This window comes from Ixodes scapularis, unplaced genomic scaffold (genome assembly GCF_016920785.2).
Source record: "Ixodes scapularis isolate PalLabHiFi unplaced genomic scaffold, ASM1692078v2 ptg002228l_1__unscaffolded, whole genome shotgun sequence".
Lineage (NCBI taxonomy): Eukaryota > Metazoa > Arthropoda > Arachnida > Ixodida > Ixodidae > Ixodes > Ixodes scapularis.
In genome coordinates this window covers 18,966-90,477 of record NW_024610236.1, presented here as the reverse complement: position 1 = coordinate 90,477, position 71,512 = coordinate 18,966, and the positions used below count along the sequence as shown (strand labels likewise).

The 71,512-nt window shown below is 45.5% G+C and overlaps 3 protein-coding genes and 1 long non-coding RNA gene across 6 annotated transcripts; 2 read left to right on the top strand and 2 right to left on the bottom strand.

Annotated features, from left to right (window-relative positions):
- Window positions 1-34,708: 34,708 nt before the first annotated feature.
- LOC121834651 (E3 SUMO-protein ligase PIAS3-like) lies at window positions 34,709-35,609 on the top strand. The gene has a single exon (XM_042288366.1). It carries the CDS (start codon window positions 34,709-34,711, stop codon window positions 35,582-35,584), a length of 876 nt encoding a protein of 291 aa, XP_042144300.1. The 3' UTR covers window positions 35,585-35,609.
- Window positions 35,610-46,577: 10,968 nt separating this feature from the next.
- On the bottom strand, window positions 46,578-63,973 carry LOC121834648. Of its 3 annotated transcripts, none has more exons than XM_042288362.1 (9): window positions 59,302-63,973; window positions 53,223-53,409; window positions 52,588-52,851; window positions 51,855-51,929; window positions 49,404-49,624; window positions 49,094-49,253; window positions 48,851-48,949; window positions 47,891-48,011; window positions 46,578-47,378 (listed from the first exon to the last, which is right to left on the bottom strand). In XM_042288362.1, exons 2-8 carry the CDS (start codon window positions 53,407-53,409, stop codon window positions 47,914-47,916), a joined length of 1,104 nt encoding a protein of 367 aa, XP_042144296.1. In that variant the 5' UTR covers window positions 59,302-63,973; the 3' UTR covers window positions 46,578-47,378; window positions 47,891-47,913. The 3 variants fall into 3 exon arrangements, with proteins under 3 accessions (XP_042144296.1, XP_042144295.1, XP_042144298.1); XM_042288361.1 differs by having other exon boundaries at window positions 46,579-47,378; window positions 47,952-48,011; XM_042288364.1 differs by lacking the exon at window positions 47,891-48,011 and having other exon boundaries at window positions 46,580-47,378.
- On the bottom strand, window positions 54,255-58,489 carry LOC121834650. Its single transcript, XM_042288365.1, has 2 exons — window positions 57,134-58,489; window positions 54,255-55,332 (listed from the first exon to the last, which is right to left on the bottom strand). The coding sequence occupies exons 1-2, from the start codon at window positions 58,347-58,349 to the stop codon at window positions 54,920-54,922; spliced, it is 1,629 nt and encodes a 542-aa protein (XP_042144299.1). The 5' UTR covers window positions 58,350-58,489; the 3' UTR covers window positions 54,255-54,919.
- A 1,392-nt stretch (window positions 63,974-65,365) lies between the features above and the next one.
- Window positions 65,366-67,319, top strand: LOC121834649. Its single transcript, XR_006077298.1, has 2 exons — window positions 65,366-65,554; window positions 66,329-67,319. It is a non-coding gene; the product is annotated as an uncharacterized LOC121834649 (long non-coding RNA).
- The last annotated feature ends 4,193 nt before the right edge of the window (window positions 67,320-71,512 follow it).

The window sequence follows — 71,512 nt, the reverse complement described above, 5'->3', positions numbered from 1 at the left end:
AACAAAAATCACCTGAGGAGATTCAATTTTCCTCTATGACGTAGCGGGTTATGTCTAGTATCATATTTTAGGAGAGAAATTTTATGTTTATAATAATTACTTCTCTGTGGTTTTCTCAATCTCCTCCCTCATACCGCAAGTCGCCCGGGGCTGTTGCCCCTGGCTCAGGAAGCCTCAAACATTGCCTAAGAGGGTTCAATATTCACCTCCGAACTTTTCTGTCCCTTTTTTATTGAACCTGTCAACAAATTAGAGGGTAATCGTAATCTTGCGGCTTGTCTAATAAACAAAATTATTAAGCCACTGTGGAACACTTCTTTCACCGATTTCGATTAAAAAAAATAATAAGACGCTAGATATTTAAACAGTGTTTCCCTAGTACGTGGACAAATGTAGCCAGTGAAGTGTACGACTGCTAACTTTGATGCGTTATGGGGTACACAACCGCACGCCGGTATGGAGACCTGGAGGGCTATGTTGCGCTTTTTGCACTCCCAGGAGACTTGGAAGAGGTAAGTGACGTCAACGACTAGAGCAAAGCAGATTGGATGTTGACAGAAGAAAACAAAATCAACATCCAATCTGCATTTGCTGCGTTCTTGACGTCACTTCCCTCTCCCTAGTCTCCTGGGAGTGCAAAAAGCGCAACATAGCCCCCCTGATTCAGGACTAAACGGAAGAGGATTGAGCACAGCATTCCTGGGTTCTACAGCAAACGTTGTTCGCGAGCTTTTCATTTATAACCATAAAAACGACGAAGAGCGGTTGCGTTGGGAAGCAAGAGGACCGGGCGAAAGCGCGGGACTGAACGAGCCTGGAACGATATTGTACAGCTGCCGTGGGGCAAGCAGCCCAACATCGCTTTTCACAAACGTTGGCTTACAACATCGGTAACACCATAACTCGGGCCCTCCATTTGGACAAGCAGTGAGCTAAATTCTACAACCTTCGCATCTTGGCGTGGTTTCCGGACTCAGAACTCCCGCACAAGCGTCGCAGACATCCCGCCGCCTCAAAAGCGTAAACGATCGTTGAGTCCACAAGATTCGCGAATACCCACAAGCGTTCCCGACTTGCACACGTACTTCAGGGAACGGCTCCTAGACGTAAATGCTCCATGCACAATTACTTACAGTTCTACGTCTGCGTCGATCATGGAATTTCGGCAAGAGCGCTGCTGGATCGCCAAGAACCTTGGCATATGGAACAGACTCCTGCACCCTGTCGGCATCGAACTTCTAGAAACTGTTTCGGGGAGGCTGATGCTTCGAACGTTCGTCAACTGCAACCCAAGCGCGTCGGAGTATCGTGTCGTCTCCGTTTTCCTAATGAAGCAGTTATTGAACAATCACCACTCTGTTCAGGAAGTGGAGCTCAGCTACGCGGGCGAACTGTTGGACGACGAGAGCCAACCGCTGAGTCAGATCCACCCCACCGCTGGCATCCGGCAAATCACGCTTAATGGACATCGAATGAACAAGCCCCAATTTTGTCAACTTGTTCGCGTCATGCTCCGAGGAGATCCCGCCCAAATGAAGCTCCACCACGTTTGTTTCGGTGCCACCGAAATGACCGCGTTGGTTCAGAGCATCGATCGAGCGAACACGCGACTCACAGACCTCGATCTTTCCGACAATAGGCTGAGGGGCCGCGACTGCCTAGCTTTGCTCAAGGCCATCGAGACTTCCAATACCATCAGATGCCTGAAGCTCGATTCTAATATGGTCGGCGTACGAGGGGCGCAGCGCTTCGCCCAGTTGCTGAGAACCAACAAGACTTTGCTGAGTGTTAGCCTCTTTAAGACGAAGATAAACGACAAAGGCGCGGTTGCAATTGGCCAAGCCCTTGCGGCGAATAGCACACTCGAGTTCCTCATGATAGGTGGGAACTCCATCGGTCCCACAGGTGCTCAAGCCATCGCCTCATCCCTTGAGCTGAACACCTCCTTGACCTACCACGATCTTCAGCGCAATGACCTGGATAACAGCGGTGCCGTTTTCCTCGCTCGGATGCTCCAATCCAACAAGACGCTTCGGACACTTGACATATGCAGAAGTTTCATCCGCAGCGACGGTGTAGTTGCAATCGCTGAATCACTCACGAACAACAGGACGCTCCTGGAGCTCTCCATTGACGGGAACATGTTCACTGAAGAAGCGGTTGTGGCGTTTGCGCGCCTCGTCGCCTCCAACAAGAGTCTGAAGCACTTTCATGCCTCGCCAGGTTTCTTGCTCAGGTCAGCAGCGCCATTCAACGAATTTGTCGAAGCCTTGGCGCTCAACCGATGGCTTGAGGGCATCAAATTGTCTGTGGTGCACCCCTGCTTGATGCAGACACTCTCACAAAGGCTGCGATGCCACGAAACGCTTCGAGACCTATCAATTCAGACCGACGCACTCGACACGAGTCTCCTGTTCGGCGCCCTAGCCTCCAACCGATCGGTGCGAAAATTCGAAATAGACAGCGTCCTGAGCTTGAGGAGTCACATGGCCTTGGCGAATCTTCTTCGCGTCACAAAAACCATCCGCTCGATAACTCTCTCGGACAAGGTTCGCAACACGTCCCTGATGTGGCTCGTGCGCGGACTGGCGTTCAACTCGAGCATCTGGACGTTCCGCGTTGGTTCTCACAAACTAGGTGTCAGCCTCTGCAGAACGATTGCCACGATGCTTGTGGAGAACAGCACGCTCAGCGCTTTAATCCTGAACGATGCTCCCGTTGCCGAACTTGGCCTTGTAACCCTGGCGGGCGGCGTGTCCTCCAATCAAGTTCTTCAGAAGCTGTCCGTTGCCTATCCCGCGTCTAGCGTCGCTGGATTCAGTGTCAGCCATTGTCTGCGAAGGAACAGTGCGCCCTCCTCAACCGCGCGCTCCAGTTCGTGCTCAAGATTGCGACGGACAAGAGCTCTGCGGCAGCCTTCCAGGTATATCGGCGGAGCGAGTACTTCACGTACGAACTTTCTCTGCTTCGGACGAGTGAATCAGCGTCGTCCGCTGATTCACTTGTCCGAGAAGCGAACAAGTACATCCAGGAAAACTACTTCGTGATCACCGGTGTGGTCAAGGACGAGCTGGTTTGCCTGAGGCCGCATAGAAGGACAGCGCTCACCACGCAACTTGACCAACTGAACGTGTACTGCCTCTACGGGATCACCTCCTTTCTGAAGGTGTCCGACGTTAAAGACTGATGCGCCAGGCTACGCTGGAGCACGCCTTACGCGCACGGAAGAAATGAAGCGGGATATTACGTGTTCGCCAGCTATATCGTGTATTTGGTTAGTTTTAATTGTTGAACAATGAAAAAAAAATTCTGATGTAAATGTTATACTATAGTATATTTTTTAAATACATATCTATTTAAAAATGCCACGAGTGGGTGTTTTTTTTTTTTTTGTTTGTTTTGTTTCTTAGCTTACGTTATCAGCGAATATCCTTCTGTGTATTCTTTGGGTGTCTGCAATGGTAATTGGGCCAAAATATTTCCACTTTTCAAAGGCATATACTGGCACTATTAGGGGCGAGATGCTCTGGTGGCGCCCACCTCTGGTTCCCTCTCGTGACGTCATCACCTTGCGAAAAACAAGTGAAATCATTGCGCCCTCAAAGCTACTCTGCCAAAATCGTCAAAATTGAAGTCCTTACTTTTATTTAATCACAAAAACATATTCGGTTCGACTTTTTTTTTTTTTATTCATCTGGTCTTTCTATTTATCTTTTACACACTCTTTCTCCCTTTTTTCACTGCCAGTGCTTCAATGAATCAGTGAGCAGATAACGTCTGCGCCTCTATTCATTTCCCTTTTATGAATCCTCGCTCATTTGCGTTCATCGGAGCGTACGCACTCCGCGTCTCGCAGCTAGAGGGCGGAGAAAGACAATACAGGGCGTGGAAGCCGTGGAGGGCGTCGAGCCCCGTCGGCAAGTCCTCCGCTCCAGTCAAGACGGACAAATGGGATAAAATTGAGAGGGTGAACAACGAAACGTACGAGGAAAAGCAGGCAACTGTTCGTTTAGAAAGCTAGTTTTTTTTGTTTTTTTTTCATCCCTACTACATTAAACAAATCATGAGAACAAACCAGCGGTTTCATTTATGCACACGTCCATAGTTTTACGGTGAGATGACCAATCCCTCCGAGAAGACAAGGCCTGCCTCTTCGTGCCTGCCGCTTGGGGCGTGTTGGGGACCCACCAACAATGAATTCAGTCATGCTCAAGGACCCAATGATTACGAAAAATATGTTTGCTGCTTCTTGATGTTAATTCGTTTTTGTTCCTCAGAAGTAAAACTGTCGGTCAAGGACTAGAACCACTAAATATTCCAAGCTTAAAGTAGCGGCACCGCGTTCTCCGATTTCCTTGTGAACACCGCCATTTTGGTAATTAGGGCAGAGCGAGCGCAGTGGGGGATAGCTGAAGATTCGAAAATGCGAATTCCTGACCCTTAGGTACGGCGACGGGAACCCCAGGCGACATAGTTTTGCTCTGTTTCTGTCTCTACCATTTCTGAAGGACAAAACACCGTTTCCTGCGGTCTCAAATAGAGCTTCAGATGAATGGTAACAATCATTTTAAGCTACAAGATGGGTCAAGTGTCGTGACCCTGAAGTAAAACTTGTGTAGTGAACTCTATCAAGGACTGTCCGTCCAGTGTCTACCGATTTCTTAGGGATTTCCGTCTTCCATTTTGTCTCTGGTCACCTGTGATGACGGCGCAAGACTCGGAATATTGTCACGAATAAAAACACGAACTTCAATAATAAAACTTAAAAGGAACGTTTAATGCGGCGAACTTGTGCCTAGAAACATAAAGTAATGAAGTCCGTACATAAAAAGTGTCCCTCCCTTCCCCCTCCCCCCCCCCCCCCGCCCCAAAAAAAAAATAAATAAATTTACAGGTTTTTTTTATTTTTTATTGCACAAATAAACTACGCATCGCCGAACGCTCATTCTGCGCCCAAGGGTAGCGCTAGAGGTCCGAATCGGACGTTAAGGTTCAGCGCGAACCGATATATCATTCAAAAGTTATAAATGATTTTATAAAAGTTTCAACGGGAAAATGGGGCCGATTTTCGTGCATTTTCGGTTTCTGCAGCCATAGAACTCCATGTAATCGAGAGCTCCTTCAATCCCCATTTTGCCATTGAAATAAAAAAAAAAAAAAAGAAAATCACACAACTTTTGAATAATATATCGGTTCGTGATAAATCTTTGGCATCTGGTTGGGACCTCTAGCGCTACTTTTGGGCGGAAAATGAGCGTTCGGCGATGCGTAGTTCATTTTTGCAGTTAAAAAAAGATCAAGGTACACCTAAGCACTTTTTATGAGTTGTGAATGCCAAAGCATGTACATGATTCTTCCTCTACGCGTGTTGGCGCGCTGACTGGCGCTGATCTGGGGCTGACTAGAGTTCCTGTATAAGCTCCCTACGGGAGCCAGAGTTGCGCGTCTGTTTTCCACTTGCAGCCGCGCCGCTATTCGCCGAGATCCGATCACGTGAGGATCCGGATCAAATGCCGTGCAGGAAAGTAGACGTTCCACGCGCCCGAACAGTGCGTTCCCCTGCTTTTGGGCGCTTTTGAGGCGCGCGGCGCCGCTATTCGCCGAATCTAGACACGTGAGGAGCAGGATCAACATGCCGTGCAGGAAAGAGGGCGCTACGGGGATGAACGCGCTAGGGTGCCTGCATGTCTGTCTGTCTCAGGGTGAAGACATCCATTGTTGACCTGAATGTGACAGCGCGTGACGCTCTCGCGCACTCGGTGCTAGACTTGGGCTGTAAAATGGCGTCTATGCATTAGCTACGCGCTCGAGCTGAGTGACACCGTATTGCGTGCACTTCAAAATGCATAAAAAACGATTGGGCGGAAAAATGGCTGAGATGTCACCACTCAAGCAAAAGCGCGCGTGTGTATGAAGGCACTCTAGAACGCGCAACTCTGGCTCCCGTAGGGAGCCTGCACTGGAACTCTTGAGCTGACTAGACCTCCTGTATAGGCTCCCTACGGGAGCCAGAGTTGCGCGTTCATCCCCGCAGCGCCGTCTTTCCTGCACTCTAGAGCTGACTAGAGCTCCTGTATAGGCTCCCTACGGGAGCCAGAGTTGCGCGTTCATCCCCGTAGCGCCGTCTTTCCTGCACGGCATGTTGATCCTGCTCCTCACGTGACTGACTTCGGCGAACAGCGGCGCCACACGTTCGAGGCGCGCGGCGCGCTCAGAAGCAGGGGAACGCACGGCGGGCGCTTGCAACGTCTACTTTGCTGCACGGCACTTGATCCGGTCCCTCATGCACGTAATCACGCAACTCTGGCGAATGGGAGCCTGGTCGACACGGCGAATGGGAGCCTGGTCGACACGCGCTAGCCAATGGGATCGAAGCGGTGAAGGTGCCGTGGCCATACTAGAGTGTACTAGAAAGTACAAGTGGGACGAGCTACAGGCTCCGCTCATGCTTTCAGTTGCACCTCAAGATGTGGAAAGCGATCAGGTGAAACCAAGCCACTTCGATCGCAGCGCCACCTTCGCTGCGAGCGATCGAGCAACGACACAGGTCAAGGTCATATGGGCAATAAAGCTCCTCAGGGGCTATATTGTGTTTTGTTATGATTTTGACGTCAGAGATAACGTCAAAGCACCACGACACGACGACGTGACGTCACGACGACGCCACGACGTTATCGTCGGCTACGACGTTACGCGACGCCAAGAAGCTGCCGTAAGGCCGTCGTGACATCCGGTCGCATCGAGGACGACGCCGTTTCACGACATCAAGTCACCGTTTTGACGCGGGCGTGACATCCCGTCGCGTTGAGGACGACGCCACTATGCGACAACAAGTAGCCGTTGCAACGCGGTCATGACGTCGCGCGCCGCGTCGAGGATGACGTGGACGTGGTCATCGATGCCGACGTTGACGTCGATGCCCCACGCAACGTCAAACATCGCTATGACGTCACGTTAACGTCGTCCTGACGTCATGGTGAACGTCAGCGTCACAACGAAGCCTTCACGGCGTGTAACGTCGTCGCCTTCGCCAGCATCAACGTCGACGCGCAGTCACGAAGATGTCTTGACGTCGTGTAACGTCGTCGACGTCCTGAAGTTGTCGGGACGTCTTCGTGACGTCGAGTTGCGTTATGTGGATAACGACGTCGACGAACTGACACCAAGCGTCCTTATGACGTCGCCTTGACAAGGATGCCGTCATCTTGACGTCTCGTGACGTGGTCGTTGTCGTCATCAACGTCAACGTTGACATCGTCGTCGTTGTCAGCACAATATGACGTCAAAACGCATTCTCGATGTTGTGTAACGCACGCTGTCAACGTCGATGACGATGCTGACGTCAAGTCGTCATCCTTAAGTCGCACGGCGTTGTGACAAGAAGTCAGGTCGCGGTGACTTTATGTACGTGACGACTGACGTCTAGGTTGTATAAAAAATATAGTCCGGCGTTCCATTGTTTCTGTGGCCTTGACCGGTGTGCCGGTCGAGCTTGGGTTTGGAACGAAAAGCGTTTTTTAAAAATCCGGGTAATCCAAACCACTTCGCTCGTAGCGCCCGAGAGGGCGTACGAGCGAAGTGGCTTGGATTAGCCGGTTTTTTTCCACATGCGGAGGTACCTAAATAGCTGTCCGGTGGCCACACTCGTACCTTCTAGTACACTCTAGCCATACCGGGCGGTGAATGGGAGCTGGCTTGACTTGGAGAGGGATTGAAGAGCCGTTTAGAGTGGTTTCAAAGCCGATGACGTCGGCTCGCTCCATAAGACAGGTAATGCTTTCGCATTAGAAAAAAAAACTGTAAATTTATTGCGGGGACATTCTGTACTTTGACGGCGATGGAAGGACGACTGACTCAACCAGCCATGCGCAGCTTCTTATGTAAGCGGGTGGGCATCTAAATGTTTCTGAGCGAAAACAAAGAACAAGATTTTTGAGTCATCGCATTCATGCGAGCAAAAAAAATGATAAAAATTAAAACCGCTGGGGGGGGATCCAACCCCATCTAGTAGCGTGGGAGTCGAGCACGCTGCTGACTCAGCTATTCGCACGCGGTAATATCTTAGAAACAATAAGTCGTCTTATACCACAGGCAGACGAGCACCTTAAATGGCATTTACATAAATGACATTCAGGTCAATCGTGCCAGACTAGAGCTGTAACTGCCATGCAGCTCATATGTATTGCAATTTCCGCAGGAAAGTCGAATCAGGCACGTGCAGCATCTATTTGTTGGAACGATTGTTAACGCAGCAATATACCCTTTTTGTTTTTCAGAAAGAAAAACATAAGCAACGCCAAAGGAAACCAAAAGAAGTACCGTCCGTACCCTCGAAGACGATGTTCTTAGCCTCACGCCGGGCGCTTTTCAGCCGTGCCTCAAGAGTGTGCCAGAATACAGCAGCGCACATCAGACAAAGATAATTCGACTCCCTCTCGCGAGGCTACATCGTCTGTTACGCGAGTTATGAACGAGCGAAACGAAGGGAGGGGGGGGGGGGGGGGGGGGGTAATGTTCGTGCAGGTGCCGGGAGACGTCAAAGAAGTTGGAAAAAGTTGAATGATGTAAAAGACAAAAAAAAAATAAACACGACGAGCTTTCTACTACACGTGGGTGAAGAAGAAAAACACGATGGAAGGCGACGGAGAGCCTACTCGGCGTTGTCTTACTTGAATCTTGTCTTTCGTATATTTGTACATGCCTTGCCCATTTTTCTAGTGGTTCTAGTGACCGGTCATACAAAAAATCGTGTTTTCTTTTCGGCTATTCTCCACATCCTGATGTTTTCCATTTTGTTGACCTTGCTCACCTTATGCTGCTGGACGTTCTGCTCGTATTTCTCCGGTTATTGAATTATGCTCATATTTTTATAAAGTAACGAGTAATTAAAGTAATCCGTTACCAATATTTTGTAACGAAAATACATTACAAATTACTTCCGAAAAAAGTAACGTGAAAAATTACTTGAAATGTAACAGATTACAAGTAATCCGCTACTTGTAATGGATTACTTTCCAAGTCTGGTCCCAGACAACTGTTACTGAGAGCACTGGGAGTGGCCATGCGGAAAGTCACGATGCGGGGTCTGCCATCACGTAGCACCGAGAAACTACATAGAAAGTACAAACTCCAACTTCACCTACAAAATTTATGGCAACTTGAATTGCGTCACCAGTAATGTACAGGGTGATTCAAGGAGACGCCAGGCTCTTTAAATCGACCGCAAAATTTAGTTTCCTAACCTATCGCGCTACGACTTAATAATAATAATAATAGGAGTTTATTTCCAACAAAGTACAGGTTGGAGGGCGGCTTGGAAAAAAAGCTGTTAGCACAGCTTGACTGGTCCCAAGCCCCCACGACATCAGCAGCGGCAGAACAGCGAAGAAAAAAGATTAAAAAAAAGAAGAAAAAAATCAACATTTTTACACGGAAGAATCATTTGCACGTATAGTAGAAACCAAGTCGAGCTCTATAAGAGGACACTGCCGCAGTGTTTTTGAACGCAAACACATGAAATACACCCACAAGAAAAAGCATACATTGCACAAAACACTCTTGTATAAGAAATACAACAAAACATTCAAAACATTCAAAAGCATCTTTCAGTCATGGTCGTTCCGGCTAGAGAGTATCATTTCCCGCAGACCGCCCACTGATAGGTTATCAAGTTCTATGTGATTTGTAGAAAGCTGATTCAGAATTGTTGGAAGTGTGTGAGCTATGGTTTGACGATTGTAATCTGTTCTAGAGAAAGGCACTTGCCAGGGTAACATTATACGTGTTTGATAACTGTATTCTCTTCTTTTTAGATTGGATAATTCTTCAAGATGTCGTATGTGCATATTTTGTTAAATTTTATATTTTAAGCATAGGCGATATCTATACAAATCAAAAATTTGCATTACACCAAGTTCATTGAAAAGCAAATCTGCCGGGTATTCCAGTGGAACGTTGCAAATACTTCTTAATATCTTTTTTTGCAGTACGAATATCTTTTGAAAATTGGTAAGTGTGACATAGTCTCCGAGAAATATATACCTAGGGTTTTAAATGCTGGAACTAATTCTATTTTAGTGGAGTTCAAAAAAATTGCATTGGTTATGTCTACTTGTTTATTCCTTGGGCGGAATAAAATTGCCTTAGTTTTATTTACGTTCACTTTTAAAGCGTTACTTTTGCTCCATCTCTCTAGTTGCCTGAGTGCATCATTTGCGTTATCTATGAGTTCGGTGGCGGTATCACCAGTAAACAATTTTGTGCAGCGTTGCCCACAGATGGTGCATTTTTTTTTTTTTTTTGTAAAATTTGCAAAGAGTGAACTTACCTGAAGAAAAAGTAAAGAAAGAAAAAGGCTTAGCTCCTATGAAAACGCAGCGAAGCCACCGGTCTTCAATCAACACGGCCCCGTTTCGCACGGGAGACAAGAGATGGCGCAAGCGGTCGCGACGCCAACTACCGCCAACGAACGAGCATACGACGCCGAGAGCCGGCGTCTTTAGCAGACAAGCAACCGCAGTTCCTTGTTGTTACCGAGTCTGTTTTTGTTTCTGGGACTGTCGCCACCTGCGGAACGCGCGCCGCTTTTGAGTCGAAAAGTTCGTCTGCTAAATACCCCGGCTCTCGGCGCCGTATGCTCGTTCGTTGGCGGCGTTTGTTGCGCAATCTCTTGTCTCCCGTGCGAAACGGCGCCGTGTTGTTTGAAGTCCGGTGGCGTCGCTGCATTTCCATAGGAGCTAAGCCTTTTTGTTTCTTTACTTTTTCCTCAAGTAAGTTCGCTCTTTGCAAATTTTACGACAAAAAAAATGCACCATCTGTGGACAACGCTGCACAAAGTCGTAGCGCGATAGGTTAAGGGGGATTCAACCGCTATTTATTTGTACCCTTTTTCTCATAGATGGCGCAGAATTTTTCCGGAACAAACGAGTTGCATGCTCTTAGCAGCGCATACAGATCGGGCCCTCGAGGTGGGCTCGGGCCACGGGCTGTTCGGCGCCTGTCTCGAGTTAGATCTTCTTCGCTCTGCGACCGCCGCTGCCGGAAGCGGCCAACGGTCGGCGCGAGATACGAGCCTGTACAAACGTAGATTATAATGGCTTACATAACGTAGAATAAGCTCTGATTTCCGATTGGATTCAAGGTTCCAACCACGTTCGAAATTATCTAAAGCTCAAGGTGATTTAAATATGTTTTTGTCTAAAAATAGACAAAAAAAATGTTTATTTTTAAAGCTTAATTCAAGCCTGAAAGAAAAAAACAACTAAAGTGGCAGGTTTGCACTTTCTATGTCCTATATCGGCCTGCTCTTCGTCTGAATACTGGTTTGCAAACCCGTTCCACAGAGGTGTGGAGTAAAACCCCTCTATCCTAGGAAAAGTGGCGCCATTTATTGTTGGAAAAATGCTCGAGACACGTGCCGCGCGCCACTTCTGGGAAGAACATGGCGTCTAAAATCTAGCTCAGTGCTGCTAGTGCTGCGTTGTTCCGCCATGATCTTCTCAATGGCTGCACGTCGCACGTGCCTCGTGCATCGACGCACCTTGCGCAACTTTTAAAATATGAAGGGGCTTTAGTGTGAAGTAAAACCTCTCGATGTGTCTGCGTTTGTCTTGCAAGTGGCGTCAAATGCGCCACTTGCAAGTGGTGCATTTGCTATATGACCTTAATGCGTGCTCCGCTTTAATCTCGAGCTTCCTGCCTTTGGTAACACTTCGTTGCACGCGCAGCCAAAGTCCGGTGAAAGGCAACAAGCGCGTGCTGGAGGGGGAACTTCCACTGAATTCTTTGCCTGTCACCGGTTATTGGGGACAAGATACAGCAGTCACGCATCTATAGCGGTGCGCTTCGGCTGTATGGACAACAAACCAACAAAAAGGCCAAAAGTCAAATTTGTCATTAATAGACCTACTGCTATATTACCCAAGCATCAAGGAGAATGCCGGAATTGGTGTTCCACGCGCCGCACGTGTGGCCTCAGCAGTAGTAAAGTTTCGAAAGCAAAAAACTAAAACAAATTGTATCTTGCATGCGCGTTCGTCAACAATATTTTATAAGGGGAAGGCGTGCGCGTGTGGCGCGTGGAACACCAATCCCTGCATTCTCATTGATGCTTGGGTAATATAGCAAATGGTCTATTGTTTATACAGCAGGGCCCGTTTGCTCGAAGCTGGTTAACTTTAACCGCGGTTAAAAGTTAACCGCCCTTCCCTACTGGGTACCTAAAAGTACCTAGCCAAGTTTGACGAGGGCTGGATGAGCGATAGCTCCGTGTTTTATTATTGGGTGGTACCTGGTGTCATCTCCTGGCTGTGGCGAATATAAGTGGCTTCCGTGAAGAGGTTTTCTAAAGGGGGGGACCCAAAAATGCGCGCTACCGTGTTTTCGCGACACAGCGCGGCATACATTTGAGCTCAAGAAACAATTTTTATTGCTCGTGGTACAAGTAATCGGTAACGTAAAACTAAATTAACCCTTGTTTGGAAAATTTCTCAATTTGGCTTTCTGAAGTGAAGACAAGCCTCGTTGAAATTTCCTTCCAAATTCGAAAGTGGACGACGAAGTTCAGTCCTAGAAACCATGAGAAACAAGTGAGCAGTAAAAGGCGGTCGTTACGCCGGCAGTGTGATTGACCAGCATGTACGAACTGTATATAACACCGTCATAAAATGAAAAACCTGTAATTCGGTTCCAGTGAAAATTGACCTATTAGTAAATTACCCTAACATCGAGGAGAGCACTGGAAGTGTAATTCAACGATCCGCGCGCTGGATTTCCACTCAGAGACTATTCGAAGTAAATAATCATAATAAATCTTTGACGAACGCGCGTGCACGGCAAAATTTGATGTGGGCTTTTTGCTTTAGAATACTTACTACTGCAGACGCCAGCACGCGCAGCGCGTGTAACTACACTCTACTCTGTTTCACCTCATGATGTACCGCAGGAAAGGCTAAAAGCGCGAGCTCCTTGCTCTAGGGCACATCTTGGCGGCACAAGCTCGCGTGCGTTGAGAGCAGCTCCTAATGCGATGAGCTCGCGCTTCTAGCCTTCTCTGCGGTACAACATAAGGTGAAACGGAGTATCGTAGCATGCACCACGGTGCTTGGGAAATTTAGCAAAAGGACGCTGTCTGCTTTTGTGTGCTATCAGTACCCGGCCGATTGAGTCAAGGCAATCCACTTTTCAAAGACGTTGCCATGCCGACAACAATCGCGTTCATTTAGGCTTAGGAATTGCCAGAATCAAAAGACAATCTGAAAAATGCGGCGAGGTGATTGCTCATGCTTTGCGTTTTAAGTGAGGTAAGGCAAATCGAAAGCCTCCTGCACCATTCACTGTTGACAAACGCGTCCGATATTGCAGCTACAACAACGTATTAGTTCCAAAGCGAGCGGCGCTCACTCACCGGGGCACCGCCATGTTTCCCCGCCGTCCTCGCTCTGCCGGTCACATGACCTAAAATTCCCCCTCGTAGGGAAATCCGGTTAACCGCGGTTAGTTAACCAGCTTCGAGCAACCGGGCCCAGGAGGTTAGTCTGCTAGGACATGGCAACATTGTCACCCACTGTAGATAAGCCATTTGGCCAGTGCAGTACGACTGCTAGCTTGGGGCCTTCAACGTGCATCACACAGTAGTGATACACGACGGCACGCCGGTACGATGCTCATCCAGTTCGAAACGGGCATGCGGGTGGGGATTCAACCCAGGATCCCTGGCTTCAGCAGCGCGAGCTTTCGCTCCACGTGCTCCGAGCTGGTGTGCGCTAAAGCCCCTTCATGTTTTAAAAGTAGCGCAATGAGCGTCGATGCACGAGGCACATGCAACGTGCAGCCCTTGGGAAGATCATGGCGGCACAGCGCAGCACTGAGCTAGGTTTCAGACGCCATGATTCTACCAGAAGTGGCGCGCGGCACGTGTCTCGAGCATTTCGACAACAATAAATGGCGCCACTTTTCCCAGGATAGAGGGGTTTTAGTGTGCGCTAGCTCACTCGGCCACTGATCCCCCCAACAAACCGAATTTTCTTGTTTGTTTTTCAGGAGAGACATCGAAGATGACGATTCGAAGGCCGCTCCTCGTGCGACCAAAGCACTGGTCAAAGCGAAGCGCTCGTGCCTATGCTAAGCGAGCTCCAATTTCTTTGTTGCTGTGTCGGTAAACACCGGGCTGTCGGGACAACAAGCGCGATAAAGCGCCCCCATAGTTCGATCTCCTGCCCAATACACAATTCCAATATTTACAAGTCCTCAGCCCAGCGTGCGATCTCCTCAGCCAAGCATGCTCACGTTCGTCGCTTCGCAAAGCGAGCAAATCACGCTCCATACGCACGAATACTGAAAATGGGACCGGCCCGGAGCCATGTTTCTTTCGGAAAGGTCTGTAGACAATTTCAAACATGGAGCCCCGATAAGTGCCCCATGAGTGCAAGCACGTGCAGCTTTGCGGCGGGTGTGCCTGCATGTTGTTGGGACAGCGTGGTTGTCCGGGGACTTTGGGGACGGCAGGGAGCCGAGCCAGGGCAGGAACTCATGTAGAGGCCGGACTCGGGAAGGACCAGACAGCAGGAGGGGTGTCTCTTATATAATATAACTCTTTATATATACATATTAACAGGTTACATCATCTCAAGAACACTTGAGAGCACTGTCGAGAATACAAGAGAACACATGCTAGCAGCCGGCTGCTGCTGCTTTTATTACCTCACTTGTCCCCACATCCCTAGCAGGGAATCCCCAGGGTTCATTGTTCCTAACGGCCAGGCACGCCATTTCCCTCTCCCCTACACTGCCACACGCGTCGCGCACACCGAAGGGCAGGCGACCTTGGTCACGGTGTCGCTTGTCGATCTCGTTGGTCACCGGCGCCATTCCGGTCCGGACGGGGCAAAGATCCCTAATTGCAGGCGTCTTGGCCTCCGTGCGTAAAGGGTATAATCCCCTCGAAGATCGAAGCTGGGGGAGGACGCAAAGCCCCCTCCTTTGTCGAGGGCGTCCCACGGCTGCCGAGGTGCCGCGCATCGAGGCCAGATCGAAGCAGGAAGGAGAATAAGGCCCGGAAGGTAAAGCCCGATGACACTGGCGTCCGTCAACTTAATAATCCTTCGTCGGAGGCCACGTCGTCCCTTCGCAAGAGGCATGTTGGCGACGCCAGGGCGCCTCCTACCCTGCCTCCATGCACCGCTGAGCGTAGCCACCTGGTGACGATGCTCCAGGGCGCTCACCCGTGCCGGTCGGTTTGGAATGGCAAGGTCGTCTCCTGGGCCCTTTCGCAACAATGTGCAGGAACATTGCCTCGGCCTGTCTCTGTGCTTGCAATCGTCTATAATAACTTTAAACGCCTGTTCACACATACTGCGAAGCGCTAAGTGAGCGCTCATGTCGCGGTTCCTAGAGCGTGACTTCGTTCCAATATAGCACGTGATTAGCGCTCTAGTAGCGCCTTGTTAGCGCTCCAGTAGCGCCTTGTTAGCGCTTCAGTAGCGCTTTGTTAGCGCTTCAGTAGCGCCTTGTTAGCGCTTGTTGTACCGCGGTGCTGCGGATTAGCGCGTGCACTGCGGTTCCGGTTCCTGCGGTTGGGTGCGCATCAATTCAGTACCATGGCGGACATGTGGGACGCTGAAATAGAAACGCGAAAAATGCTCTTACATTCACAATTAGTGCATATGTGTGTGGACAACTTAACGCCAGAAGAGCCTTTTGGGTGCGCAAAATCGTTCGCCCTCGAGATACTAACGGGTATCCGACGAACTTTGTTCCCAGGCTGAGGGTCCGAGACACAGAGCTCTTCCGAAGGTGATTATTTTGTAACTGTGTGTCTTTGAAACCAGGGTCACGCATATCGAATAGAAACTAGGGTCACGCTTATCGATTATATTGTAGCGGTGCTGCCAGGGCGCGTGCTAGAGCCCACCGAGGACGACGACGAAGCGCGTGCAGACGGCGCGGGACACACTTCGAATCTGGTCTAATTTGGTTATGGACGTCCTTTTGTAAATTAAAAACGTAACATTTGGTGTCAGAAGTGGGATTTCTGGCATGGCGCCTCAAGTTACCAGGAAAGCACCTCTCGGGAAGATTGCCCTCTGCAATGCGGTCAGCGCCGGCGTCTCATGGAGCCAATGGAAGGCGGCTGGATTGCCTGACGCCTCAAATCTTCATGCCGGAACCGCCACGAACAAGTGACCAGTTCGCCATGTTCCCCACGACTGTTCTGTGGCCGTGCAATGAAGATCCTGCGTTGGCCTATGGCCACATTTGCTACCCAAAGCTTCAAGACATCGAGGCGCGTAAGTGCGCGCTGGACTTCAATGTTTTTCTGACTGTCGATCTGGACATTCGGCGGATGAGGTCATCAGCAGCAACGTAAACATAACGTTCTATCTTCTCCTAGATTTTGGCCTTGCCGGCACTTTCCGTTTTCGGTGTTGGTTTTCAAAATGCGCAAATGTGCAGTGATGCTTTGCACCGATATGATTTGTGCCGGCAACGGAGTTCTGATCAGACGTGTCACCAGGTGTGACAAAAACAGGAGCAAGCGGCGGCCAAGTGAGAAGTCTCCGGGCATCAACTTCAAAAAGCGCCAATGTGCTGGATTTTGGTGTTGCGGAGGAACTCTCACATATGAGCATCGGCAACGACACCTGCAAAAAGAACTGTCTATCTTTAATGGAACGTGGCAAGATTGTTTAGCAGAATGAACCAACCCAGGAAGAAACAGCACTAAAAAACTCGGAGGGGAAATAGTGTAGCGGTGCTGCCAGGGCGCGTGCTAGAGCCCACCGAGGACGACGACGAAGCGCGTGCAGACGGCGCGGGACACACTTCGAATCTGGTCTAATTTGGTTATGGACGTCCTTTTGTAAATTAAAAACGTAACAATATTTATTATTATTTTATTAGTTAGACATATGCGAGTGAAGTGAAAATAATAAAAAATAAAAATAAATAAGAGAAGTGAAAACATATAGAACTTTTTGTTTTAAATTTGGTCTTATTAACAATACAAATCAGAGATCCGGTCCATCTCAGTAATAAGACACACTAAAAAAAGAAAAAAAAAACTTTTTGCAGAAGCTACATGGCGGTGACATGCATCCATAAAAAAGAAAAAAAACCTTGACGTTTATATAAAAATACACTGGCCATAGACCATCGGTAGAGAGAGCGTTGCTGCATTATTCACGTTTCACAGATATCACCCGTTATATTGCACTATACATCCTTAATTAAAAAGGTTAGATACGTACACGGGAGCCATATTAATTTCCGCTCATTTTTTGGTGCCGATACCGGAAATTTAGAGGTGGATAGATATGTAAACCTTCTCGATATATTCTTCTTGGAGCCGAATGCTCTTGCACTACAGATTTGGCAGCTTTCTGGTGTCCTGCTGGTGCCACTTTTAAGTTGTGCGTCACACCCACGCCTGGACAGCTTCTTCCGGCTTATCAATGACAAGGGGGGGGGGGGGGGGGGGGGGCAAGTCGGGTCGTATTCAAGCAGGACCAAACGTCCGGCGGATCGCACGACGCGTCGAAAAAATGGCGTCACCCCATCGGCCCCGGCAAATCACGACTTCTCGTGGACGCACGCGACACCGTAATGAGCCGATACCTGATGGAATTCGGCTTTTTTCCGGCGCGCCATTTTGCAGTCATTGATAAGTTGGACGCAGCTGCCCAGACGTAGGTATGACGTTCTACTAAAAGGTGGTAACGGCAGGCCACTAAAAAACTGCTGCACCGATGGTGCAAGTGCATCCGGCTACAGGGGGAATATATCGAGAAAGTTATTATACCTACCTATACCACTAAGTTGCCGGTATCGGCAGCGAAAAAACACGATAATTATCAAACACCCCTCGTGCCAAACTAATAATGCACTTTGAATTATGCATACAATGAATACGGCATACATTAGGTTGCATTAAAACCACAAAAACAATCTGAAAAGAAGGGTCAAACTACAGGCTGTGTTGTTTGTACCCTTTTTGTTTACTCGCATCTGTATTTTTTTTTCCTTTCTGTGAACGTTGCTCTAGTTACACAACATACTAAACAAACACTTCACACAACAGTAAAATACACGACAGGCTCCTTTCTACCTCTGTGTTATCAATAGACTGACATAAATCTGCATAACTATATTACAGCAGTTTTATCTTTTTTACACTTAGGTGGAACACGTGCTGACCTCGCTCAAATTGACGGACGTTGAAAAATTTAACTACGATGCCGTGACGCGAGCGTTCGCGAAAAGCTTTCTGCTGCGTACGAACGTTGTCTACGAACGGGCCAAGTTCCACAGGCATACACAAGAGGCAAACCAAACTGCCAACGACTTTGTCGAGGACTTCTACAAGATGACAGAAACGTGCGACTACAGGAACTAGAAAGAAGAGCTAATAAGAAATAAACATGTTATGGGACTCAACAATGTCATGTTGAGTGAAAAACTCCAGCTCAACGCAAACCTGACATTATAGAAGCCGGCATCTCCACGGCGCGCAATTCAGAGACAGTGAAGCAGCAGCTAAAGAAACTGCGACCACTAGCGCAGTAAAGCGCGACCTTAGGCGAGGTCCACACTTCTGCGTGGCGAGTCAAAAGCAACAAGCAGCAACCGCTTCCCACTCGTGTACTGTACCAAGGAGTTCTTAGTCCATGCAAGTGGCGCGGCTCTACTACTCCTCCACAATCGCGCGCAAGTACCCAGCAGCTGACAACATTGGCAACGGGTATGGCAAGAAAGGACATTTTACGTCACTTTGCCTGCCAGCGAAAAAGAGCCACTCAAATACAAAAAGTCATGTTACACTCGAGGGGGTCTACTCTCCTCGTAGATTCTAAAGTTGAGGGCGCTGCTGGCAAGAGCAGACTAAATTCCTTTGATAAAATTCACGCTTACAAGTACCGCCAACCGTTGTTGTGGAAAGCCAAAAGACACGCGCCAGGAGCGGGCGCTCCTCTGCCATTCGCTTCCAAGGACCGCTCGAGACACGGGCCTCCTGCACTGGCGCACTTGACGGTACTTACAAGACAAACGTAAACACATCGAAGGGCTTTAGTCCAGACCACGGTGGTCCAGACTCCAGACAGATCAAGGGGGATCGGTGGCCGAGTGAGCTAGCGCACACCAGCTCGGAGCACGTGCACCGAAAGCTCGCGCTGCAGAACCCAGGGATCCGGGGTTCAATCCCCACCCTTGCCCGTTTTGATCTGGATGAGCATCTTTGCGTGCGGTCGTGTATCACTACTGCGTGGTACAGGTTAAATACGCCAGGCTACCGGCTGTACAGCATTGGCTATATTGCTGGTCTACAGCTGCATAGAGAGACAAGTCACTAGTTGATGCAGACTAACTTCAAGCAGTATAAACACACACACGCAATCACAAATGAAGCATGCACGCCAAGGTATCTTTGACAAGCTTGCTGTCTCTCGGTGCTTTTGAAGTAAGCACGAGCGATTGTAAGCCTGTCAAAGATACATTGGAGTGCGGGAGTCATTAGTTAGAGGCAGGTCGGTGTAGGTTCTTTCTATTAGTAACTCTCGTTGTACTTGGGCATGAGCATAGCGATCCCGCAACTGCTCAGAGCGGCAATACAACCGGGAGCTTGCGCTATTACTTCGAAGCATGCTCTGTCATAATCATCATCGTAAACTTTAATATTCGAAAAGCGAAAGGACCTTGCGGTCCCTGGCCGGTACCCTTAGTCCTGCAGGGCTCGGTTGGCCACCCGGATTCGACGGGCTCGCTCATCCAATCGCTGCTGGTCACCGAGCTTTGTGCCAGATAGATTTAGTACTTGTGTCGCCATCTCGTATAACGCGTTGGAAATAAAATTAACATGGTAATTTTATTTACACAAATACGCAAATACAACATTATTTTGTTTCCTCGTCGTGGTCTTAAAATTAAGATTAGAGGCACCCCTAGTACATACGGCCAAGCGTTTTGTCCCGTTTGTCTTCTAAATAATTGTATTTTCAAAAATGCCTCAAAACGCGCTCAAAACAGTCAAAACGGTCATATTTCTGGATTTTATTAAATATCTACAGCGCTCTCAAAAAAAAATCCAAGGGCCGTACGACCTCCATTACGTCTTCATAATTAACTTCCAAAAGAATGAATACTCTCGTGCATTCCTGAAACTCAGGATTGTGTAGCGAAATTTTCCCATTGAGTGACGAGCGGTTGAATCCGCCTTAAGGTGAAACCCCACCGTGCATGACGTTTTGGTGCTTTTTTGACGGCTTATAACTTTCTTTCTATGTATCTGGCAATTATAAGGTTAATGTTTTTCAACGATACTTTAATGTCTCGATATTACGATTATTTTTAGTTGTTATTTAATTATTTAGCTTTTAATAGGCCACAGTCTCTAATATTGAAAAAATCATTTCTCGAGTTATAACGTCCCCACGTCCGCGATATTTTACGTGAGCGTTCGGTCGGATGTAATAAAATAAAGAAGTAAGCAACGAACTGTACAGATAATGTATATTTTAAAATAAAAAATAAAGTTTGAAATGCTGTTATTTTATGGCATTATAAAAACGGAATCACGTCAACTAATCAAAATCACGAGACATTAAATTATGAAGCATCCTTCGATATTACATTTTCCAGAACTTCCATATTAATATAATACAAGTTAGGAATGTTATAAAACCTCAAACTTTTCCCATTCAGTTACGGCAAATGGCAGTTTCTTTATATAAAATACATATGGCGACACGTGTTCAAGAACAGCTCGATGTGCATTTTCCGTCGTGTGCCGCTTGGAACGCCACGTGAAAGACAGAAAAAACGCCCGATGTCAGGGTGCCAGATGCCTGGATGCCCTCAGTGAGCGAGCCAGAGATGTCAGAAAAACAAGCGCGAGGCTGCGGGTGCACCATAGCTGCTTTTGCGGGCGTTCTACTGTGCGTTGGTACACATGCATGCTCGACGCGATCCAAATGAAAAGGGCGCCATGAAATGCATTCTGCCATTTCAGATTCCGCCACGTGTGCGAAACATTTTAATGTTTTTATCACTTGCAAAAATCGTTTTCGCAATCAAACTATGCTTGTCGGAATGGCTTAACTATATTTTGTTTCAAAAACCACTTCGGTGGCTCTTAAGTGGCAATGATATTAAAACAAAACATAAAACATTAAATCGTCTTAGTGTTTCTGAGCCAACGCGCTGGCCCATGAATCCATATTTGTCGGGTTTAAATATAGGCCGAGCTGTCCGTGATCCGACGGAGGCCAATCTGAGATTTCGGTTGCACGCCAAAAGATCTCCAATTAGTGAAAATAAACCCGCAATAGTTTTTTTTTTTATATTTGGGCTTGTTAAGTGATTTTTGTTGGTTTGGCTTGTGAAACCCTAAGATCTGAATATTTGCTTTGCTTTACCTTAGTTCGGAGTGCAGCCAACGCTACGGGCTGATGAAGCCTCTGAAGCAGCGCCAAGAGCGCGAGGTTAAGCTGCTCGTTCTCTTTCTGTGCCTATGCGGTCGGGCTAAACTAGACCCACTAAATAAGCTACGGTTCATACACATCTTGGTGCTTAAAATGATTGTTGTAAGTTATCTGTAGAGTTATCTGAAATCACAGGAAACGCTTTTCCGGCCTCCACAAATGTTTAAACAGTTCGCGACAAAGCGAAGCAATATTACGTGAGATTCCTGACACCGAAACTAAAGCGACGTTCACACCCTTGCGACCAAATAAGATCGAGAAAGACTAGACTGGTTTTTAAGCCTTTTGCGACTTCTTAAGACCGGACGCGCTGCAGCGCGGAGCTGGTCCTAAAGGCCCATACGCACATTCGCGTTTGAGCGCGGTGCGTTCCGTAGCGGCAAGCGGACGCGTTGCGTTGCGAAGACCGCTTGCGCCAAACTTGTACGCACAGTTGCGTTGACACGCAGTCAACCGCAGTCAAGAGCCAATAAGAACGCGCTATCGTCGCTAGTGGCTCACCAATTGTAAGCGAAATCCAAGGCAACATGGCGGCGCACGGCGACAGCGTCGAAGCGTTCGATCTTGGAACAATCTCGCCGGCTTCCCCGACGTTTTGTAAAGCTTGAACCATCGCACCTTGGAAAATAGTCTCCACCGCTCCCCAAAACAAGAATGCAAGCACTGCGACCGGCGAACCGGATACGTCTCGCCGAGTCGGCCGGGTGGGGCGAGCGAACACGTCACCCCTCTCCTCTTTCGGCTTCTCATTGGTCGAACGCGCCCGAACGCACCGCAACGCTTCGGAAAGTTGAACGAGTCTCTACTCGCTTGCGTCGCGCTACCGAGCGTTGCGGGGAGGCGCGCGTCGGTCCGCAAGCGACTGCGCCTGGCCGCAAGGACTCCGCAACGCACTCAAACGCGTTCAAACGCGAATGTGCGTATGGCGCTTAAGAGATCGCAAGAGGCTTAAAAACCGGTCTGGTCTCTCTCAGTCTTACTCGGTCGCAAGCGTGTGAACGGGCCTTAAGGCTGAGAAAGTCTCACTTTTGAATTATGACGATCGTCAGTCGCGTTTCATTTGATACTAACCGCCAAGATGGCGGCGTCTACAATAATATCGGGGGAAAAAGTGCCGATACTCTAAGCGTAGCTCATTTTGTTTACCTCGCAGGCTAAACCAAGTGCGGTGGGGGATCGTTGGCGGAGTGTGTTGTGGCACCGCAGATCAGAGCACGTGGAGAAATGCTCGAGCGCGAGCTCCATGCAAAGCACGGAGCTCACGCTGCAGAACCTGTAGGGACAGCAAAGCCCTCGATGTGTTTACGTTGGTCTTTCAAGTAACATAAAGTGTGCCAGTGCACGAGGCCCGTCTCTCGAGCGGCCCTTAGAGGAAAATGGCGGCGCAGCACTGAAATGACTGGCCCTTGAAAGCGAATGGCGGCGGAGCACCCGCTCGTGGCACGTGTATTGAGCGTTTCCACAACACAGGTTGGTGGTACTTGTAAAACACGCCTTTATCAAGGGGCTTTAGCAGGGACCCTGGGTTCAGTTGTCCATCTTCATCCTACCGTCGTGCGATCGTGTACCTCATATACTGCGTAATGCACGTTAAAGACCCCGAGCTAACAGTTGTACTGCACTTTTTATAATCTTCAACCGGTAACAATGTCGCCCTACGAAACTGCTGCTCTCTCAAAAAACTAACGACTAATTTTGAACGCGCCGTTGGGTGATTTCAGATAAGATCGACCAAAGGATGGCTAGTCGACATTTTCAAATCAACTGATGTTTTTATATGTTATTGTCTAGTGTCTGGTATGAACGAATCCAAACTTAGTTTTGACTAGAAAAAATACTTGGGGACAGGAAAAATCGTAAGGCATGAGGTGGTGGACAGTTGCATTAACGCGCACTGATGGAGGGGGCCCGTTTGAGAGTGAATAACTAAAGCGATAACATTAGGAGAACTCTAATACGTTTTAGGCGCAAACTATGGGTATAGCTGGCTTGTAATATAAAGTAATCAAATTTATTTAAAATTTATTTATTTTTTTAAAAATTGACAAACATGCCTGCTCGAACGACAAATGGCAAAATTTGGAGGTCTGTATCTCATGAAATAATTTATTCATTATGATATAATTTGCAGATATTATTCTACTAATATATAGCTAATATTTAAAAAATAACTAAGGTATCTGTGTGATACAATAGTTAGGATATATTTAGTCAAACATGGAAAAAAAATCAAACAAAGTAAAATTCCGATGCGAATAAAAAAAAAACACCACCCTCGATTTTTTTTTAAATTTAGGTAACCTGTTATACTCTATTTCGGCATTCATTTCCATTAAAAACATGTTGCATCATTTTATTGAGAAAGAAGATACAACTCCCCAAAGTAGGGTCCTTTTTCAAAGCCTACACTTAGCAGTGTTTTATACAAGAACTGACTCCGAGTTCCAGTTTCATGAAACCAACACACATCTTTTATATATTTTTATTCAGATGAGGCCAATGATAACTAAAGAAATCGTTCACACACTTCAATTAAGGAGAAACTACTGTGTACAAAGAGGTATCATATTACGGACTAGTGATCCGAGAAAAGATCATGCAGCCATCGGCCACTAGGAACTTTGTTTACTTTATTCTCCTGCGACACTATATGCTATTCCCTCTTCCGCTCTACCTTCATCTCTCTCTCTCTCTCTCTCATATATATCCCTGATATATATTCAGAACAAAAACATGTTCAAGCATTCCCTTTCTGCGTGGTAGTGTTCTGTGGCTAGCAAAAATCATTTCCTCGCTAAGCTCACGATTATGGCAAAATAGTTGCCGGAAACCGCAGACGACACTCGTCGCTAGTTCTGGCAAAACGGCCGATACAATCTTTTTTTCGCATTTCCCCGCTCGCTGTCAAGGACAAGGGGGTTCGCTTCAACCAGCAAAACATGGCCGCCGAAACCTGTTTACTGAGCAGTCATGCCTGTCGCCATCTCACTCGCTGGCGTCACGGGCGATAATATCAGGCACAAAGGGGCACACCAACCGGCAGCATTATCCCCAAATACTCGAGCCTCGCGTAAATACATAGAGTGTAAACGCTGTCGCCATGTTATCGTAGTAAGACCGCCCCCCCCCCCTCCCCCAACGGGGGACTGCAGTACGCGACGGCGTACTAACACAACGGCGACGATATCGACATCGCGGGCTCCGAATTTTCCCATAGTTCTATACTCCACGGGCATTTCTCGAAACGCTTGAGATTGTGTACGCCCGCCTGGAAGGATTTCAGGCGCGTAGTTAAGATAAGGCGGTTCTCCGCGGCAAAAGAAAGCAATTTCACAAAAGCTTAAAAGCGGCGGCGACGCGTGTGCGGTGAACGCTTGTAGTTTTGGTGTAGACAGGGTGTGTGTGTTCTCGTTGTTGACACCAGCCGGCGATAAGGCACTGCAGGCGGTAGCTCAGTACAGCAAGGGCTAATCCGAGTGACCATCAACGTAACCCCACCGCCAACCCCTCGCGAACCGGTCGCCGACATGGCTCAGGCTGTGTCATGAACCACGTGGTAGAAGCTCGGGTGCTTTCATATCAGCGCGTGGAGGGACGACAGTGCGATTCCGGAAAGTCTTTTTCGAAGGCCGCTGACCACAATTTTTTGTCTGGAGACTTTCCCTCTTTCTTCCTTTGACGTGGATCAAGCTTTGCCGACAGCCTCAGTTGTGACCTCTCTTTTCAAATGTATACGTTTGCAGCGAGTGAGCTCCTCAGCCTCGGACTTGTCACTTGTGCACCCAGTAGTTCTTTCACTTGGCAATTATATGCCATCAGTTGGGGTTTAATTTATATTATTTATGTATACATTATGAAGACGTCCTGGAGCTCCGAACGAGTGTTTTGTGCAGATTACTTTTGCAAACACAAAAAGACTATACCAAAGCAGCGGAATTTTCGAAGTGTCGGCGAGTTGGACCTAAACTCGTTGAACCAAATTCTTCCGCCTGACTGTTCCACCAAAGTGAGTGCGACGGACTACCTGTGCTACCATTGCTTCATGCACATCACTAAGGAGATCTCGATGCGAAGCTCAGAGCAGTGCCCTGACATATTTGTGCCAGCTGAAGAAGCAATTGAAGATCTAAATCGCAGCATACTACCTACAGATGTGTCGCCGCTGAGACAACCAAGCGTCGTAAGAAGTCGGGACAGGCCTGCCTATGTCAAGAGAAAGCAGACAGAACTGGAGCAGGTTGCTGTCAATAATATACGCTCAAGGCTACGTATTGCGTACGACAGGGACGCACCATCGGGGTCGTCCGAACCAACATGCTCCACATGCACTGAGTGGGTGGACAACTTTCGGCAGGCCTTTGAAACCGCCACCTCTCTCCGGGAACGTTATCAACTGCTTACACTCCTGCCGTCAACACTGACGAAGAATGAGGTTCAAAAGATGATTCCACAGGCCTCAATGTACCTCATCAGTAAATCCCGAAAACTCAAGGAAAAGCATGGCGTGTGGTATGAGCCGGATCCTTACACGAGGTGCAAGGTGAGCCCTGAGAACCTGTCTGCTGCCCTAGAGTACTTCACGAAAGACGAGCTACAATGTTCGCGCCAAAGTCCCAACCAGAAGGACGTCATCTCTGTCATGCTCAACGGAGAGAAAACGTTCGTGCCAAAGCGCTTCATGACACGCTCAATACGAGAGGCCTTCCGTATATACAAAGACAAGCATCCCGATTCCGGCGTTGGGCTAACGAAATTTTATTCGTTGCGCCCTAGATGGGTCCAATGTATTCCACACCAGGAAGTGTGCGTTTGTGTGCGCTGCGCCAATTATTATCTTTGTATTGCCGCTCTAGAGAACGTTACAGGCTCAACATTCAACACTGGTGAAATGAACTCGGCATTTCTGTGCGACCCAGCAACAGAACTGTGCCTTCAAGGAGACTGTGATCACTGCCCAAAAGGCCAGTTTCTTACACTCCAGGAACTTGATATCCCGGAGGATGAAGAGATTGTGCTTGCAACATGGGAGTCCGGCGACCTTGTGAAAAAAACTTTGGAACCTGAGACTTTCCTAAAAGTCATCCAAGTGACGGTTGGAAGTTTTGTACTTCACAACCATATCCGGCAAACGCAAGGTAAAGCGATCTACGATGAAAAACAGTGCATGCAACGCGGGAGCATTGTCTTTCATTTTGACTTTGCTGAAAACTGGACCATCGTGCTTCCTGACGAAGTGCAAGCATATCACTGGAAAAAAAAAACAAGTTTCGACATTTACATGTGTAGTGACGACAAGAAAATCTACAAACAGCTTTGCCATCATCAGTGAGGACCTGTGTCACGACGCCGCTCACGCTTGCTTGGCTCTAGAAAAAGTGAAGGAGTGGGTTGAAGACAACGTTGCGGTATACTCGTACGTGACGTACGTAAGTGACGGCGCCGCCAGTCATTTCAAGAATCGCTACCGGCTTCACCAATTTGCAAAGGACGATTGCCCACAAGCCCAGTGGTTATTTTCTGCATCTGGACATGGGAAAAATGCATGTGACGGAGTTGGCGGACTCGTGAAGCACCAGGCCACGCTGAACAACCTGAGAGAACGTTCAGTAAGCGCAATTCAGACGGCCAGGACAATGGTGAGCGTTCTATCAAAGAAACTGAAAGGCGTGCATCTTGTATATCTGGACGAAAATGAGGTTGTTCAATATCGTGAACAAAAAAAAGAAGAGTGGCTGACGGTGCGCGCCTTCCCTGGCATTCAGTCTTGGCACGCGTGGCGGCTCAGCAAGTCATCAACAGAAGGGACCTGTGACGTATATGTAGCACGGACAGTCGGATCTGCTTGGAAGCAACTTTATTAAATGGGTACAGCGAGGAAAACCTTAGCGTAAAGTGCCGAATTTGATTTCCCAAGGACTGCTCATTTTGAATGCAGGGACATCCTATTTATCACATTTTTCTTCACGGGGTATTTAACCTACTGTTTTTGTTGGTGGTTACTAATAATTTTTATCTGATCACTATAAAAAAAATCCCAAAATGTTATCCTCGAGCAGGATAAAATATATCGGCTTGCCACGATTCATTCATACACCGAGAGCATCGAAGCTGCTCCAGTTAGGGACTATGGCATCCGTCACCTGAAATTGTTTGTAATCGTAAATACACAGCCAACCTAAATATCTTACTATTATATCTTTGTTTTTGTGTGTGGAAGTAAAGTTATTTATTTTACTCTAGATGTAAAATATACCGGAAGGTGCAACTTCACACTGCATCATCTTTTCTCAAATCGTTAGTCTCTAATATGATACCACTTTGTACGCTTATGTAAAATGCTGTATATAGTTTCTCCTCCCTTTTACTGTGTGACCGATCGCTCTTTTTATCAATGACCTCATCTGAATAAATGTATATAAAAGATTTGTGCAAGTTTCATGAAACTGGAACTCAGAGTCACTTCTTGTATAGGACACTGCTAAGTGTAGGCTTTGAAAAAGGACCCTACTTTGGGGAGTTGTTTCTTCTTTCACAGTGCAATGATGCAACATGTTTTTAATAGAAATGAATGCCGAAATAGAGTATAACAGGGTACCCAAATTTAAAAAAAAATCGAAGGTGGTGTTTTTTTTTTATTCGCATTGGAATTTTTCTTTGTTTGATTTTTTTCCCATGTTTGCCTAAATATATTGTAACTATTGTGTCACTCAGATACCTTATTTATTTTTTCAATAATAGCCATATATTAGTAAAATAATGTCTGCAAGTTATGTAATAATGATTAAATTATTTCATGAGATACAGATTTCCAAAGTTTGCCATTTGTCGTTCGAGCAGGCATGTTTGGCAATTTTTAGAAAACTAAATAAATTTTTAATAAATATTATTACTTTATATTACAAGCAAGTTGTACCCATAGTTTGTTTGTAAAAAGTTTTAAAATTCTCCTAATTTTATTGTTTTAATTATTCACTTTCAAACTTGCCCCCTCCATCAGTGCGCGTTATTGCAACTGTCCACCTCTCCCTGCCTTACGATTTTTCTTGTCTCCAAATTTTTTTTCTGGTCAAAACTAAGTGTGGATTCGTTTATAACAGACACTAGACAATGTCATATAAAAACATCAGTTGATTTAAAAATGTCGACCAGCCACCCTTTGGTCGATCTTATCTAAAATCACCCCGTTACATTTCATTTTTAATGTATGTTCGCGTGTTCGCGTTTTTTTTTTTTTGTCTATATGTTTTATTATGCGGCTCTTACCTATGATGGAACAGACTATAGTTGTCGGACTTCTGGAAAAATATTATATAACAAGAAAATGGTACGTGAACGCAAAAGACAAAAAAAGAACATATAGGCGCACTTAATAAAATAACTTAAATAATTGAATTGATTATAATTGTGTTTTCAAAGATTTGAGCGCACCAAAAACTATAAAAGCGAGCCCAATGTTTTGGATGGTGCGCTTGTTCACTGGAAGTGTAGTTCAGGGCAGTATGCTCGCACTTATATGTTCTGCTTCGCTCGCACGATAAAACCAAATACTTTACTGGTAATGTATTTAGTGAAACAAAGCTTACCTTCATTATATGTGCATTGCCCTCAGTTTTCGCGTGATTACAGGCCTGTTTACAATTATTGGTTTCGCTTCCCATTGCGATTTATTTCGTGCTATTTTGTGTGCCACATACATTATAGACCAAGGTAACCCAGGAGCATTCTATTTCGCGGATTGTAAAATACCTATGCGACTTGCCACGTGTGCCACAATCAATACAAAATATTCTAAGCTTCACGTGTGACCGCTTGCCTGAGTAAACATTGTTGTTTTTCAAGAAGAATTGCGATTGTATGAAACCACGTGGAAAAAAACTTGTTCTAAGCACGCGACCGTTCGCATGTAGTGAATACTTATAATCGGCGCCGAGATGATTGGCAGCAGTCAGCAGGTGGAGTTTTTCTATCAACCCAGAGTTAGAATGTTTCCTTCTTTCTGTTGTATTCAATTAAGAGACAACCTACACCAAATCTGAGGGTAATAAAGTACCACGAGCATTCAAACATAACGGCCTGGGCGGTATATCTGTACAAGCTTCAAGTTTTGAAGCACTCTTAGCTTTCGATTCGCTCACCGCTAGTGTAAAATGTAGGGCTGTTTCATTCTTAGTCAGCGTACCATGTGCGCGCTTACACTATATTTTATACAACGTCAAAATCTACCCGTTTGCATCTTTTTCATTTATGCACACCACTACTTGCGCGCATAAAGCACCAAATTAAGACTGGTACAGCATGTCACAAAAAAGATTTACAGGTTTTTTGGGGTTTTTTTTACCGCAATAATAATAAACTACGCTTTGCCTAACGCTCATTCTCCGCCCATAGGTAGCGCTAGGTCACAACGAGATGCCAAAGTTTCATCCGGAACGGACACCTTATTCAAAAGTTATAAGTGATTTTCTGAAAATTTCAATGGGAAAATGGAGCCCATTTTGACCGTTTTCGGTTTCTAGTGCCATAGAGCCCCATGTATTCGAAAACTCCGTCGGCCGTCATTTTCCAATTGAACTTTTCAGAAAAGCACTTATAACTTTTGAATAAGGTATAGGATCGGGCTGAAACTTTGACATCTGGTTGTGACCTCAAGCGCTACTTTTCGGCGAAAAATGAGCGTCCGGCGATGCCTAATTTATTCTTGCAATTAAAAAAAAATTTTGTGACACTTAGTGCATTGCTTAAACTATGTGCAAAAGCTATCCACAGCCCCAGAATCTTTGCCTGGCCAGTCATTGCATTTATCAATGAATTCGCACTAAAATTAATTCTTATCATTTATTGCTGTGAGTGAATTATTAGTATTTTTTTATTATGATTCCCGCACCAGTCCTACTTTGGGTTTACCAAACTCAACATATAAACCTGACTGTCATTTTTTGTGCTTTCCAGCCTCGTGGTTCCGGTCAAAATAAACACCCAGCTACATAAGTGAGACACCTGACCGCCCAAAAAGCAGTTCCTTTGTTTTGATTTTTGAGGTAGTTAATTCCTCAAGCTAGAACTTTGGAAACCTAAGTCTATCACGTCATCACGTTTTCCTGGAAATCCACAAAGAGCCAAACACATGCACGACAAAAGGGCCGGCCCGTCATATTGCCACCTGCAGAGCAGAGACAGCAACACTCGGTCATGTACTTCTAGAAGATTCGTGTTCATTCTTGCACCAGACGTAACTTTCGCCCTACTTTCTTCTCGAAAATGCCAGTTCATCCTCGCCCTCGCTCCGAGCGCACGACGCTCGAATCTTTTTTGCCGAACTTCCGAGATAGTGACACACTGTAGATAATAGATAAGCAGCTGCCCGCGACCTTGGGCCCTAAACTCGTCAGATACAAAGTTATAGCCGAAAGTTCGCGGAGCGCGCCGATTGGATGTCGACGAGAAAAACGCGAAGTCATTGTCGTGATTGTCCAATCGGCGCGCTCCGTCAACTTTGCCTCCAAGTTTGTATTTGACAAGTTTAGGGCCCCTTGTCGAGTCAGTTGCGCTGCCGAATCGCCGCCTGCTTTTCTGCTGCCTCGACACTGTTTCTTTACTTTTTAGTTTGGCACAGTTCACAGAATAAACCTTTATTTTTCAGTTCACTGTTCGTTCTCTCGCCACCTTTATTCATGGCAATATAAATATCATCACATTAAAATATGTGTAATTGGCCTCTGAAATCTCCGATGACGGCGCACAAGCAATTTATATTTTTCAACGCATCAGTGTCTCGCCATTTCGCTCTGAACGATTTTCGCGTTTTGTTCTGCCCACATTTGCTGAAGACGTGAGCTCGGAGCGCAGGCAACTGGCCCCCTTGCACGAGAACTGGCGCAGCCGTGCTCGTTCCAAAGAAAGCTCGTGCAGAGAAAATCAAGCAAGGTACCAGGGATGTCAAATTCAGGATATAGAAAAATACCCCACTGTATCGAAGCGCCACCACACATGATTTCTCGCATTGATGCACAGGCCTAAAAGACGATCTTACCGCCATCTGTTGGTTCAGAACCACACTAACCAAGGGTGGGGTTGCACCTTAAAAGCTGGGAGACAGACAAATCACAAACACGCATACTAAAAACGCTAGACGACGGCAAATGCATAGTACTTTATGCGGTGTGCAAGTTTCTTCTGCTCTGCAGGCGAGAATAGAGAGCTCCGAAACTGAGCTTGCTCCAGTATAACGTTGGGCAGGAGTGGGTGATACATTGGAAGTTGGCACACTGATATCTGAATGGCGTACAAATAAAATATACAAAACAACAAAATTCTCTTTCTATACAATCAATGCACGAAACCTTAACCCACTCCCTTTTTAACATTTGACATTGTAACACACATATAAAATATTGAGAACTTTGAACTTCATAATTAAAGAGTAATCGAAAACATTTTTAGCACTGAAGAATGATCTCTACACCTTTTTCAAAAGAGAGAATGAATCAATGTTAACAACATCACCGGTAAGACTGTTCCATAAAGCAATTGTATGCACAAAAAAAGATTGTTTATAGCTATTTATTTGTTAATTAATGTGGGCTACGGTCTTTGAGTGATGCAGATGTTCGGAGCAGAAGCCTCTTGGTCTTAAATATTTTGAGCTATCAATTTTTATACTGTTCTTGAAAATCTGAAAGAACAATTTGACCCGTTGGCACGCTCTTCTGTTTGCCGGAGGATTTATATTGGCTCTCGTTTTAAATCCCGTGACAGACGTGGTTCGTCTGAAATATGAAAATATTATGGGCACCTCTCGTGATTGGACATCTTCGCGTTCTTTGAGCATAGAGCTCTGCCATGGGCTTCACACTGCAGAGCATATTATAAGACAGGTCTAATGTTTGATTTATTTGGAAGAATTTTCACAGAAGGAGGAGATTTGCCAAGCGTTTTTCTCAGATACCACAATTTGTTTGTTGCACCCTTCTTACTCCACATGCTTTTTTCACCTTAGGTCACTCGATAAAGTCACTCCCAAATATTTAGAACTGTCAACTTTTGTCAGCTGCGCGCCGTCAACCTCATAACCAAAGTTTAATACATTTTTTTTGTTGAAATATGGATGTACTGAGTTTTCCTGATATTAACTTTATGTTATTCACATGACACCAAGACGCGATGCTAGCCAATACATCCCTCACTTTTATGTAGTCCTGTATTGTAGAAACTGGAGTGCAAATAACGCAGTCACCGGCATACATTCTTAACTTAATTGGAGCATCAATGGTGGATTGAAACAAGTTGTTAACATAGACCAAAAAAAGCAGAGGCCACAGGACGGAACGTTGGGTATGCCGGAATAAACATCCAATAATCCTGAAAAGGTACCATATACATCCACGAACTGTTGGCGGTTTGAAAGGTGTGCATTAACTCATCCAGTCACACATGAGGGAACTTCGAGGTCGATTAAGGTCTTAATTAGTCTATGGAGAGGTACTCGGTCAAACGCAGGTCAATGAACACTGCATCAACCTGCATACGGCTATTAACGTAAGTGGATAATTCATGATAAAATTCAATTAAGTGGGTTACCGCTCACAGGCCGCTGCGGAAACCATGTTGGTTGGGGTTTAGAATATTATGCAGTTCTAGGAAAGAAACATTTGCTTCTTTTCTAGAACGCTTGTGTACCCTGAAAATGCACGCACGTGCCCCCCCCCCCCCCCCCCCCTTTTCCCGACCCCTTTCCGACCTTGACCAATGACGGCACAAGCGTATGGCTGGTTTGTCATCATGCGTCTGCCCTACGTTTTCTGCATTGCCATTTGATCGGCGTTCCCCTCCTTGTTTTTGGAGCACTTGATCGCCGCCGCCGTATTAGTTTAGCCGGTGATATCACTCGCGCAAAAACATGACGAACGCCGAACGCCGTGACATTGCGCTTTTGGTGCTGCTGGCACTAAAGTTCCTAGGTAAGAGCTACCTGCAAGTAGCGATATATTTGACTGCATGACGGTACAGATTTTAGGAAGCGAATAGCCAACCTGCAATGCTGTTTGGTTTGGCGTCATCTAGCGACTGAAGCAAGAAATATTGGGTACCCCTGGGAGTGGCGGTTGCATTGTTCAAACGTGAGCTATTACTCTGGTGGCGCCGCTGAGCCTAGTGTCTGAAGCAAGAAATACTGGGTATCCCAGGAAGCCGTGATCGCGTAACGTGCCAGTAGAACGGAAGCTACGGCCCTGGCGGGTCAATCGGAACGTGACTGCGTATCACCGGAGCGCGGCTCAACTTTGAAGAAGTATCAGACTTTTCGCTGCTTCATGCTCCAATATGTGTGCGTTGCGCTCGTATACGTCGCGCGTTTCGAAGCCTTCGGCACGCAGTGTGAGGCTTATCGTTCGCCGTTGGCCAAGTTACAACGAGACAGGGTATAACCGTGCGCTCTCGCCCTGCTGGCGCCGCTTGGCCGTTGCCGGTTGCCTATAGCCGCGCACAGCAGAACAGAACTGAATGACGCCATTTTGTTCCAGCGGAACGTGCTTTGCCATTTATATTGGTTCTGGTTACTTGTAAAAAGAAGTATCAAAGGACTTTAATTGGGCCGCATTGACTGCCAGCCACGTAGGCACTTTGCGCGGTCATGAATTTCTTTTGCCTGCGAAACAGTGGTCACGGAACGGAAGTCAGATATCGCGAAACACCGAAACGCTGTCTTATCTTCCTTTCTCATTGTTGAGTAAAGCCGATGCTTCGACCAGTCGTCCCTCCCACTTTCCATTTCACCCCTCACGCGCCCCTGCGTATCAGCTCGATTCTAAACTCGATTCAGCCTCCGTGGTCTTCCTTTCACAGTGGCAAAAATATGCTCTATCCTAACCGAAAATTAAGACAAGCAACAGACTGACAAGAAAAGCCTCAACTGCATCAACTATTTTTGTGCTATGTTTTGTGTTCTGTAACGCTCCCTCTTTTTCTTTTTTCTCGTTTTTTTTTTTTTTCTGCGCGCGTGTGTGCGTGTGTATGTTCGTGTGGTCGTGTCAGGCCTGCGCTGCTACTCCCTACTCATTTCTTTCCTATTTTAATCATTATGTTTTTAGGTCTTAGATCATATCACTTCCAAGGTTTGGAGTAGCCGGCGTCATTTCAAGGCTGTGGAATTTTCCATAGCACCATCTATTCTACTTCTGTGCAGAGCACCAAACGACTTGACACCCGTGTTTACATCGCCGCTTCGGACCGCCCGCGGCATGCTTCCTCCGCAGCCATTCTACGCGCCAGTCTACAAGGTCCGTTGCTCTCAAGTTGGTAGCAGCGGCAGGCATTACAGCTGCAGACTCCTGCCGAAGCATCTGCACGCTAACCACGAAAGAAGACGGGTCCTCCTCGTCTTCAACGATTTCCCGGAGCCCGAGTGCAAGCACGACGAAATGACGGTAACCCTCAAGATCAACGATGCCAAGTTCTACGGCGTGCCTCTGAAGATGCTCGACATTACGGGTCATGTCTCTGCCACAGTGAACGACATCCGCATCAAGAGCTGCAGCGTACCTGACGGGTTGTGTGACGGGTACCTGACGGTTCACGTCGTCAACAAGACACCGGAGCACGAATTGGTTCGGTGGTGTGGGGACGATCATCTGAAGGGAATGGACAACGTGGCCTCTACACATGACTTAGTGAAGAAGGCGGTTGGGGATGAAAACACTGAGGACATAGTCGTGGACTTCATTACGCTGGCCCTCACCTGTCCCTTATCGAGGACTAGAATTAAGGTGCCGTGCCGCGGCCCCAGATGTTCCCACGTCCAGGCTTTCGACGCGATGGCCTACCTCGAAATGAACGAAAGCACCCTCCGGCCGTTGTGGCGCTGTCCAGTGTGCGATCAAAGTATCAAGGTAGAAGAGCTTAGGATCGACCTGTTTGCACTCGACCATCCGGGTCGCATTGACTCTTCCTGCGGCGCCGTAAAACTTTTCCCGGGTGGCAGGTGGACGCCTGTAGTAAAACCTGTCGACGTTATCCTAATCGGCGATAGCCCTATGAAACCACCTGACGTCGACCGAAATCTTGACCTTTCGGTAATTGACCTGACATCGGACACTTCTTCGAATGAAGATGACTAAGTGGTATGGCAGATCCATCGTTCGTTTTATGTCCCTAAGAGCCTCCAAAACCTAAATATTTTAAAGAATGTTTTTTTCGCCTTTTTGTTTAAGGAGACCCTAAACGGCATCACTCAGTGATACCATCGTTTATGTATTTCTTGAGCGTTTTTTGAACTTGTATTTTTACGTTAGAATGTTTTGGTCTCTTTTTGTTTCAGCTACACAGAACGATTTTAGTTACAGTACGGTGCCTGCAACGCGCCTCCGACTTATGTGTTTACCGCGTCCCCAAAAAAGTGGTCCCTTGATTTTCACATGATGACGTCATATAAGTGTCATGCTGTCGCCGGCCGTGATCCCCGGCGTCGTAGCAGTGGTGCTGGATATGAACGATCGCTGTTGAGCGGCATGTCGCTCTCCAGCGCGACAGTCTACGGAAGGTTCGGCAGCCAGCAAATGAGGCGCCACGACGACAGCGACACGCACATTCGCTGGTGCTTTTCGCGAGAATTTCTACGACCAACCGCCAAGTTCCCGAGAGCATGACACTCCGGCTTTTGTGACGTCATTTGTTGCCACTTCGGGACCACTTTCGATGCATTGGAGGACTTTGACGCTAAACACACCAGTCGGAGACGGGTTCCAGGCACCGTAGTTATAGTCGCTGACAAGATAAGAACGGCGGGGAGGTGTTTCAGATGTTGCCCCTTGAGCGCGACTTTCCCACCTTCGATAGCGCTTTGGCGTCTCGTAAGCTTGGAGCGTAAACGCTTATTCGAAGCACGACGGAAAGCAATGAGCGCATGACGGAGATCCTTGTATCCAATAAATATACCCCTGCTGTTCTCGTTCTACAAGTGCTTACAGTGACGCTCGCTGATGATGATCATGAAGTACTATGTGGCGACTTTTTTGGCAGCCCATACCAATGAGTGTCCGACATTCCTGGTTGACTTTCTCCGTCAGACCGTAGCCTTGGAATAAAATGAGGCGCTACCGTAAATCGTCTAAGATTATGACGGGACCAAAAGGCACAAGCCTCGCATTGAGCGTAATAAGGTGCTGCGTGCTTGATACTGGCACGCTAATTACAAAGATTCCGCCTTTGCTCACACTAGGTCAAAGCACTGCGCGTGACCAGGAGCCAGATCCGCGTCAAGTGATATGCATGTGCTGTGCCAAGAGCATGCCTCACCGCAGCTGCTTGCTTCAGAGCCGCTTGCTGTATAAAAACATACGGAAGGACGCTTAAGTTTCGTCTTTAAGAGAGGAACGCGAAAGCTAAACGCATAAACACCCGCCCGTTCCCAAGTCGTGCAAGCGTACCTGCGAGGCGATTCCACTTTCGGCCCCCGCCGAGTACAGACGTGCGATGACAAGCTCCAACGGAGCGGCAACAACAGACTTTACTGGGCGCCGTATCCCTGCTAGTACTAAATCTACTGATTATGCGATTGTTCTAGCTGCCTCCTGTGCCTAATGGATACATTGCGAATAATGCAGTATTTCTGCATTGCGAAAAACGAAACCGGCCCTATTGTATTGAAGACTTTAAAAAGGAACTAAGAAGATTGGCAGTCCTTCTAAACTTGGCGTCGGCAGGCGCCCATCAGATGATTCACGTATGGATACTCTGACTGCACTCACTAGCCGCGACGCAGCGTTTGGTGGAAGCAAAAAAGCGGCAGCGCGCAGGTGGGCGGTGCCTCATGTTTGACCCGGTCAACATAGTAGTGAAGGTCAAGCTCCACTGGGATCCTTACGATGTACCCAACTGCCAGGTACGTAGGGAACTGGAGCGCTTTGGTAAAGTTTCTGAGATCAGCAGAGACTACTTTTGTGAGAAAGGTTTCGAGCACCAGAATTGTCCGGATGGCACTCGAGGATGGAATCGCCGGGGACGACATCCCGCATAAAATTCGCGTCGAGGGCTGCAAGGTACTCGTTCTGGTGCCCGGTAGAGCCCCTCTTTGCCTTCGGTGTCAGCGCAAGGTACACGTCAGGAAAGAATGCCGTGTTCCCAGATGCCCGGAATGCCATCGTCAACCCAGGTAGCACAGCACGTCGAGATGACATCGAAATAAGGTCCCAGACGTCGGCGACATTGAGGTCCTTAATAGACCTTTTATCCACGTCAATGGTATGTCCATACGAGAGGTTCCGACAACGTCAAACGCGTGACGTCGTGATAACGTCATGAGTTTCACCTCGACGTCGTCAACATCAATCGACGTCTTGTCCGGGAAGTTTTTTGAACGTCTAGCACGAGACGTCCCTACAATTTCCTGAGATACACCTTGACGTCATCGACATTAATCGACGTCTGTTCTACATTTTCTTTAAGAAGTTATTTCAACGTCAAGTTTGACACTTCCGAACAATGTCCTGAGCAGCACCTTAACGTCATCGACATTAATCGACGTCAGTTCCACGTTTTCTTTCGGAAGTTCTTTGAACGTCAAGCACGAGACGTCCCAACAATATTCTGAGCAACACCTTGGCGTCATCGACATTTGTCAACGTCAGTTCTACGTTTTCTTTGGGAAGTTCTTTGAACGTCAAGCACGAAACGTCCCAACAATGTCCTGAGAAACACCTTGGCGTCATCGACATTAATCGACTCTGTTCTATATTTTCTTCGAGAAGTTATTTCAACGTCAAGTTTGAGACTTCTTAACAATGTCCTGAGCAGCACCTTAACGTCATCGACATTAATCGACGTCAGTTCCACGTTTTCTTTGGGAAGTTCTTTGAACGTCAAGCACGAGACGTCCCAACAATGTCCTGAGCAACACCTTGGCATCATTGACATCAGTCGACGTTAGTTCTATGTTTCTTTGGGAAGTCTTTTCAACGTGAAGTACGAGACGTCCCAACAATGTCCTGAGCAACACCTTGGCGTCATCGACATTAATCGACGTCAGTTCTACGTTTTCTTTGGAAGTCTTTTGAACGTCAAGCACGAGATGTCTCAACAATGTCCTGAGCTACACGTTGACGTCATCGATATTAAGTGACGTCTGTTCTTCGTTTGCACGAGGAATTATTTCAACGTCTAGTATGATACACCCTGACAACGTCCGCGCTTTACCTTGATGTCTTCGGCATCCACGACCTCTATTCAACGTCCAGGGCAGTTTTTGGGACGTAAAGCACGAAACGTCTCAACAAGGGATGGGGGCTATTCCAAGAGACAATTCAAATAATGTATTAAGTACGAGTAATATTTGCTCCCACTCTCCGTGTTTATGCGACAAATGATATCAGTCACCGGCCAAGTCGGATTCAAAGATAAGACTGCCATATATGCAGTGCGAACTCAGCGTACGCAGAGAGGGGTGGGGTTCCGGTGTCGCTGCGTTGCAATTGTGTGGGGAGGTATTCTGCTTGTGTTCCGTGTATTATGTGTGTTCAGTGATGTATATGTATCTACCATGTAGCATCCAAACGTTGGGGGAACTTAAAAACGAATTGACGCTTCTCCAACATTTTTTTCTTCCCGTTTTGAGTGCCATCTGGTTGAAGCTATATAATTACACGAGGGGATAAAGTTCCCTTCATTGGGTGAAAAAATGTGGCAATTTTCCTCCGTTGGGAAGGAACGTTTTCTCAACGAGCAAAAATAGGTGGCAACCTTCCTCCCTTTTTAGGGAAGTAAGTTTCCTCCCCAGTTTGCAGGAAGAAATTTCCTCCCGTGATAGAGCAATATATGATACACGCGAGTTCCTCCTTTAAGGAAGGAAGTACTACTCCCTTTTCTTGGTGTGTAGACGATGTCCTAAAGGTGTCGAATATACGTTTGGATAAAACGTCTGCCTGACGTTCTATGACCTTTTTAAGGATATGCGGTGCTATCTTTACGTTTCTTGTATGTCGATTTAACGCCTCCAGTAGACGTATAGTACGTTTTAGACGTTTCTATACTTCAATATACGTTTCCTATTCAACCAGGCGTGCGAATAGTATTTATATTTGACGACCTGCGGCTTTTTCTTTATGGCGTGAAGTGATATTTCTACGTCTTTGAAACGTTGACATGACGTTATTAATTGACATCACTTTCAGACGGACGTTATGTCAGCGTTGATATAACGTTATCACATGACTTCCCGTTCAATTCAGACGTGCATTCGACGTTTTATGGTCGTTAAGTGGGACGTTTTGTCAACGTAAAATCAACCCTTTTCTAGACATTAATTAGCTTTTCCAAATTACGTCGAAGGGACCTGACGTATAGATTTTTTACGTTCTTTCGACATGTGGTCACTGACGTCATCGACGTTCTTTCTACGTCTTTTTAACGTGTCCGTGTTGCCTGGGAAGGCTGCTATAGAGCACGGACTGTGTTCGCACCTAGGCAGCGATACCCCAAGAACGGACTGACGAAGATGCAAACGACTTTCAGATGAATAAGGCAAAAGCGGAAGACGCGACAGGAAGAGCCATGCCTCGGAATCCTAGTAGCAAAGAAGTAAGCGGAACCGCCCTCTCTGTGAAACAGGATGAGGCAGCAAGGGCTTCTCAACGCAGCCATCTAGAAAAAAAAGGCAGAAAAAAAAAAGAAAAAAAAAAAAGAAAGGAGCCGTAGAAACTCGCTCCGAGTGCTTTCTAACGCTTCTGTGCGCATACGTTCTGCGTCGAAACTACATTCTGTACAGAATGTTTCTTGTGTGAGCACAACCTTTCACTCTTTACTGTCAAAGTAACAAGGGTTGAGTCAATCCCGCCTTTCCGCTTTGCCACCTTTAAGGTAAGGGGAATAATCTTTAGGAAAAAACAGTACCAGTTGCAAAGACTTCTTAATGATCAAGATATTGACATCCTACACCTCTAAGAAACATAAATAAAAAATTACAAGGTAATTGATCTTGATATAAGACCATTTTTGCTCAAATAAGCGATATGTGTCAATCGGCATGTCCGCAGGGCGCTTTTAATTTCTTTCCGAGAAAATTAATTTGACCAAACTGAGGAATTACAACTGACGACGCAGGTTGTTTTATTTTTTGTGATTTCGTTTTAAAAAAATGAGGGAGGCGTGGCGGGTGTTGTGCGTTTATACACCGAATCGAACTGATAAAGACGAATCGATCCTTTTTTCGACACTTAGAGCAATCTTTAAATTGTGTAAGCCATGTTTATTAGGAGATTTTAATTGTGTGTGTGAAGTGCAGGATAGGGCTACAACAAATCGACTTTACGATAGAATCGCGAGTTTCTTGAAAACCTCGTTGGACGAGTATGAGTTGGAATATGTCGCGGAAATGCGAGCTCCAAGAAACTATCTGCGTTTTGCCCATTTCAATTGTCATCTCGAGCACGTTTAGACAGAATATATGTTTCTGCGGAACTTCGTACACATATAATAGCGTTTTGTGTCCAGCCGATCTTTTTCAGCGACCATTGCCTTGTAATGGTGACGGTGGGAAAGAAAAAAAAAAACCAGCGCGGAAGTTTAATCGGAAACTTTGGAAACTAAATGTCACACTACTCAAAGGCGAAATTTTTACATCAGGAGTAATCGACATTTTAAAGAAAGTAACTGCGAGTAAATGTGGAACTTGCGGGAAAAAATCCCTGTAAAAAATCAGGAAGTTAAAGTACTAGCGATAGAAGGTTCATCAATTTTATATTGTCACGAATGACAATCATTGAAACGAAATATATAAGAAGGAAACTAAACGTTTAATGGGGCGAACTTGTGCCCAAAACCAAATAGAAGGCTACCGTCGCAGGCGCCGATGGCGGCCTAACATCAGGATCGCGAGCGCTCGGGCGAGACTGACTCCGGACCGCCACGCGGAGCACCTTTTGTACCCGCGTGGGCTTCTGGAACATTCGGCGTGGAACGTCCGGCGCGTAGAACATTCGGAACTCGATCAGATCGACAAGGTTCTCGAACTTATGAGAATGTCAAGTTCAAAGAATAAATAAAAGAGGAGTCCGCTCCCTGGAATCGAACCCGGAGCCTGCGCGTGGTAGCCAAGCGCGGTAACCATTTGGCCACGCGCTCGCTCGGCAACGTGCGCGTAATTACTCCCATTTTAAAAGCGCATCGTCTCGATGCGATGTACCAGGAAACACAACATCTAAACAAGCAAACATAATGGCCGGCACTCTACGAAGGCTTGTAAAACACAGTCCTATCCAGCGTAGTACAAAAACGCAGTTCCTAGTCCTATCGAGCGTATAGTACGGCTTGAGGCGTACGACGTGGACGACTTCCGGTCCGGGGGGTCCGGTCCCGGTGGGGGGGAGGAAGGAGGGGGCGGTCTGATGAAGTCCGTATTGCGTCGGGCATCAGCTCGTAGTTGAGATCCCCGAGTCGACGAAGAAATTTGAGGGTCCGAAGTACAGTTTTAACAGCTTCTTGCTGAGGCCGTGGCAGCGAATCGGTGTGCACACCCACAATCTGTCTCCGGGCTGGAAGTGGACGCTCTGGCGACGAAGGCTGTAGCGGCCAGTGTCGACACATTGTTGGGCTTTAATCCAGAGTCTGGCGAGCTGACGAACTTCTGCCCATTGAACAACTACGAGGGCGTCGTCGCTTCCGTCGACAGCTGGTTCGAGGGATAACTTCGCGTCCAGCATCGTCGTTACTTTGCGACCATGAAGCAGTTGAAAGGGTGTCACCCCGGTGGTCTCTTGCACGGCCGTGTTGTAGGCAAATGTGACGTACGGCAACACCTCGTCCCATGTCTTATGCTCCATGTCGACGTACATGGAGATCATGTTGGCGATGGTCTTGTTTAGTATCTCCGTCAGCCCGTTGGTCTGCGGGTGGTACTGCGTGGTGCGACGATGGCTGGCAGCTGGGACATGAACGACGATCCATGGTTTGTAACCAGAACTTCGGGAGCGCCGTGCCGGAGGACGAGGGACTTTGACTGACTAAATAAATCTTTATTTGCCCAGATGGAGGGTTAGGCGTTCGGTGTCAGCTGCCCCGCGAGGGCTCGCCTTCCCCGGTCGTCTTTCTCAGATGGCGGCTTCGATCCCCTCGATCTTGGTGGCGTCCTCGGCCCTTCGGACCACAGCTTCTTGGACCTCGTGGGAGGAGGCCTGGGAAAGAGCGTCCCAGTCGTCCTGACTGGTGCACTCAGAGATCATAGGATGCTTCGATCGGACGAGTCGTGCGCGCTACCACAGCATGTGCCGCAGGTTTGCTTTTGCTTAACAGAGCTAGCACTTGGGGTGGGGGGGGGGGGGGGGGGGGATAGAGAGAGAGAGTAGCGGTCCGGGTACCACTTGTGGAGCGTGGAAGGGTTCGGGTAGGAATTCGTCTACAGGCATCGCCAAAGCACTGTCGATGCCATGTCCGGTGCTGCTTGTGAGGGCGGGCAGCCAGTGCGATCGCCCGCGAAGTAGTGATGCGAGGGCTCGGAAAAAAACCGGAAATTTTGGAAAAAAACTGTTTTTTCTGGTTTTTTCCCCGACATAGTATTCGGGAAAAAACCGAAACCTAAGTTTTTGAAGTATTAACAAATCTATTAAGCAAATTTCTGCAACGAACGTTATAATTGATATCGCTGACCTCATCGAAAGGGAAAATGGCCATCACGCTCCTCTGAATTGAGTTTTGCCGGCAGAGCAGGCGGAAACTTAATCACGCTCTACTAAACATAATACATCTTTCAGCCCCTAAGAAAACAAAACAGCGCGACGGCGGGGCAAGTGAGGAAACACAATCACCTCGGGTTGTCTGCCGCCTCGCCCCGTCGTTGCACCGTTTGCGTTGTCTAAAAACTATGCAGCAACCATCCCGAATGACCGTTGCCCAGGTAGCACCAAAACATTATAATAATGTTATTTTTTTGTTTGGCCCAAATGTTTGAAATATGTCCTTAATGTCATTTTATTTAATATTTCCACAATGTTTATCTGTTCGTTAGATTAATGTTTTTCCATACGTTATTTGAACACACAGGAAACATTCCTTCAACATAAATTTAATGTTTGCAAAACGTTAAATTAACATTGAAGGAACATTCGAGAAACACTTTTACAACCGGTATGCAACGTTTGTAAAACATTAAATTCACATCAAAGAAAATGGTACTGCTACACTAGCAGAATATCCACAAAATGTTAGAAAGATCTTTTCAGTTGACGAAGACAAAAATATTATAAATCAGACGCAACCGCTACCCATGCAGTTACGCCTCTGCTGTGAACAAGGCGAACTGCATGGGTAGCAACTGCGCCTGATTACAATACTTTTGTCTTCAACTGAAAAGTTCTTTCTAACATTTTGTGGATATTCTGCTAGTGTAGCAGTACCATTTTCTTTGATGTGAATCTAATGTTTTATAAACTTGCATACCAACAAAACTGCAGGTAGTCAAAGCTGAAAGAAGGGTGTTGGAAAGGAACCTCCTTGAAACCCAACGACAGGCAGTGTTTCACTACAGACATGGCTTTTCTGAGGGCTGAAAAAGCTAAGACTTGCAACAAAATATTGCGTCCTGGGTCTTCGAGGAGGTCCTTTTTCACATACATAGCAATGTTTTCCAGAAGATGAACCACCGGACTCCAGTGCGCAATACACATAACGGGAGAGAATTGACTGTATGCACCTTTTGAAGAAGCTTGATCGTAGCATGTCCGTTAACTGAGGAAAAGAATGTTTGTGAAAGGCACAATATTGCACACTATTAACAAAAACGCTAGAATTAACAAGCTCCTTTTCATCACAGCACATATTGAGACGAAATAATTGCAATTTACTACCCTTGCAAAGATGAAATCAGTCAGGTACATGTACTAAAACATTTATTGTTTCAAATTAAACCAAAAGCATATACATACGAGTAAGGATGCTGCTAGACTCAGCTGTTAAAATGACAAGCCAATAACTTAAGACAAATCTGTATGTACTACAGAAACAAGCTTGAAACTGAGTAGAAGTGGTGACTAGAGCGGGTGAAGCTTGAAGCTGAGCTAGTTGGCTCATTGCTCTATATAGTGCCAGCTGAACATAAAAGAAGGGTTAGAGAGAGAGATAAGAAAGGCATACACCGCTGGACTAGGAACTGTTTCATCAGATCATCTTTCTCTTCATCTACATTGAGTTTCACTTCCTCTTTTTTTCTTATCTACATTGCATTTGATTTAATTGAGGAGTTCTTCTTCTAATCTTATACCCAAGCATCTTCTCATCTTCCATCTGTCCGCCATAAGTGCGGCCCTCTAAGGTACTCAACTTCCTTGTTGTGTAGTGCGATGGAAGGCACACACACACACACTCGTCTGCCTTTGCGTCAATAGCAAGGGCCTCCAGGATTTCTCGAGTGAACTTGTGGCGGTTTCTTGCTAGGATGGTTAGGCTAGAAAACTCTGGTACACACCGGCACATGTGACAATGGGCGGGTAGGTCCCCTGCTGCAGTGGTGGCCTTCACCGAAGCTGCATGTTCCCTAGTCTGGTCACCGATGCACCTTCCCGTCTGTCCAATGTAACATTGACCACATGACAGTGGGATTTGGTACACAACCTCCTTCTCACATTCGGTGTGCTTGGTCTCGTGAGATACCTTGCAGTTTGTCTTCTCCTTGTTGGTCCCTTTGTTTACATGATGGAAAGTTGCACACAAAGAGACGAGGAAGGAACACAGAAGACAGACAGCACGATTCATGACAGGGGACATCGACACCAGGGGGTCGAGTTCAGTCGCAGAGGAATATTCGCAAAAAGGCAAGTTCTCTTTCGCTCATGCAACCGACGGCTGACTAACGCAGCGATCGGCCAGACTCAAGATGGTGAACGCCCTGAGCACCTCGCGCGTTTGTTTTTCATTAAAGCGCCCAATGATTGAGGTTTTTTCTAAAGATGGTGTGCAGATAGAGGTCTTACAATGCACCAAAAGGTTGACCTCATACAGTTTATGATTGTGCTCTCGCAGCCAGTCATTCGAACACTGTCTAGTCTGTCCGACATAGCATCTTCCACAGGAAAGAGGAATGCTGTATACAACGCTCGATGAACAGGAAAAAAAAGGCTGCACATGTTTTTTGTGGCACGTGTTTTTTATAATTTGTTCTCTTTGGCGCAGACCTTAAACAAATTTGTCATATTTTTTTAGGGGCTGATATTACTGTGGGCACAGCACACCTACTTGCCACTTGTTTTAGATTGTATCTACACAAGATATCGCATAATCTAAAACAAGTGGTAAGTAGGTATGGTGTGCCCGTAGTATTATCAGCCTCTAAAAAGATGTGACAAATTTGTTCTAAGGTTTGCGCCAAAGCGAAAAAGACACGCGCCACAAAAAACATGTGCAGCCTTTCACTCCTCGTTCATTGAGCGTAGTGTACAGCATTCCTCTTCCCTGTGGAAGATGCTATGTCGGACAGACTAGAAAGTGTTTGAATGACTGGCTGCGAGAGCACGATCATAAACTGTATGAGGTCAACCTTTTGGTGCATTGTAAGACCTCTATCTGCACACCATCTTTAGAAAAAAATCTCAATCATTGGGCACTTTAATGATAAACAAACGCGCGAGGTGCTCGATGCGTTCACCATCTTGAGTCTGACCGATCTCTGCGTTAGTCAGCCGTCGGTTGCTTTGAGCGAAAAAGAAGTTGCCTTTTTGCGAACACCTCACTATGACTGAACTGTTTACCCCCTGGTGTTGATGTCCCCCGTCATGAATCGTGCTTCATCTTTTCTTTCTTCACTTAATATACCAGAGTTGCGAGTATGCGCCTCTCTGACTTCTGTGTTTTTCCCTTGTCTCTTTGTGTGCAATTTTTCATCATGTAAACAAGAGGGCCAACAAGGAGAAAATGAACTGCCAAGTACACCAAATGTGAGAAGGAGGTTGTGCACCAAATCCCATGTCATGTAGTCAATGTTACATTGGACAGAAGGGAAGGTGCATCAGTGACTAGACGAGAGAACATGCAGCTTCGGTGAAGGCCACCACAGCGTGCAGAGCACCTACCTGCCCATTGTCATATGTGCCTGTGTGTACCAGACTTTTCTAGCCTAAACATCCTGGCAAGAAACCGCCACAAGTTCACTCGAGAAATCCTGGAGGCCTTTGCTATTGACGCAAAAGCGGACAAGTGTGTGGGTATACCTTCCATCGCACTACACCACAAGGAAGGTGAGTATCTTAGAGGGGCCGCACCCATGGTGGACAAATGGAAGACGAGGAGACGCTCGAGTATAAGACTAGAAGAAAAGGAACTCCTCAATTAAATCAAATGCAGTGTAGATAAAAAAGAAGAGAAACTCAACGTAGATGAAGAAAAAGATGATCTGATTAAACAGTTGCTAGTCCAACGGTGTGTCTTTCTTATCTCTCTCTAATCCTTTTATGTCCAGCTGGCACTATATACAATTGCCATGTGTAGAAGCAGTTAGAAAAACTTGATTACTAAAACGGTATCGTATTAAAGAAAAGCCGGAAAGGACTGACTAAAGCCTGTCACTAGACTAGAACAGAAGTCGAGACATTAAATAGGCCTATTGCCGCTTTAAAAAGTAAAATATGACAATAGAATATGAAATAGGCTGAAGAAACTCTAGAACAGGACTAGACAGAAAAAAAAATTAAAACAAACAGACTTTCATCTTCCCAAGTCAAACCACAGTAAAGCCTGTCACTAGACTAGAACAGAAGTCGAGACATTAAATAGCCTTATTGCCACTTTAAAAAGTAAAATATGACAATAGAATATGAAATAGGCTGAAGAAAGTCTAGAACAGGACTAGACAGAAAAAAAAAAATTGAAACAAACTGATTTTCATCTTCCCAAGTCAAACCACAGTTTCTGTCGATGGGATGTTTTCGACTTTTCTGGCTGCAAACAAAACAAGAAAATAATTAATACAGAGTGCCGGAAACTAAATTTGAGGTGGCAAATGATCATAATACGTGGAAAACATAACAGTGTAGCTTAATTCGAAATTTAGCTTTGTGACAATGGTTTGCAGGTTTGGAAACCCCTCAAGAAATTAGGGTGTACTAGAAATATCCTAGTGGGAAAGAGAGTTCATATAGAGCCGCAAAAAGGCTGACCTGATTTCCCACATAACTACGAACTAAAAGAAAATGACAATCTTGTTCAAGTGCTTAAAACAGTGAATTGATTGCAAAAAACAAACAAAGTAGCAAACACTTATGACAAGAGACAACACAGGTACATCTCTCAACTAGCAAAAATAAAATAATGCCTTGTGGTAGTTTATTGATGTTGCTAGTTGAACTGTACACCCGTGGCATCTCTTGTCATAAGTGTCTCTCTTTTGTTTGTTTCTTAACTCCCACCAACATGCTATCAAATCCTTTAATTTGTTGTTGAGTCACTTGTACCTAGTAGTTGTCAGTCCTCCTGCTCAAGCAAACCAACATTGAAACACGCGACAAAATACACCTTGTGACGACCCGGAGCTGAGCTTGTTGGTGCAGCGCTTGTCGATGGGGCCAAATGAACCTACAGCACAAAAACAGGAAGAGAGAAAATGAGACAAACACAATGCCGGACTAACTTCATCCACATACTTTATTTACAAAAGAACCAGTTGGCCCCGTCTGGGGCCAACCTGCTCCTGTGTAAATGAATAAAAATGCACTCCATTAAACAGTTTAGTCCAGCATCGTGTTTGTCTAATTTTCTCTGTGTTGTCATCTTGTATGTTCAGCTGGCCTCACCCAATAGCAACACACAATCAGTCCCACAAACGGCTGTCAGAAATACTTTTACTGCCCTATTTTCTAGGAAAGCAAGACAAAGAAAATCAAGCTGAGTGCAGAACTTTCTTATTCGGCTGCTACATTCTGTATGTTAGAAAACCAATTTTTACTTTTTTCCAATAAGAAATTATTGTAAACAAAGCTTCCTTCGTTATTTTGTAGTTGTGCTCACTGCTTCTGCTGGTGCATTTGATTGGGAGGGGCAATGATACAAGTGAGCATGTACTATTGCAATACATTGCAATATGAACACAAAGCGCATAACTTTCAGTACACTGCTTACACACCAGGCACCAGTCAAGGCATTCAAGAGTTGGAGATTAATCTAGTGTCCTTGGTCGAACTACACATGTGCAAGCTTCGCTGGCTCGTGGCCAGTTTGTGCAGCATTTGTAGAAAGCCACAAGCTCTCTTCTTTGTATTTCAATGTATAGCGATAGTACAATAGAACTCTTCGCTGTGTTACAGATCTCATGCATGGTTTACATTCTTCATTTTGTAAGCCTCAGGAGATTTTTAGATTAATCATCAGCTTCAATGTATTTGTATCCTTCCTGCAAAGATTAGGTTGTTGCTTGCCTTGAGCACGGAGCCGGACGTTGGCGAAGCGCAGCCAATCACCAATGGCGCGGCCCATCTCGTCGTCTGTTGCAGTTTTGCGGGTTACACGTACAGCAGCTGAAAAAAATATGCACAGCTATCAGAAGTTTTATAACGATCACTGTAAAGTAATACTTAATAATAAAAAAAAAAAAAAGACGGGTGCATGCAAGCACATTACTCTCCATAGTGTAGACAGTGATACAAAAACATTACTCTTACCATAGATCAGGCTAAAGATCTTCAGTTTCCCGGCTTCTTGCTTTCCGTTTCGCCCGGTTCTGTTGTAGAAGACGGCAACTTCATCTCCGACAAGTTTCTTAAACACCGTTTTTGTTGTAGAGGCTACATCTCTACCTCCAATTTGGCCAAGCTCTTTCACCTAGAAATCAAAAGTTATCCACAATAAGCCACACATAAAAGCTTCTCTTGCTCAAAGAACAGAAGAAAGATGAAAAACAATGACTATTTCAGTACATGTATGTTCTGGATAATAACCTTTGGCTGTAACGCACAACAACTTGAAACTTACTAGCTTTGCAAAAATGGCTTCATTTTTTAAGCTAGCCTCCAGGAAGGCAAATTCCTCTCTTGTCTTCACTGGATAGACTGGAAGGTCTTCTGGATGGACTGGACCAGCCATGGCAGTAGGGTCATCAGCATTCACATGCATCTGTATTCTGGCCAACATTGTAGCCATGCTTGTCAACTGTGCCTTAATACACTCAAGTTCCCTAAGAACTGTGACCAAAGCTAAAAAAAAAAAAAAAAAAGAGCAATACGTTAGAACCTTATCAATATTGAGTGTTCCGATAAAGATGATAAAAAAACAAGCCTTTATTCATTTTCAAGGTGACAAGGAGTTAATACTTTAATCGCTTAAAGCTGTAAGAGCATTAAAGATACAGAAACTTTTCTCTTGTTGCTCACGTTACCGAAGCACTTAGCTTAATTACACAAACAAATTATCCATTCTTACAACGTGCAGCATGCATCAATGCTGCAAAGCAACAAGGCTAAAGTTTTTTTTTTTTTAAACAGGACATGCCTCAGCCAGGGTTGTAAAGCACCTAGGTACAAGTAACTCGAAATCGGTATCTAGGTACCTTTGTTGTACCTGACATAAAAACCTAGGTACTTTCATTTTTCGGTATCTGTATCTGTACAGGGTTGGAACTCATGAAATGTACTTGGGAGGAGCCACGGGAGCAGCTGAACCTACATTCTGGAGCAGGCTAGGAGCAGCTCAGATAAGTTTTCACTGCACTTCAGTTTATGTCTTAGTAATTACATGCGCGAATCACGTGACGTGCGCAAGCAACGAACGTGCAGTTGCGCGAAGGAACAGGGCAATAAATTTCGAATTTATCCTATTGTGTAACTCAATAACGAAGCAGCAGACTATGATTAAGCGTAGTTATCATATTCGAGGCGATAAGCAGGAGCAAGGTTAAAGTATGCCAAGCAGATCTACCGCTTGCATGAGAGCTGCTGGCCGGCAAGGTTTCGGATTGGACCGCATTTCAGTTCTATCAAATCACGATTTATCTTGTGGGAATGCGGTTCCAACTTTTAACGATGAAGTACTAACAGGAATCTTTTGCTCCTGTCTTCAACTGGCTGAAGTCTGGATCCCGGGCCGCAGAGCCTCAGGCAATCTGACTCTTAACGACTCGACCTCACTTCTGCTGACGTGCTTAAAGGGCAACTCCGCTTCATTTTTGGTTTTGAAAAAACAATGCAGTCCTCTTCAGTATCGCCTAGGAAGACCACGAGTGAAATGTTACGACGCAGTTCTGTCTAAATGTTTCTTAAACGGTCCGGCAAACTTCGCAACTCGCCAAGTTGTCGAAATCGGCTGACTTGAGCGGGCGATCAGGCGCAACCAACAGCGCAGTCAAGGCTATGGCATGGGCGGAGCCAACATTGAGCTAAACGTCATTATCATGGCCCCCTTTTGCTTGTTTTCACTTCTCCGCGCGAGCGTAGCGCATGACGTCAGCAACGTTGCCTCTCGGCGCTCAGCGGTGTCCACATGATTGGTGTAACGCGCCCGCGCAGCGCGTTTCTTGGGAGCCGTCCGGCCGCCCGCCGTTACCGCCGTCTTCCGCGTCACAACCGCCGTCGTCGTCTCACCGATTGTGATTATTGTCTCTCGGAGTTTCATCCACACCACGGACACCATGTGCGCAGACTTATGCCGCAGTTGTGCAGACGTCGTCGAATGCCGTAGACACCAAAACGTGGCGAAGAGTGCGGTGCAGACGACACTCGCGCCTGCCACACGCCCGCCCCAATCCCGCCCGTCGTTGGGCCGAGGATCACGTGACATCTCGTACCACGTGATGGCCATGTACTTGGCGGCCCGAGGCCAATGTTGCCGGGCAGAGCCGAAGTTTCGGTTTCGATTTCAGCTCGTGTTTAAAATTAGATTTAAAAATATATAGCCCACTTTTCGCAAAGCAAACAACGTAGTGTGTTTTACTAGGGCTTTTTAATTCGAAATCACTCATTATCCCGAAATCTTCGGAATTGAGCGGAGTTGCCCTTTAACCGCTTATGGTTGAAGGATAACAATCCAGAAGCAGGTGGTGTAGCGCTTGGAGTCTGACCCCCAATTTTTTTCGTGCGCTTCTGACTCGAGATACACAGGGAGAATAAACAGAGCAAAGGAGTGCAAGGCCGACCAAGCTAAATGCGCTCATTGTTGCGAATCGGGTCGATAAAAACCGGAACCAAGACAAAATACAATTCTTTTGGTGCATAATGGCACGAGGTATTGGCTGTGGCGCAGTTTCCACAACATGTTTCAGGATGGCGCAGACATATGCGTCTGGCGCAAATGGTACAGCTATTCCACCCCTGCTGTATTTTAGGTACATTTTCCAGAAACTTGTAACTAAGTGAAGTTACTTTTTACAGGTTCATGTGTCAAAAGTGCACATACATCCTAACTCTTCTGTCAGTCACAAAATATACTTGCCTTTGCTTGAAGGTTCAGCAGAGCAGTTCAAAGAAGATGCACTTTTTGGTCTTCCTTTGGGCAACACCAAGTCATCTGAAAAACCACAAGCAATGCATAAGTAATAACAAGGATGAGCAGTTGAACTGCTATGTCACAGTTGCGTATTTCCTTGGATGGGAGTACAAGGCTGTCAAACTGCAAGCTGCAGTGTGCTTTATTCTGGAATCCTTTCTTCTTTTTTTTCTTGGGGAAACGCGGAAAGGGGCGAAGGGGGGGGGGGGAGTCCTCTTACGAGGGATCCGCGAGCCGCACTTGGACCAGCAAAGAGCCGCATGCGGCTCGCGAGCCGCGGTTTGCCCACCCCTGATCTATACCATGCCCATACTGTACACTATGCGACGCTGTTAGCACAAACACAACATCGTCGGGTTTACTCGCTTTACTTACACAAATCAGGTGATATCACCAAAATTACTAATGCGGTGAAAAGGGCCCATAAGGGTTTCACAGCTTGAGCAAAGCACAAAAAAGCGCCGATGTCATGTTCATGCTAAAAGTGTCGCACTGTGTACATAACAGCCTGCACGTGGGTCTAGGAAGGCCTTTTCTCAACTCTAGATTACAAACATTCGAAGTGTGAAATACATGATCTGTAGTTTTGTTTTGATTACCTTGTGCATTTCACTTTATCACTAGTATTTGTTCATGTAAACCATTTCCTTCAAAACACGTGTAAGAAAAAAGGACTTGCCACCATCAGTTTGGCCTGCTCCTCCACAATGTGCTCCACTTTTTCTTTGAAGAGGTGGTGGCGGTGGGGGCTCAGCGAGAAATTCAATGTCACCTTCTGGAGGTGGTTCTTCAGTTACTCCCTCCTCATCGCTGCTGTCAGTGAGGTAGTCATCGAAAAATGTCGGAGGTCGCCGTATTCTTTTTTGCGATGTCTCTGCTTCCGATGTAAGGTCGGACTCTTCCTCCGCCTTTATGGACCTCTTGCGGGCAACTTCGTAACTGTCTGCAAGTCAGATGTTATGTAGATAATGAATTAATAAAAAATGTGCGTTGAATGTGAGGCATTATATTTTGCTGAGTTTTGTCTAAGCTGTACGTAGCTTCTGCTAATGAAGCATATGCTGCCTTTTTGTAGCTATCAAGCTGTTACCAATGTGTCCTATTAACATAGGCAGTGGGAGGTCTATAGTACCGTTACCATAGTAACTAAAAAAAGGGAGTCAGATATGATATGTACTTTAAGAATTATTTCACAACCAAACCCCCTTCTCTTTTGTAGATTCTGCGAAAGTGTGGATTGTAATAACTTTCAATAGAGCAGTGCTCTCTTCAGAATGAAAAAAAAAAACTAATGGCGTTCAGGGCGGAGCTTACCTGTATATGACATGACCCTGCAGGCAAATTTTGGCCAGTCTTTGCCTGGCTCCGTTCTGTCCCTCACTGCACTGTTCACTTTTGCAGTATTTTTAAACGGTGGCCAGGGAGCTGTCCCGTTCTTAATCCAGCGTGTTGGAACCACGGCCACGTCATCAGTCTTCATAAAATGGGCGACCGAGAACATCTAGAAAATTCAATTTGAGACCGTCAGTAAAGAGCATACCTACAAGTTTTATGAAGTAACAAGATTAGGGGTGTGCAAATAGTGATGTAACCAAATCAAACATGAATCGAATATTGATGAAACCAAATAAAATATGAATGCTGTGTACATGGTTTATGAAGGTGAAAATTACTAAAACTAAAACAAAAGAAAACTCATGATGTGTTTGGCATTTGTATTGATAGATGGCGCTCCCTCCTTATCGCAACGGCTCGTGACCACCGTGGTTTGTTAAAATGGGCATAATCTTTTTGAAATGTACCTTCGGTTAAAAAATAAATGCGGACAATAAAAGCAAAACTTAGAGTAAAAAAAACGTGTCTGTATAACGGTGGCGCTTTTGCTGTCAACGGATTTCGTCTGCGTGTCGTCTGCTTTCTTTCACTGGTCGGCTGCAACTTCGGAGGCTGCTCCCGACGCCATCTATCGATACGAATGCCAAACACATCCCGCTAATGAACCCCTCTCGTTTACGTCGCTGCCCGCCGTAGACCCTGGCAAGTTTCTTGGCCTTATTTTTTACAGAACGAGAACTACGCTTTATAATTTTACAAGAAAAAACCGACCTGTGAAATACACCGCTGACGAAAAGTTTAGATTGTTACGTGCAGGCATTGATTTTTACGGTCCATTTCAGATCGAGCCTGGTGGCTTGAACCACCCTATATTTCATGGGCTTTCTTTCTTTGCTAGAAAAGGAAGCAAACAAAGTGTATTGTGTTCAAAACACCCCAGTTGGCTGTTTCTCAAGACTTCTAAAGCCTGCCAGTTGACACCTTGATCCTGCTGGTCTTAAAATTGATATTTAAAAGTTTGCCAAGTCTTTCTTGCGTTTCGCAAGACACCTGCTAACAACATAGTGGTTTTCACTTGTGTAGAGCAGAGGTGCACAGACTGGAGGTTGTGGGGAAATGTCTGGCGGCTACAGAGCCTCGGAGAGCTCCAAAAATAGTTAAGGCGGGGGTCGCCGGAGGGCACTCAGAAGCTTTGGGGGTTCGCAGTCCCGAAAAGGTTGTGTACCTCTGGCGTAGAGTGTTCAGTCTTTTTATACTTGCGGCATCTTAGCTGGGATATCTATCAGTTGGGACAATAGTTACGTGTAATCACCAAGTCAAAGGATAATCACATTATCATTCATTTAAAGAGCTAAAGTAGTGAGCACACATCATGAGCAAAAGAAAACTAACCTTTTATTAGACATTCACCTTACAGCTTTTCTATTTTGGTCTTTCCATCATATAAACAGTTCTATTTATAGCAGCTTTTTTCTAATCCCTCAATTTTCAACCTACAGATGCCTTATAATCAGAAGAAATGTCCTTAAAAATCCCCTAGCAGTTATTAGCATAAAGACATAATTTATGCCAAAGACATTAGCACACACACTTTATTTTTATTCGTGATGATTATATACTCATTAAAACAACACTATAAGTGAGAGCACATTTACGGCAGATATTGCTTATCTGAGCTATCCTGTGTGCAAGAGTGGCTTAACCAAAAATTCACCCCCACAAGGAAGCCAGCAGCACTTTGATTTGACCTGTTCAACAGTCCACAAAGCATTTGCAGACGAAACCTGAGAAGCCCTGAAAGTACACAGTCCAGTTGTGTCAACAATGCCGGCATAGAAGTTTGTTAATCTCTTGAAAAACTGGCCACAGATCTTGATCTCTCCATCACGGGACACAACATTTGTTGCGACGACTACATTTCCATCTTCCATCAGAAAACATGAGTCTGGTAGGTTCACTTCCAGAACCATGCCTTGAAGAACTAGCTTGTGATACTGCTCTCCCTTAAATCCTGGAGGTGCTGGTCCGGCATTATGCGGCTTTTGCAACAATGCCTGCTGCTTCGGTGGTATTCTAGGATGCAAGTCCCCTATTGAAAATATTTCTAACAGGCCCGTCAGCCTTGAAGGATTATGGGACCTCACAGGCCTTCAAAACCCTTCAAAAATACCCCACAGAAAAACCCTTCAAGGATACCCCATAGAAAAACCCTTTAGCCCCACAGCCCTTTAACCCGTCAGGCCCTTTAGCCCATCAACCCTTTAGACGGCCAAATGACTGTGAACCATAGACAAAAATGCAGGTCGAAACACTGAAAATTTATTGCCGACATTTAGTTTTACATGCATATTATAACTCAAAAAGCAACGCTTGTTCAAACCCGGCGCAAGGAGCTGTAGACGAAAGGGATCACATCAAACAGGGACAACTGACATCCTAATCACAAAGAAAAATACCTTTCAAAGTACTCACAATGCCGCTGGGTATATTCCTGATGTACGGTAGTTCAGCTAATAAAACCGAGCAGGTGCACCTCACGGACACATACACAGTCTCAGTAAGCACGTTTAGCGAAAACCACAAACTCGTAAGCAGCACCCGCCGCCGTTGAGAAATCCCGAGCACAGTCACGGTTTCGTCCATGATGACATCGCGCCGGAGTCTTTGGCGTATTTTTCGCTCGCTGGTCTGAAGTCGGACGGACGAAGAGGCGCAAGGAACAAGTCCGGACAGCGGCCGTCATCCACCGTCTCAGGACCCACAGTGCCATAATCCCGGTGCGCAGGCACAACATGCGGTGGGACGCTGACCCCGACTGCCAGGCTTTGCAGCGAGTAAGCCGACACCGGCCACCATCTCCTTGAATGCGCTGAACACAAAGGCGCTCGAGCGGTGCTGAAGGCGGCCTGCGCCGAACTATGGTTCACCTGCGGTACCAAGAAAGAAAGTGCACGGATCAAAACAGACCAAGGGGCGAGCCCTCAAAACCATGCATGCTCACCTTCCTGGAGGAAATTGGTCCGCTCCAAACATCCAGGCTCGTGGGATAACCGGAACCGCACACGAGCAGAGAGAAAATGGCTATGGCCTCCCCCGCTTGCACACACCACCCTCCTCCCCCCGACCGCTGGCCTGGCAGCCCTGCACCCTCTCCCCATCGCCGGGCGGAGAGAGGCGATTGCTTTTTGGGGACAGTCCCCCGTGGGGGGACCGGTTCCCGGAACGAGTCGCTCCCGCGTGCGTCCCTGTTCCTGGAAAGCGCGCACTGCTCTCGGCTTGTTCTCTTTTTTTTTTCTTTTCCTTTTTTTCTTGTTTTTTTTTTTTTTTTTTTTTTTTATACATGGTTGCACGTATTTCGCCTCGAGCGGACAGGACTGCGTTCGCCTCAAAACGCCGCTCGGCCAACACCACTCGGCCCGCGGCTCGTCAATTCTCCACATGGGCGGTCGCCCTCAGTAGCTCTTTCGTGACCGAACACCCGGGCAGTGACAGACGGGTCCAGGAGCACACTCGTATTTGATAGAAGAGCAGTAATAAAAATCTGACCGTACTCACACACGATCGGCATTCTCCAAATACTTATTTTTTCCCCCGTAGCGTACAATAAGCAGCTATGTTCATTAATTCTGCGAAATGTGTTTTTTTCACCTGGGCCGTTGCCCACACAGACATATCAAGAGGCCTGAAGGTTTACCCGACCCCATTAGAAAAGTTCTTGACAGGCTTTCAGACATTTCAAGGCATCGTAAAGGGGACTTTAGACATTTCAGGAGAGCCTCTGACGGGGCCAGTGAACCCACCAGGAAATATCGGTGCCCCCGTCAAACATCTCAGAAATTCCTGAAGTCCCTTTCACACCCTTTAAAAAAATCCTGAAGTCCCATCAGAGCGATTTTCAATAGGGTCAGCATGACTGCGCTCTTCTAAGCGTTTTACAATCTGTTGTAATGGTCGATTTGGTGACTTCAAATCTCGCTTCAGTTGACCCAGAAAGTTCTCAAACCGGAACGCAGAGAAGGAGTCAAGGTGACCGAACCTCCGCACATCAGCAGTAAGATGCAGCAGAGAATGTATGTTGTACACGTAAATGCCTTCACCGTACAGGTCCCCAGCATCAGAAACAAACTCTTCAAGCAGCTTCTCTGCAGAATCAATCTCCTCATGGCAGAGTCGTGGGCTTGACAGGATTGACACTGCAATGCTCAGTTTGAGAAAGTGCTGGTAGTAGCGCTTCTCCATGTGGTCTTTTAGAACCGCAGGACCGAAGTACAAGAGGAAGTTTCGTAGCTCAGTGGCCTTCCATCTCTCTAATTCATGAAGACTCCGGGGCTTCCGAGCCATCTCCCGAGGGGTGTGTCTCTGGAGTTTCATGAGCATTGTTGAGATGCTAGTCTGTGCACGTGGTGGGAGCTTTGATCGATGAGGTCGTCCCCGCACCCAATAGTGAAGTAGAAGCCTCCGCATAACGCCTAGGCAGACTAAATGCATATAGTCGAGGGGAAATTGGCTTACCATGCCAATCTGTAGCTCGACCAATGGGGACTGTCGATGATGGTGCCCTTCCTGATCCTGCTTTCGAAACGACTCGTCTGTTCGTAGGGGGCTGCTGACTTCTGGAAGAATTACTTTCCGGCAGCTTTCAGAGAAGGTGCCTTCTTGGGTGCACTTTTCACAACTGAAGTATCCCCCATGGCCCTTGATGCACTTCAGAAATGCCCTTGCGGGCGCATCGCAAATGAACGCATGCACTCGAACTACGCACTCCTTTCCGCCCTCGGTCACGTGTTCTTCCAGCAATGTGCTTAACTCCGAAATGAAATCGGTAAGGTAGTCATCCAAGTTCTCCGGCTTCTTGTCTCCAACAAACAGAGCTATGACGAAAGGTTCAGGATCGCAGCTTTCGACGACAGATGCAAGAATGGGCCAGAACTGCTTGCTGGAACTTTTCGCTATAGGCAGGCCATCAACATTGATGAGCAACGAAATGGTGTCTCCAGTGATGCTGCCTGAGCTCATCATTCGTTTTAGTGACGATTCGATTCCGAAATAGTGGTAGAGGCCGGACGCTCCCATGTTTTTCACATTGCAAGATCTTGGTGTCCCCATTAGGCTTCTTGCGTCACTAGGCAGCTCCGGGTGATACTTCTTCAATATCTTTAAAAGCTTGCTAAGATGGGATGCGCAGGCTTTGGTCTCACGTGCCCAGGTGGCCAGCTCGCTTGCCAAAGTAAACTCATCTGCACTTGAGATTGGCAAATGAGTTTCAGTTTCTTCGGAAGCTGATGTGCTCGCGCAAGGATCTCTGGGATCGTCGACTTGCGGTGCGCTCAGACCCTCCCTGGCTCCGTCACTGCTGTCGTCTGATCCGTCAACCGCAGAATTTCCATCGCTCTCGTCCGGAGCAGACTTAGAAAAAATGTCCGCAAGATGGTCGCGCACGTTTTCGGCAATAATTCTTTTCTTCTGTCGGTCGCACACGTCATCAAATGCTCGCCTCTGTCGCTTCATTTTACGAACCAGGAGATCGTTTCCTCTTAGCACCGTTCAATCACAAAGGGATATCATGCATCGCGAGTCGCGCAGTCTGGCGTAACCGAAATCGCGCGCAATCGGCGAACATGGTTGCCCACTTATCATAGTCATTGGTTGCGCTAGAAAATTTTGTCCGGATTTCGTCCGGGTCATAGTGGCAGCGCTTCGCTCTTCAAAATAATAATCACTGTAGAGCCCTCAAATAATTACTCTTGTCTATTATTACCTAACCAGCCTCGCACATTCACGAGCATGTGCGAGGTTTAGGTAATAATGGGCACCCTAAAGCGAAGCTCTGCCACTTACAACGCACCGCCTTGAATTCCGTCTAGGACCGGCACCGAATTCCGGTCCTAGACGGAATTGTTGAGGTCAGATATCGACCTCCAAAGGATCCAAAGGCTCCAAAGGAGCCGTCCCGATTTCGGGTACCCGAGACAGGAATACCCACAAACGTAATATGCGAGATCCCGTCGGTTAAGCAAGTGAGCAGCATCACTAAAGGAAATGAGGTACCGCTACTTACGTTTCACGCAGGGTACGCAGGTGCGTCGGTGCCACAGTGGGATTACGCAGCCTGACCGTTAGGCACTTCGAACCGTAACTACTAGAACTTGTCTTCACGATGTTTCAGAGCCACGGTTGTCAGGTCAGAACCGTGCGAGCCACAATTGTGCGAGCCGCGATACAAACTTAAACTTAGACCGCTTAAACCAAACTTAAACCATACTTGAACCACTTGAACCGGCGGGAACGTATGTTGCCAACCTAAGCCATTGGTCTAAAATAGGCTAAACCAACCGTGTATGCATTTTGTAGTTAATAAATTATATTATATTTTATTTTGTGACTTAAAAGTAGAACACATCAAGAAGAAAATATCTGTAGTGTATAGTATTAATAAATTTACTCATCAGACTTTACTTATTTACACACCCGACAAACTCACAAAACCAAAGAAAAGAAGTCTAGCAGCACTGTGTTTGTATATTTAGGGTTGTGATGGCGGCTGTTGTGATCTGGTTCTACGGGTTCTACGGAACGATTCTTACTCATTTACGCCTTGCTTTGCTTGTTAACGCTCTAAAAGTAGCGCACACGGATGGTCTTTTTGTGCGGTGCAGTGCGTGTGTTGACCATGGGCTTGCTTCAAGTTCAAAGGTACCCTTTTCGTCTCTGCCGTGTTTTGTGTTTGTACTAAGAGATTTACAACGTTTCGTTGGCTCTTTAGAGAGACCGCATCAAACAGTTTCTCAGCATATTTGACGGGATTTCGCACATATGTGTAATACGGTGGTGGAACCTTTCAGCAAAATTATAGTCTTCAGGGATGACGTGCTTGCGGACATGGTTGCAACTTCTGCTGGTCGCCTCTCTACAGAGAGTCGAGCTCCGGGAACACTCCGATGAGGTGCACAATGCTTCTCAACTCCGCGCGGCGGCTTCTCTCACTTCTGAAAGTGCGGACATCCGCTTCATCGCGGTTAGGCCTGCCTGGACGACTGCGCCGATTGCATGACTCATGCTGATTGCCGGGAACATCTATCGAAATCCCAGGCCGTCGCCAACCTCCCCGAGCTGCGAGAAAGCGGTTTACAACAACGTGGCCGCCCTAAAATGTGACCTGTGTGATTGGTGGCTCCATGGGAAGTGTGAAGGGCTGTCGCTACTCGCCTACCGATGCTTGGCCTCCTCGCCGGGCACTGGTTTTGTGGCTCATGCCAGCTTCCTCCCTCCGATGACTCGCACCCCGCACCCATATCCACCGGTGTCGTGCCCCCCCCCCCCCCCCCCCCCTTCCCCCCACGAAACTGCCAGGCCCATCGCCCGGGACACAAAACGGAGTGACGCTAGTAACCGACGTACTCCTCCCGCACCGAGGAAGCGGCGACACATCGGCATCCGGTATACAAACGCTCTATCCATCAAGAACAAACTCGGACCTCGTTGTCTTGTTTGAAACTTCGCCGAACACAATCTTTGGGGTCTCAGAAACCTGGTTGGATGATACAATATTCGAAGGACAAATTGCTGACACCCAAAAGTTTAGCATCTTCCGGAAAGACAGGATCTCATCGAGAGGGGCAGGAGTTGCCCTGATTGTACTGTCTCAGTTCACATGTGAACGGCGAAGGAACCTCAAACACATAGTTGCATGGATGCCAGCCTCCCCACAGTACCAGCACACATGTGTACATTCCCTACATAGTGCAGTAAATATATCATACTTCTATCTAATTCAAATAAGGGAAAAGAAAAAAAACTAATTATTTTGGGACAGACATTCATTCTGGCCAAATGAAACAAGTATTATGTTTGCCAATTTCATTCCCTTCCCATCCCACTCTTTATTTAGTCGTAATAAACACCAGAAATGCCCAGATTCATTTTTGATCATTTAGAAAAACAAAGCATGACAAAAAAATTTTCATAGGAAAAAAAATCTTTTATTTAAAGAGGCACATGTTTCTATACTTCAGTAATTAATCCACCACCTTCGGGCACCTCTGGAGTAAATCGTAGGGTGATGCAGGTCACTTCAAGAGGGCAAGGGAAACGTTAGCAGGATCAAGCTGGCAAGCGGAGAGACTGACTGTTTATGAAGAAGGGATGAAAGCGCTTTCGTGATACACATCATCACTTCACTTATCCACAAGCTCCGTAGTCTATATAATCACCTCCTCTTCCCTCAGGCCTTCCTGGTAAAGGGAAGTGAATCTATTAATGTGAAACATAAAACAAGTGAAACAAGCACATACTATTTGTGGCTGTCTTTCTTTCAAAAAAGTAGCATAGCACATATTTTAATTTTCCTTGCCATTTTTTTGTATCTTTACGCTGCATTTCATTTAGATCTTACATATAGGTAGAGCCCTGCGTGGATAACAGTTTAATTATCTGCAGACTTTGTATTCGAACCGTATCCGCAAACTTTTTACATTATTGTATCCGTATCCGATCTGCATCTGCATACTTTGTATCCAAACTGTATCCGCATACTTTTTACATTATTGTATCCGTATCCGAACCGCATCCGCAAAATGTGGAACCAGATCCGACTCACAATCCAGGCATTCATTGTAAAATAGAAATGACACTTTTTAAGCTGTTTGCTTATCTTTGTACCAAAGAAATCTGGCTCGCCATTCAAAGGAAGTGTCATTTTATCATTACCAGTTTCATCGGATTTATATTAAAAGCGATTAGGAAAAATCATCTCAGTTATGTGATCATCCTAGGAATCCGCGACACTCTGCCCAGAAGGAGCGCACAAAAAGGTTATATATGTTTTTTTTTTTTTTTTGCTTTGTAACACCTATTTTATGCGGACGCATACTTTTGAAGGATAAAAGTTAAAAAAGGGCATACTAAATATGACATTACAGTTCTGTTAAACAATTAAAAAGTAATAGAGGTTCATATTAGTCCGGCTACGACGCACTGGCGTCGTAATTGGACGAACATGAACTACCAGGCGTTTTGGCTAGGGCTCTAAGCATACAAAAAAGAAACACAGAGGCAGTTTACCGTCTGCCTATGCAAGTTCGCTGTTGACTCTGAAACTTTACAAACCGTGGTGCCACAGGGTCGCACTCGCTGTCGAGGCACTTTTTGTTTTTAATCATGACCACACTACTCTTTGCGAAGAGGGGGACGTTTCTTTACTTCCTTGTGACTTGTACGTTTGAAGTTTTCTTTGCCCAGAAAAAGTTACAGCTCTTTCCCTGCCAATGTGCTAGCTTTCTTGGGACAATTGATGCCCTGCAATCTTTACTTTTTTTAAAGGTAGCATTTTTGACGAGAGGAAACACACTAACTGAAGCGATCTTCAGTGAGAATCAGATCTTTCTTAGGATCCCTATTGTTTCTTCGAAACGCGTTTTTGTGGAAATATGTATCGGTGGACAACTTTTCATGGACAAACGGTTCATCGACGCTGTACGTTTTGTGGGCACATGCCGCTGCAATGTTTTGTCGACAACGCATTTCTTCACCAAGCTGCTAAAAGCTAGCGAGCTTAACCAAACCATGCCCCCCTCTCCCCTGTAATCCAGGCGAGACTCAACAAGTTTGTTACAAAAATAGCAAGGTTGTGTGCAACAAAACATCTCAGGTTTTTCGATGAAACGAACAGGAGAAGCCTTTCGATCAAACGTTTCATCTCGACGAAACGATTTGTAGATGAGACGTCAGTCGACGAACTGAATGCCGCTGGGCAAAAATTTAAATCCGTATCCGCTGATATTCGCAGCCTCTGCCATCCAATCTGCAATCTGCCAAAATTTGTTTAATTTTCATCCGCATCCGCCCGTTTACTGCAGATATCCACAGGTAATCCGCGGATATGCAGGGCTCTACATATAGGTATCCAAGATTTTCCATTGTTTGGAGTTAGCAGCTGCTACAGAAAAGCTTAATCAAAATGCTTCCATCCTTATAGGGCAAAAGACAAGAAATGCAAAAAAGTATCATAGCATATATTTTCATTTCGCTTGCCATTTTTTTGTACCTTCACGCTACATTTCAATAAAATCGGAAACTAAAATAGTGTACTACATTTTCTTACAACATTTGCAAAAATGTTACTCTTTTCAAAATGTTACACCAATAAATAACTTGTTACTGCATGTTGTGTTTCATTGTGAACTTCAAAATAATGTTAAAAACAATATTGTCAAACAATTTCTTGAATATAAGTATTTGCAACAATTATTTGAAGTTTGAAAAACAGATATGTGATCAAACCAATACATTATTTCAGTATTACTATTTAACATTTATTTACTATTTTGCATTGAATGTTATGTTTCCTTGTAAGCTTCAAAATGACATTGGAAATATATGTTAAAATGTTATTTCAGTGTTACTTCTTGCAACATTATTTCATGGTTCTCCATTCACTGTTACTATGTTTCATTGTAAACTTCAGAATAATGTTAGGAGCATAATGTTACTAAATGTTACATTAATGTTAGTGCTCACAACATTGCTTTACAGTTATGTATTGAATGTTGTTATAATGTGTCGTACACAACATTATCGTTATATGTTTAATTTGAATGTTACACCAACATTGATAACATACCTAAAACGTTGAGTGTTTTATTTGAACGTTGCCGTAACATTTACACCTAACACAAAACGTTATTTCAACTTACACAACAAAAAAATAATGTTATTATAATGTTTTGTGCTACCTGGGTGCTTTACTGTTCAGTGTGAACGCCTTATACGGAGGAGAAATGACAGTGCTGTCCGAGGCTTGTTGGTAGTGTGTACGCATGTGATGAAGCCGTGTTTCTAAGTCCTCTATGGCGTTTTCCCAGGTAGCACCAAACATTGTAGTAACGTTATTTTATTGTTGCGTATGTTTAAATAACGTTATGTGTTATGCCTGAACATTAATGTAACGTTCAAGTTAAACATATTATGTTTTAGTTGTATTTGAAACATTAGTATAACGTTCCAGTAAAACATATAATGTTATATGTTGTGTTATTAACGTTAATATAACATCACACATGTAACTGCGAAATAACGTTAAAAACAGAACGTTCAAATAATGATTTTGGAACATTTATTACTAACGTTATTTCTGTGTTAATATTGAAACGTTAATGTAACATCACATATGTAACTGTGAAATAACATTAAAGATAGAATGTTCAAATAATGATTTTGGAACATTTATTACTAACGTTATTTCTGTGTTAATATTAAAACGTTAACGTAACATCACATATGTAACTGTGAAATAACGTTAAAGATAGAACGTTCAAATAATGATTTTGGAACATTTATTACTAACGTTATTTCTGTGTTAATATTGAAACATTAATGTAACATCACATATGTAATTGTCAAATAATGTTAAAAATAGAACTTTAAAATAATTATTTTGGAAGATTCATTACTAACATTATTTCAGTGTTAATAATAAAACGCTAATGTAACTTTATTTGTAGAACAATAAAATAATGTTGAAAATAAAACATTCAAATAACTTTATTTGTAAAACAATAAAATAATATAAAAACTATATGTTCGCCGGTTCCTTTTTTTTTTTTTTTTTGCCCGATTTTTGAGGGAGGCACTCACTTGATCGAATGACGTTTTAGCGAACGCCCACGTTTCATCGAATGACACTTTAGCGAATAGTCGGACGCCGCGAAGCGGCGTTTTCGGGTGGGCCAAATGAGTTCATATTTTTGTAATGAGTTGCCGCAGACTGTCGCCGCGAAGCGGCGTAAAGCGCAGCGCGACGGATGGGTTAACGCGCGCCCCGGTTATTCGCTAAAACGACCATTCGCTCAAATGTCGCCGTTCGCTAAAATGTCATTCGCTCTTGTGATATGGACCCGATTTTTGAAAGGTCTTTTTGAAAAGTACTCTACCTGCCCTGTGATAGTTGCAAGGAGGTGAAGGAAGAGGATTAAGTACGGGAGAAAACGGAAAGAAGAAAAAAGGAAATTTTTCTCAGTTAATTAATTCGAAGCTAGGTGGCGCAAGCTACCGCCCGTTATAAAGGGAACAGCCGGAATTGCCAATATTCATACATCCGCGTTCCCGCCACTGCAACTGTGGCCCCTGCCACCGCTGGTTTCGTCGGTTCGATTTCTTCGAGCGAACTTCTGGGACTGTTTGAATAGCTTGAACTAGTTTGAACTTCGAGTTACTTTGATTTCCAATTAAGCTACGTCCAGCCGCGTCCACAACGGTGACTGCTGACTGATAAAGCGGACAACGGAACAGCTTCTTGACGGCGGGACTCGAGAACCGTAAGTAACCACCTTTTTGATAACCACTGTGCACGTGCTTATTTTCTTGAAAACAATCTGACGTAAACTGGTATCCTGTCGTTCTCTTTGTTTCAAAAGTAACAAGAGGGGGGAAAATGAAATGACATAGAAAACCGTTACATCGTCTGTGCAAGCGGCAAAAAAAGAATTATTGCCGAGAGCGTCCGCGACCATCTTGCAGACATTTTTCCGAACTCAGTTTTTGTGGCGGCGGATAGGGATTTGATGGTCGACAGAGCAGAGGACAGCGACAACGGAGCGAAAGAGGTTTTAAGCAGTGCTACCGAACGGTTTCAGTGATCTTTGCGTGGACACAGATTCAGAGTCGGATGGTACTGAGTGCGACGGTGTGCCCAGCAGTTTCTTTGCGATTTTGGAAATTCTTCGTGAAATTTGGGCAAATGCTAGTGAGAGGTCTGGTCCCACATGGAGACACGACTGTTTGTTTTGCCTGTTGCAAAAGCTGAAAATGTCAGTCCCCACAGGTATGCACAATGGCAAGGAGGGCAGGAGAACTTCTCGAGAAGCTTGTTTGAAAACAGGTGCAACTCGCACCACTTTTTCAACAAAAATGTTTGCTATTAGTCGACAACTGCCCACATTATCTCTCCGTCATCCCTGCAAATCTTTGACAAAGGGCTGAATATTGAACTAAGCGAAGTAAGTTCAGGAAAGCATGCTATGCTTCCTTTATAGCACCTTGTTAACAAGTTTAGGTGTTTTGCATTTAGTATTGTGTTGTTTTGTTTGCAGGCAAAGAAGTCCTAAGCATCGTGTCCAAAGCAGGAAGTGCTGGTGCGAATCTCAGCTCTAGAAGGACGACATTCTGTGTTTACTTTTATTTTATCCATTAATAACAATTTATTCGTTAGTATTTGCCACCTGCTCAGTATGGCAATAATGTGTTTTTTTTTTTTTTTTTTTTTTTTTTGTCTTGCTTTCATCTAGTCATCAGTTGTGGACATTTCTTTTAAAACCTTTTCCTAATCATGTGTTCCAGACAGGTTTTTAAGCTTTTTATAGCTCTATTTTTACTTTTGCAACTTGAACATTTATAGCTGCTCGGTATGAGAATGCGGAGAGCTCAAACTCCTCTGAAACGCCCTCGCGGTTGGAGTAGGATGTGAACATTTGAGAACATTTATTAAATTATAACAAAGAGAAACAATTTTGGTATGAAGCAAAGTCCACTGTAAAACCGTAAGATGACATTTTAGTTCTTGTAGCATTCATTTTAATGAGAAAGTTTGTGAGCAGGAAAGATAATTATGCTTTCTTTCATGATGGCAAGCTTTTTCCACCAAAATTAGTGCTAGCATTCTCGGTGCTATTTTTTATGTACCGCAAATTGGGCTTAAGATGGACGTCAGCTCATAGAGAATTTTAATTTTTATTATCTTTTGATCTATGTAATGTCGTGTTTTCAAACTTTTGTACCCTACTCCAATCGCCAGGGCTACATTCTACCAGAGTTTGAGGTCGTTGTGATGTCTAGTTTATTTTTGCGGTAGAGAAACGCTGTTGAGTTTTCTCGCTCCTTTCTTTAATTATGTGAGCTTCATGAACCCAATTTGCAGGCCTTCAAGCTTCTTCGGAAGTGTGATTTTTTTTCATAATTGTTCACTTTAATTTTTTTTTAGAGGGAAAATTATTTTAACTGCATAGCCTAGCAATATTGTCGCTGCTCATGTACACTTCAATGTTCCAAATTTGGAGAGTCAATAAATGTACTCATAAACATGTACCAAACTGTTTTCTTTTCACAGCAGCGGTAGACTGCAATTGATCACCTGGGAATCATGGTGTTCTGCGCAAAAAAAACAACGGACATAAGAGAGAAAACAGACATACAGGTGCCACTCACAAGTATATACCCGGGTGAAACAAGGAGACGGTAGGCTCTTTAAATCGACCGGAAAATTCGGTTTCCTAACCTATCGCGCTACGACTTTGTGCAGCGCTGCCCACAGATGGTGCATTTTTTTTTGTAAAATTTGCAAAAAGCGAACTTACCTGAGGAAAAAGTAAAGAAAGAAAAAGGCTTAGCTCCTATGGAAACGCAGCGACGCCACCGGTCTGCAATCAACACGGCGCCGTTTTGCACGGGAGACAAGAGATGGCGCAACGAACGAGCATACGGGCGCCGAGAGCCGGCCGAGGTATTCCTCAAAGGCTCTTTAGCAGACGATCTTTTCGACTCAAAAGCGGCGCGCGTTCCGCAGGCGGCGACAGTCGCAGAAACAAAAAAGACAGGCGCGGTAACAACAAGGAACTGCAGTTCCTTGTCTGCTAATTACGCCGGCTCTCGACGTCGTCTGCTCGTTTGTTGGCGGCAGTTGGCGTCGCAACCGCTTGCGCCATCTCTTGTCTACCGTGCAAAACGGCGCCGTGTTGATTGCAGACCGGTGGCGTCGCTGCGTTTCCATAGGAGCTAAGCCTTTTTCTTTCTTTACTTTTTCCTCAGGTAAGTCCGCTCTTTGCAAATTTTACGAAAAAAATGCACCATCTGTGGGCAACGCTGCACAAAGTCGTAGTGCGATAGCTTAAGAAACCGAATTTTCCGGTCGATTTAAAGAGCCTACCGTCTCCTTGTTTCACCCGGTATATTTGAAAAGTTCAGAAAAACAGGAATACATCTATCGTCATCCTCATCACGTCCACGCATGCGCTTAACCATGTGATATACGCCTCATCAAACACATGGCTAAGCACATGCGTGGACGTGATGAAGATGACAATGTATGTATTCCTTTCTTTCTGCCCTTTTCAAGTACAGTTGTGAGTGGCACCTGTATGTCTGTTTTCTCTCTTGTGTCCATTGCTTTTTTGCGCCTTACACTATGATTTCCAACGTTCACCAACTAGCCCAACTACAAGTTCTTCTAAAATTAATCACCTGTATGGTAGCTTGTTTGTGCTGTGCTAAATCTGGTGATGGTTGTATCCCACACTTTCTACCAAGGGAACACTTTTTTCTTCAATTAGTGGTGTGTCGAGTGGCATTATGGCTAAGCTGAATAAATTAATATCTGATTATTCCTCCCCGGGAAAGTGTGAGGCGCACACAGCTGTTTATGTTCCGAACAAGTGTCTTTCTATATTTATGCTTACATCTGTTGTCACAAAGAAGCTTTGTGATGGTTTAGTGTTCAATATTTTAAATTATTATGCCTCTCACAAACACACTCTGTTCAATTACTGGAACAACCAGTATATGGCCAAACAGATTTGACAAGTTTGGGAGAATGATAAACATAGATCAACTTTTGTTTGCTTGTTTATCATTCTCTGCTTAAATCTCACTTGAAACTTTGGGTGAAGAGTGCAAAGATATTACAATAATCATAAATTAAAAGGCCATTTGGAGTAGAATCCTTTTCTGACATATATGTACAGACGTGGAAAGATTCAACGAAGCCACAGGAGCGTGCGGCCTCGAGATACTCGCGCACTTCATGACTGCAGCGCAAAGAACTAGTATCGATGGCTGCTGCAGCTAGCTGTGAAATTAGCTGCTGTCAGCATCCGTTTAGATGACCTGCTCTGCCGCCCTGCTACCATACTAACGACCATACGCCTAGAGTGGCACTCTCTACACTGCGTCTCGATAAGGCTGGTTATCTGTATCGAATAAGCTGATCGTGTGTACTTGGGATTGCGGAACGCAACAGTATGTCTTTCCTTTTTGTTTCCGCTACAGTTCCAGTAAAGCACAATAAGCTTTGATTCACATCACGATAACCATATTCAACCAAAAGCATGCATCGTTGCAAATAAAGTTCTCGAAAAGCGCATTGTCTGTTCAGCTGACAAAACATTTCAATGTCAGTGTACAGTGCGCCACTTTAGGCAAATGACTGTCAGTACGGCAGCAGTGCAGGTCATATAACTGGGTGTTGATAGTCGCTAATCTCGCAATCTGCCAGTATTAGAGGGGATAGTTCCCCACGCCACCGGCAGGACGCGCACACATAGTTCGAGGTTGCACGCTACTGTGGCTTTGTTGGTTGTTTTTTTTTTTTTTTTTTTTTTTACGATTGTATTAGCAAAAAGAGCACCTAGCTTGGTTAGTGTTCACGAAAAAAATGCAATTGCTTTTATGAAAACATGTTTGGAGGGACTGTTAAGAGTCACGAAGACAAACCATACATGTCTGTTTTATTTAGTCTTTTCACTGGTGTGGAATATTGAAATGTGTTAATCTGCCGTTTTGAAAAGGTCCAATAATGATTGTGCCTCACATTTTTATGCTCATTGCAAAGCCCCCATCTTCTGAGTAAACAATACTCAATAATAGCTAGGGTGTCATTGCTGTGTAGAATTGTTTTGGCCCACCATATATTTCACCAGTGCAGTAACAGAAGAGAATGTTACTGCACTGGTGAAATGTCTGCAAAGTTTGGAGGAACACTTCTGAACCATTAAGGCAAATATATACTGTGTGTCGGGCACATCTGAACTAAGGCTACTTCAGACAGTTTAATTTGACTGTGTTGCAGGGCTTGCACCTTGGTAAGACGACTGAGTTACCGTACGTGACAGGTGTTGCCATGGCAATTCACCGTCTCTCGGCAACAGCCCTGGCAATGCAGTCAAACACAACTGTCTGAACCAGACTTTTACAGTATATATTTATCTTCATGGTTCAGAACACTCCTCCGAACATTTTGCATACATTTTGCTGTAGTCGGTGACAGGTCAAGAACCAAGTGGAAGCTCCTCCCACCTCTTTCCTCTTTAGTAGAGCGAACGCTGGAGAGGAAGCGACCTCCTCTCCAGCGTTTGCTCTGCTCAAGTGGAAAGAGGTGGGAGGAGCTTCTATACTTGGTTCTTGACCTGTCACCGACTATAATGTGGTAATAACATGTTTTACGAATGTTACTATAACGTTTGCCAGAACATTATTTTAATGTTTTGTAAACATTATATTTCTGTTGTAATAACGCTGTGTAAAAAAATTATTTATGTTGTACAAATGTTACTACAATGTTTACAGTAATGTTATGCTAATGTTTTCCGGACATTGTATTTACGTTGCAAAATTGTTTTCCAAGTGTTCAAATAACGTTTATCAAAACGTTATAAGAATGTTCTGCCAAACGTTCAAATAGCTTTATACAGGCGGACATTAAGAACATTCCTCGAACGTTTGGGACGAACATAAAAATAACATTATTCTAATGTTTTCGTGTTACCTGGGTTTCTCGGTCAATAAATTAATATACGAGACTCTTAATTTACAGCCGGATCTCCACTACCGCACCAGCATGAACATAGCTTTAAATAACATAACAGCAGAGTGGCGAAATATAGCCGCATATGTCAACCATTGAAGAAATTAATTGCTTTATGTACTATCATGAAGGTAGTGCCATGTTTTAATGCCACGTTAAATAATCATATTCAAAGGGGAGTGAAGTTTAACAACATTGATGTATTTTGTCATGACCCTTTTCCCTTCTAAGGGTACAACTAGTTCTGCATTAAAGAGTACAGGATCAAACTTCAAAACCAACATTGGATGAGGTAGATATGCACGCGTTGACTAGATATCTTTTGTAAATTAAGACGGATGTTCCAAAGCAGTGTGTTAGTTAGGGCTACTCTGACTCCACGCTTGAGTCATCTCCGTCGTGGTATTTCAGATCAGGGCTCCTGAGCTCGAGATTGGAGCGAACAAACACCAACTTCTGCACTCTGTGTCCTTTGAGTCGGTTCCTACTTTTGGTGTGGACACCGCTGAACTTCGACCAGTTTCGTTCGCACGCAGCGGAGGAGGGCGGGACTTGGAGAAGGCGACAAGCAATTGGTGCCAGGGGTTCAGAGGCACACAGCCCTTGCCACCACGTGGACGGTGGAATATGCTTCGCCGAGTCCTCCAATGCCTTCCTCGACCTAGCACCTGACTGGACCCGGTATTCGGCGAGATTTGACAAC

Bases quoted from the DNA above. Each gene is read 5' to 3' on its own strand.
- LOC121834651 (XM_042288366.1), top strand. From the start codon at position 34,709: ATGCTTCCTCCGCAGCCATTCTACGCGCCAGTCTACAAGGTCCGTTGC.
- LOC121834648 (XM_042288361.1), bottom strand. From the start codon at position 53,409: ATGTTCTCGGTCGCCCATTTTATGAAGACTGATGACGTGGCCGTGGTT. The intron at 52,852-53,222 runs GTAAGCTCCGCC...TCTGACTTGCAG, and splicing joins CAGGGTCATGTCATATACAG to ACAGTTACGAAGTTGCCCGC. The intron at 51,930-52,587 runs GCAAGTCCTTTT...GTGGTTTTTCAG, and splicing joins AGCAGGCCAAACTGATGGTG to ATGACTTGGTGTTGCCCAAA.
- LOC121834650 (XM_042288365.1), bottom strand. From the start codon at position 58,349: ATGGGGACACCAAGATCTTGCAATGTGAAAAACATGGGAGCGTCCGGC. The intron at 55,333-57,133 runs GCTCTGATGGGA...TATTTTCAATAG, and splicing joins TGCTGACCCTATTGAAAATC to GGGACTTGCATCCTAGAATA.